The sequence below is a fragment of the Heterodontus francisci genome, chromosome 29 (genome assembly GCF_036365525.1).
Source record: "Heterodontus francisci isolate sHetFra1 chromosome 29, sHetFra1.hap1, whole genome shotgun sequence".
Taxonomy (NCBI): domain Eukaryota; kingdom Metazoa; phylum Chordata; class Chondrichthyes; order Heterodontiformes; family Heterodontidae; genus Heterodontus; species Heterodontus francisci.
Genome location: NC_090399.1, coordinates 15,521,318 through 15,593,406, shown reverse-complemented (window position 1 = coordinate 15,593,406; position 72,089 = coordinate 15,521,318).

The following is a 72,089-nucleotide window of genomic DNA, read 5'->3' as shown; positions in this document are numbered from 1 at the left end:
TGATTTACTGCTGTTACAGAGGAAGAGGAACAATATTAACAGTTATTGGGAGAACTACTGCGATTGTTAGAGGAAGCAGGACTTACAGTGAATCCTACGAAGGCCCAGATAGGTCAGGAGAAAGTGCAGTTCCTGGGACTTACCCTCTCCCCTGGAGAGAAGGGAATAGATGCTGCTAAGCGACAAGCAGTGCAGGACCTCCCAGTACCAGAGGATGCACGTGGGTTGTGATCCTTTCTGGGTTTGACAGGGTATTGCTGAGAGTTTATTGAGGACTATGCAGCAGTCACCGAGTCCCTCCAGGGACTGCTAAGGAAGGGAGTAGATTGGGAGTGGTGGGGGGGGGAGGAACAGCAAAAAGCCTTTGAAGAGACTAAACAAAGGCTACAGACAGCCCCTGCATTGGGAACAGTAGACCCCTGCCTACCTTTCCAACTTCAAGTGGCAGCGTTAGACGCCAGTCTTAGCGCCGTGCTGTTGCAAGAGCAGAATGGGAAATTAAGACGGGTGGGGTATGCGTCCAGGGTATTAACTGAAGTGGGAAGGGCCGACACTATTAGTGAGAGGCATCTATTAATCACCTATTGGCTGGTGAACACTTTGAGGTATTCACCGGAGGGCAACCGTCACTCTGCTCACATCTCACACCCCTACGAGGCTGTTGCTTGAGGGAAGGATCCAGGCTGGTACTGATGGTCGTGCTAGGGTAGCTAGGTGGACCTTGCTACTGAGCCAAGCCAGGATAACGACAGAACGTTTGGCAGCGAATCTGTTGCATCCTGGGAAACAGCACACACGCACAGTGGAAGAAACCTGGCTTCAGAGCTAGAATACATCCTAACGGTAGGGACATTTACACTGACAGATCAAGTTGTGTAGAAGAGGGTGAGAGGAAGACAGCAAGTGGGACATGTGACCCTGAAGGGAGAGTGGAAGTGAAGCTACCTGTGAGCATGAGTGCCCAGCAAGCGTATGTGGCAGCGGTAGTGTATGTGGCAACACACCCCACTGAGTTTCCAAATCCTTATACGCTCTGCTCAGACTCAATGTTCACATGTAACTCATGCACAGAATATGTGGCAATATGGGCCGGGCGGAGCTTTACCTCAGCTGATTGGAAACTACAGCACCTCTGATGAGGGCTGTTCTAGAGATTAATGATAAAGCAGGCCACATCCATAAGGTAAAGGCCCACTCGAAAACGGAACCCCGGTGGGCAGATGAGCTAGCCAAGGAATGGGCAGTGGATGGAATCCTTATGGGATCCTTATGAATCAGGAGTGGTAATGGCACACTCAGGACAAGGTGTAGCTACTTCAGAACAGGAGCCCATGGACTTAAAGAAAGCCCAAATGAGTGATGTTACTCTGAGAGCAGTGGTACAAGCAAAAAGGGAAGGAGAGATAGAGGACCCATATCCAGCCCCGGATGTATGTGGAAAGGATGGAATGCTGTTTAAAGAGGGTGGTCCTGGGAGGTAACAGGGAGGAATGTATACAATTGGCCCATGGGGGATCCAGGGGCTGGACGCCCAGGGGTCGATAATACATTGAGAAGACTTGCAGCCAAACGTGAGACAGGATGCAGAGGAATCATGTGCACAATTGCCTAGTATGTGCAGCTAACAACCCAGATCCTCAGAAATGGAAAGCATCAATGGGAAAGACCCGATGGGTGGAGGGACCTTGGAAGCGTATACAGATAGTTTTTTTATCGGGCCCCTCCCGACTACTAAGAAAGGGAATTAATACTGTCTGGTATTGGTGGATAGCTTTACAAGGTGGGTTGAAACCTTCCCATGCAAAGCAGCCACAGCTTTATTTACAGCTCGGACGCTGGTAAAGGAGGTATTCTCCCGATGGGGGATACTGGACATCATGGAGTCAGGTCAGGCATCTCACTTTACCGGGAAGGTGATGCAACTGACCCTAGCCATGTTGGGACTAAAAGGGAAATGGCAGCTGTCCCATAACCCACAACCATCCAGGAAAGTGGAAAGGATGAACAGAACCTTCAAGGAAAGGCTGAGGAAAGAGCTAGGGGAAGCAGAGGAAAAGAAATGGACGAGAAGTTACCCTTAATCTTGACGGGGATAAGAGCAGAGTCTCGAAGACTCCCCACACGAGCTGGTGACGGGGCGAGAAATGAGGTTAAGTGAGAAGGGAGAGAGGCAGGTCAGCCGAGATAGATATATGTACAGGAATTGAGAAAACAGTTGCGAGAAATACTGCTGAGAGCCGCAACTAACACTGGTAAGAGTCACTGGGAAAATAAGTCATGACTGGAGTTCATGGGGACTCAAGAATGGGATATAGGGAAACAAGTTATGGTAAGGAATTAGGCACAAATGGGAATGTTTGAGCCACCGTGCAAGGGCCCATACACCATCGTGGGTAAGACTAGCCCAATGGTCTACGTCGTAAACTGCCCAAGTGGGTAAAGTGACTCCACATCCATCAATGTAAGAAATATAACTCGGGTAAGTCAAAGACCAAACAGCCCAAGCCACAAGAGACGATACTGAGTCTTGCCCAATCTGAGTGGGGGTGCAGATCCAATAATTTGGGACGAGACGGACGGAGCCCTGCCTAGCAGCGGAGGGTAAGCAGAGGTCAGAGGTTCAAGAGCCCTAAAGTGCCTTGGGTACCACCTGGTACCTCCATGGTACCAGCGGCAAAATGGGTACTGACTGGGCCCACCTGTATACCCTCCCCTACACAGTTGGCTACCCGCCAGAAGAAAACCCCGTAAAGAAAGGTTGCAAATATGTACATAAATAACTACTGCTTAATGTGCCTGTGACGGGAAAACCCTCACAGAGCAAATCTATATTATATTATATCTTGCAGATAACCCCATTAGACAGAGGGAGATGAGGACCCTCGTAATCGGTACAGTCACCTACAGCCTGAACCTGACCCACAGGAACGCAGGATTAGGACGGCCGCGAAGAGTTGGAGAGAACGAGCGGTGGTTTACTAAAGAAGTTGAAGCGCTTGTCAAGAGGAAGAAGAAGGCTTATGTTAGGATGAGACGTGAAGGCTCAGTTTGGGCGCTTGAGAGTTACAAGCTAGCCAGGAAGGATCTAAAGGGAGAGCTAAGAAGAGCAAGGAGAGGACACACACGAGAAGACATTGGCGGATAGGATCAGGGAAAACCCTAAGGCTTTCTATAGGTATATCAGGAATAAAAGAATGACTAGAGTTAGATTAGGGCCAATCAAGGATAGTAGTGGGAATTTGTGTGTGGAATCAGAGGAGATAGGGGAAGCGTTAAATGAATATTTTGCGTCAGTATTTACAGTAGAGAAAGAAAATGTTGTCGAAGAGAATACTGAGATCCAGGCTACTAGGCTAGATGGGATTGAGGTTCACAAGGAGGAGGTGTTAGCAATTTTGGAAAGTGTGAAAATAGATAAGTCCCCTGGGCCAGATGGGATTTATCCTAGGATTCTCTGGGAAGCTAGGGAGGAGATTGCAGAGCCTTTGTCCTTGATCTTTATGTCGTCATTGTCGACAGGAATAGTGCCGGAAGACTGGAGGATAGCAAATGTTGTCCCCTTGTTCAAGAAGGGGAGTAGAGACAGCCCTGGTAATTATAGACCTGTGAGCCTTACTTCGGTTGTGGGTAAAATGTTGGAAAAGGTTATAAGAGACAGGATTTATAATCATCTTGAAAAGAATAAGTTCATTAGCGATAGTCAGCACGGTTTTGTGACGGGTAGGTCGTGCCTCACAAACCTTATTGAGTTTTTCGAGAAGGTGACCAAACAGGTGGATGAGGGTAAAGCAGTGGATGTGGTGTATATGGATTTCAGTAAGGCGTTTGATAAGGTTCTCCATGGTAGGCTATTGCAGAAAATACGGAAGTATGGGGTTGAAGGTGATTTAGAGCTTTGGATCAGAAATTGGCTAGCTGAAAGAAGACAGAGGGTGGTGGTTGATGGCAAATGTTCATCCTGGAGTTTAGTTACTAGTGGTGTACCGCAAGGATCTGTTTTGGGGCCACTGCTGTTTGTCATTTTTAAAAATGACCTGGAAGAGGGTGTAGAAGGGTGGGTTAGTAAAGTTGCGGATGACACTAAGGTCGGTGGAGTTGTGGATAGTGCTGAAGGATGTTGTAGGGTACAGAGGGACATAGATAGGCTGCAGAGCTGGGCTGAGAGATGGCAAATGGAGTTTAATGCGCAGAAGTGTGAGGTGATTCACTTTGGAAGGAGTAACAGGAATGCAGATTGTGGGAAGATTGTGCTAATGGGAAGATTCTTGGTAGTGTAGATGAACAGAGAGATCTTGGTGTCCAGGTGCATAAATCCCTGAAGGTTGCTACCCAGGTTAATAGGGCTGTTAAGAAGGCATATGGTGCATTCGCTTTTATTAGTAGGGGGATCGAGTTTCGGAGCCACGAGGTCATGCTGCAGCTGTACAGAACTCTGGTGAGACCGCACCTGGAGTATTGCGTGCAGTTCTGGTCACCGCATTATAGGAAGGATGTGGAAGCTTTGGAAAGGGTGCAGAGGAGATTTACTAGGATGTTGCCTGGTATGGAGGGAAGGTCTTACGAGGAAAAGCTGAGGGACTTGAGGTTGTTTTCGTTGGAGAGAAGGAGGAGGAGAGGTGACTTAATAGAGACATATAAGATAATCAGAGGGTTAGATAGGGTGGACAGTGAGAGTCTTTTTCCTCGGATGGTGATGGCAAACACGAGGGGACATAGCTTTAAGTTGAGGGGTGATAGATATAGGACAGATGTTAGAGGTAGTTTCTTTACTCAGAGAGTAGTAGGGGCGTGGAACGCCCTGCCTGCAGCAGTAGTAGACTCGCCAACTTTAAGGGCATTTAAGTGGTCATTGGATAGACATATGGATGAAAATGGAATAGTGTAGGTCAGATGGTTTCACAGCTCGGCGCAACATCGAGGGCCGAAGGGCCTGTACTGCGCTGTAATATTCTAATTCTAATTCTAATTCTAAAAGACTAATGAAGGTTCAAGTGGTGGGAGTAACGAGATACACCAAGGGTGTAACGCAGGAAGATGTTGACGTTTTTACATTCAGCTAGAGATGACTTGAACTGTTTAATTCTGGGACGGAGTAAATTAAGGGCACACATAAATATAACAGTGGTAGGGGTGAGACCTGGGGTGCAGTTCTGTATTATGTACCCTTGACCCAGGTCAAGGTTTTTTCTTGGGATGTGGGCATTGCTGGCAAGGCCAGCATTGATTGCCCATCCCTAATTGCCCTTGAACTGAGTGTCTTTGCTAGGCCATTTCAGAGGGCAGTTAAAAGTCAACCACATTGCTGTGAATCTGGAATCACATGTAGGCTAGACCTGCTCGGCCAACAGATTTCCTTCTGTAAAGGACATTAGTGAACCAGATGGGGTTTTTTTATGACAATTAAACATTAGACTAGCACTTTTTTTTAAATTCCAGATTCATTAATTGTACTTAAATTTCACCATCTGCCATGGTGGGATTCGACCCCATGCCCCCAGAGCATTAGCCTAGACCTCTGGAGTACTAGCCCAGTGACATTACCACTACACCAAAGCCTCCCATCACTAGGTTAGTGGCTCCAACATGGGAAAAGGATAAAGGGGGCATAAAAGGGGGATCTGATTGGGTACAATTCAAAGGGACCGCTTGTTGGACCCAAAGGGGCGCCAGTTTGTGCATACGTGTGCCCCTGTCCGAGGGCGGTGCACTGGGGAGCCGTTGCCGGGGCTAAGGGTGTTATTGCCCGAGGAGCTGCCTAAGTCACCACCACCTAGACAGCCGCCACCTCCTAGTCACAATGAATGTCAAGCGGCGAGGTGGCCTGAGCTAGGACCCGAGCCAAATAATGGTCTGATATTAATACTGATGGGGAAGACGTTATACCACAATGTACATCATGAGTTGGTACAGGGGATATTGAACCTAACAAGTCTAGGGTTGCCAGAATGGTGTGGGAAGAGAACGAAGGCTTTATATAGGTGTTTATTGAAGGAAGTTTTGAGTCATGCTGTAAGTACTGGGTGGGGGGTGGGCGTGGGGGTGGTTGGGAGGATGTGGCGGGGCGGGGGGGGGAGTAGTCACGATTGGAGAAAATTGCACAAACCCAGAGGAGAAGGAGGAGTCTGGTAAATGATGCCACCACAATCTTTAATACTGGCATCTCTTTGGTTCATAGTTTAGATTTGGCCACATTAGGTCAAGAAGTCAGAGGATTGAGAAGCTGCTTGAAGGAGATCGTGGCGAGAAACACAGAAGTTCAGGAGAAGGAATGAAACGAAACCCAGGCTGCAATGACCACTACACAGAACAGTGGATCAGTTAGGAAGTGAGGCGGTTAAAATAAATGAAATCAAAAAGGAAGATAAGAACGCCTTGGCAGGATCCACACCGAATGACGTGTGTGTCATGTATGTCTCCTGACTGATTTAACAAGCTAGGGAAAATTTACAACAAATTAGGAAAGAGGAGGTACCCTTGTGGATAAGAGATATCGATTTGTATGATTTGCACAATTATTGGAACAATATCACCATGTGACAACTCAGGGGTCTGTAAGATTATCAGGTTACTAAAAGTTACTAACCAGAATACTAATTGTTAAAATCCAGCTATCATAAACTAACAACTAACTTATTATCATAAACTAACATTTAGCTTTATTAGACCCTTCTTTGTAATATGGTAAAGTGGGAAACGTAGGAAATAGGGCACAGTATAGACAGGATGTCAAGGTAGAGGGATTCTGGGAAATTATGGTAAGTTTTAAAATGCTTACTTGCAGTAAAAGGGTGAGACCTTGAGAGCAGACAGTGTAGATTTGTCTCGTAATGAGATAAGGAACCTCGAAATGTAAAAGCATTGAGATAAAGTAGTCAACACAAAGGCGTATTACTTACGTAAATCCAAAAGGTTAGCAACCAACACAAAATGATCCTTGATTGGTTAAGAAAGGCATCCTTCAATACAAGATGAATCGCTGATTGGGAGAAGGGAGGGCTAATTGGAAAACTGCCAGGATAAAAGAAGTCTTGTCTTTGACACGGTACAGCAGAGAATTTCGAACAACAACCAGAGACAAGAGAGAGAGACCGACCAAAAAAACATGAAGACCAAAAGCTGCAAGTCATGTGCTCTGCCGTCCAGTCTCTAATATGGGTAGTATCTGTGTTAAACTGTTAATCACTGCCTGAGTTTGTGACTATGGTTTATCTGAAAACTTGATAAACCTGTCCTTATGTTTACCTCAATAAATTCATAACAAGCTTTGTGCTTCCAAGTCTTAGAAGGGAGCATAAACCGCCCCCGATTCTTATCAAATCTTATAGGTCTGATACAGATTTACCCTGCACCAGAAAATAGAAAACAAAGTAATTTTACCATGCTTCGATTAGTATGTCCTCTTCCCGGTGCCACACCGCTACCACTTTATCGGGTGGAGAATATAGGGGTAGTTAGAGATGGCATGCTAGTAAAACAGCAAGACATTACAACCTATGATGGGAGTTAGTTTGGATGGACTTAAGGAACGAGGCGGATGGATGGTATGTCCGTACCAAATAAGACAACATGGGCAATCAACCTATGGATTTAATGTGACTGATGTGAACTGTACAACGGAAGCTGTGGGACCATGGTTTGCGGTATCCAGGTTGCCTATGTTGAGGAAGGAGACTACTGTGTACTCAGGGAAAGGAGTTTGTGTACGGACAAAACCTTTCATGTCCCATCAATCAAATGACATTCTGTTATGCCCCTGTGAGGCCGGTCAGGTTAGGACAGCATGAACTGGCTAATATTTACCATCATAATATAACAGAGATAAAGGTAAAAGATAAACTCCAAAGTCAGTTGAGACAGTATGTAGAAAGATTTGGGTATGATATAAGTTAAGAGTCAACCCATGTGGGTCTGAAGTCACATATAGGCCAGACCAGGCAAGGACAGCAGATTCCCTTCCCAAAAGGACATTAGTGAACCAGGTGGGTTTTGATGACAATCGATGATAGTTTCATAGCACCATTACTGAGACTAGCTTTCAATTCCAGATTTTTAAAAATTAATTAATTTTATTTATTAATTAATTGGATTTAAATTCCACCAGCTGCCGTGATGGGATTTGAACCTGTATCCCTAGGACATTAGCCGGGGCCTTTGTGTTGGTCAACTGTCATCAGGAAATAGATGACCTTTGTGCCCCTTTGCAGAAAGATTAATACCTGTTTAAAACCAATGAGGGCATAAGTTAGCGAGATCAGCCAAGTTGGCCGGCAGACAAAGAGTTAAGTGGAAATCAACATTGGGTGTGAAGGACTGTCTAGATTGTGAACGAGGATCTGCAGTATAACAATGAAGTCATCGCCAGTCACAGGAAGCAGGTAGAGTCCAGGTGGCTCTACAGACGGCACAGTGGCGCAGTGATTAGCACCGCAGCCTCACAGCTCCAGCAAGCTGGGTTCAGTTCTGGGTATGCCTGTGTGGCGTTTGCAAGTTCTCCCTGTGACTGTGTGTGTTTCCGCCAGGTGCTCCAGTTTCCTCCTACAGCCAAAAACTTGCAGGTTGATAAATAATTGGCCATTGTAAATTGCCCCTAGTATGGGTAGGTGGTAGGAGAATTGAGGGAAGGTGGGGGGGGGGGGGGTGGTGTGGTAGGGAATATGGGATTAGTATAAATGGGTGGTTGATGGCCAGTACAGACTCAGGAGGCCAAAGGGTCTGTTTCAGTGCTGTATCTCTCCATGACTCTCCTGGGACCTGCATTGCCATTGGGAGACCAACCAAGGGGTGATTGTAAGTATTCTACAAGGAACTTTGAGAATAGCTAACTAAGACAGGGAAAATCTAGGGGCTTTATCCTCAAATTTTCATGTGTGTTACAAAAGTGCATTAAAATTTTTTTTGAGGCCTTGTGTTAAAATTGAAAAGATTCCATGGATATGTTCTTTTTTTTTACCTAGTTCACTAAAAGGACACGTGAAATGTTGCTTGAAAACAACCTGTGCTGGAAATCATATGCTTTAAGCTCAATAAACAACTGAAACCTAGGGAATATGTTTACAAAGATGCCACATGTCAAGGTTTATGGAGTTCAGGAGGTTGACTTTCTGTTGGAGTGTGATCTGTTTTGAAGACAGTTGCTGGTTTGCCTGCCAAGGAAAACGAAACAAGCTCACCTCTTTATCTACTTCTTTGAAGAAACCCTGCAAAGATCCAGTGCGGGAGAGCTAAAATCCCTTGTGTTGCAACACTCCTGAGAAGCTGGAAAAACCTGCCAGATTAATTCTCAATGCCGCCTGAAAAGAACTGCTTTAGAAAAGATCCCAGTGACCCGTCTCCGTATACTAGGATGCCAGACCAAAAGGGACAACTGACTTTCTTCCGTATCTTTTCTTTTTTCTTCAAGAATTAGCAAGCATTTGGCCAAAGTATTTTTCTTTTACTTTTTTTTTGTAACAGACCTCTACAGAGAGAATTTCTGTATTTTTTTTCAGTGTGTGTGTGGGGAATTTAAAAAGGGAAATTTCATATTTCAATCTGTGTGTTAATGCTTTGCTTCATTACTGGATAAGTCTCGTTTGATAATAAACTGATAATTTTGTTGTTTATTCAAGAACTCTGGTTGGTGTATTTTATTCTGGGATAAAGAGTAGAATATATGATTGACTGAATTGGTAACTGGGTAAACATTTTTTAAAATATATGTTGTGATCTGCGGAGAAGTGGGACTCCCATCTCGGTCGTAACAGTGTAGCTAAGTGCAAACATGTTGCACCACAGATATTTGACAAAATTATTGTCTCTGCCATGGACATGGAGGAAATTAATTTGTATGTAAAGGCAACCTGATACCATAAAAACAGTGTGATTTAAAATGCACACTCACTATTTAGTGAGATACCGGGCATTGTTTTTGCTTGCACAAGTAGTCAGTGTCTGCCCACACACTTGATGTAGCGATACAGAGAATCCGGATAGATGTCCGTCTGTCAGGAGTGATCTTGATCTCTTTCCCTCCCCTCTCGCTCCCTCTCTCCATCTCTGTGTCAATCCCTATCCCCTCTCTGTGTCCATCTCTCACCACTCTCTCACCTCTCTCTCCCTCTGTCTCCCCCTTGCCCTGTCTCCCCTCTCTCTCACCCCTCTCTCTCCCTCCTGTCTCACCCCCTCTCTCTCCTCGTCCCTCTCTTCCCCCCTACTCTCTCTTCCTCCCCTCTCTCTCTCCTGCTCCACCTCTCTCTCCCTCCCCCTCTGCCTCCCTCTCTCCCCCTCTCTACTCTTTCTTCCCTCTCCCCCTACTCTCTCTCTCTTCCCCTCTCCCTCCTTACTCTCTCTCCCCCTCTCTCTTCCTCAATCCCTCCCTACTCTCTCTCTCTCCCTCCTGCTCTCCCTCTCTACTCTCTCCACCCCATTTCGTTCCCCCCTCCGTTTTTCTCCCTCTCTTCCCTGTCTCGTTTCCCCCCCTCTTCCCGCCACCCCCTTCCATCCCTCTCTCTGACAGGTGCTGAGAGCAGGAACATCACTTTCTGAACTTCCGGCAGATTCAGACTTTTCCGGCCAGCTTTAAAAAAAAAAATCAGAACCCGTGGCAAGTCCCGGAATCTGTCCGAAGTTCAGAAACATTTTTTTTTTATTCATTCATGGGATGTGGGCATCGCCGGCTAGACCAGCATTTGCCCATCCTTAATTGCCCTTGAGAAGGTGGTGGTGAGCTGCCTTCTTGAACCGCTACAGTCCATTTGAGGTAGGTACACTCACTGTGCTGTTAGGAAGGGACTTCCAGGATTTTGGTAAGTAAGGTTGGTGAGCTGCAGCACAGGTAATCACATGGGAATACAATGTGGTGGAGGATAATACAGTGCTGGAGAGAGATGTTGTTCTAGAGGCGTCAAGGCCAAAATCTATTTGGTTTGATCTAAGAAATGATAGGGGTACCATTACACTACTGGGTGCATTCTATCAGACACCAACTAGTGGGAAAATATAGAGCAACAAATTTGCAAGGAAATTACAGAAAGGTGTATAAACTATATAGTAATTATAATGGGGAACTTTAATTATCCTAATATAGATTTGGATAGTAATAATGTAAAGGGCAGAGAATGGGAAGAGTTTCTGAAGAATTCAGGAGAATTTTGCAGATCAATATGTTTCTGGCCAAATGAGGAAGGAGGCTTTGCTGGATCTGGTTCTGCGGAATGAAGTGGGCCAAGTGAATCTAATGTCAGTAGCGGAACATTTAGGAGACAGTGGTCATATTATCATAAGGTTTAGGTTAGCTATAGAAAAGGACGAGGAGCAATCCAGAGTAAAAATAATTAATTGGGGGAGGGCCAATTTCAATGGGGTGAGATTGGATCTGACCCATGTAAATTGGAAGCAAAGATTGGTGGGCAAAATTGTAATGGAACAATGAGTTGCCTTGAAAGAGGCGATAGTTTGGGTACCATTGAAGTCGATTCCCACGAGAGGGAAAGGTAGGATAAATAAAGCCAGAACTCCCTGGATGATGAACAAGATAGAGGGTAATATGAAGCAGAAAAAGGGCGTGTATGAGAGATGTCGGGTTGATAATACAGGTGAGAACCAGGCTCAAAATAGAAAGTTGAGAGGGGAAGTGAAAAAAAGAAGCATAAAGAGAGCATGAGAAGAGACTGTCAGCTAACATAAAAGGGAATCCAAAAGTCTTCTACAGGCATATAAGTAGTAAAAGTGTGGTAAAAGGAGGAGTAGGATCAATTAGGGGCAAAAAATGAGATTTATACATGGAAGCAGAGGGCATAGCTGAGGTATTAAATCAGCACTTTTCATCAGTATTTACCAAGGAAGAAAATACTGCCCAAGTCATGATGAAAGAGGAGGTAGTTGAAACACTGGATGGGCTAAAACCTGATCAACAGGAGGCATTAGAAAAGTTGGCTGTGCTTAAAGTTAATTAGGCACCAGGGCCAGACCAAATGCATCTGAAGATACTGAGTGAAGTCAGGGTGGAAATTGTGAAGGCACTGGCCATAATCTTCCAATTCTCCTTAGAAACCTGGGTGATGCCAAGGACTGGATAACTGCAATTGTTACAGGAAGTGATACATTTTGGCAGGAAGAACAAGGAGGTAATATAAAATAAAGGATACACTTCTAAAGGGGGTGCAGGAGCACCTGGGGGTATATGTGTACAAATCAATGAAGGTGGCAGGGCAGGTTGAGAAAGCGGCTAATAAGATATACGGGATCCTGGGCTTTATAAACAGAAGCATAGAGTACCTACCCCACATGGACTGCAGCAGTTCAAGAAGGCAGCTCACCACCACTTTCTCAAGGGCAATTCGGGATGGGCAATAAATGCTGGCCTGGCCAGCGACTCCCACATCCCATGAATGAATGAATGACAAAAAAGCAAGGAATTAGGGTGAACCTTTATAAAACACTACTTCAGTCACAACTGGAATACACTGTCCGGTTCTGGGCACCACGTTGTAGAAAGGATGTGAAAGCATTGGAGAAGATGCAGAAAGGATGGTTGCAGGGATGAAGGACTTCAGTTATGTGAATATACTGTGATTGTTCTCCTTAGAGAAGATTGAGACATTTGGGTAGAGGCGTTCAAAATTATGAAGGGTCTGGACCAGGTATGTAGGGAGAAAGGAAGAGCCAGGAGGTGTGAATGGCACAAGAACGAAAGGCGACATGAGGATTCTTTTCTATGCAGTGAGTGGTTAGGAGCTAGAAGGCACTGCCTGAGAGTGTGGTGGAGGCAGATTCAATCATGGCTTTCAAGAGGGAATTGGATAATTATCTGAAGGGGAAAAGGCAGGATAGTGGGACTAGCCCAGTTGCTCTTGCAGAGAGCCGGCATGGACACGAGGGGCCGAATGGCCTCCTTCTGTGCTGTCACCATTCTATGATTCTCTGACCAACTGAAGGCGGCGGTGAGCCGTCAGGGGAATGAGTCAGAAAGCAAGTGCGGCAGAATCGGTTTCACCACGTCAGATGTTGATTTTTTGACAAGGGAGATGTCTCCAAGTCCCCGCCTCGGAAAACGAAACTCAACAGCTGCAGTAAAAGCCCGGCGGACTCTCCGGCGATGCCCGGACACGTGGGGACTTCAGTGGCTGCTGTAGCGTTTGCTCCCTCAGTGGGAGACCCCCCCCCCCCCGCCCAACAGATAACATCATGGGGTCAGCTGGTGGAGCCAGAATGAATCAGAGCCGCTTAAGGTGGACAACACCGTGCGAACACTCTGCAAAATCTACTTTAGAGGAGGGAGAGCAACTCCCGGAGACTTTGGGGCCATTGTCTGATGTTGCCATGAAGCCACTGTGAACAACTCAATTGGGGGAATGCAAACCAGCGTCCCGTCATGAAGCAGCCAGCAGCAGAAAAAGAGACCTTTCAGCAGCTCAATTTACAGCGAATGACTTGTAAAATAAAAGCATAAAAAATGCTGCGAATACTCGGCGAGAGAAACAGCAGAGACTTTTGCAATGTGGGCAATCCAGTTAGTGGTCCAGCCAACCCGCACCAGTTCTGATGAAAGGTCACTGACCTGAAACGTTAACTCTGCTTCTCTCTCCACGGATGCTGCCAGACCTGCTGAGCATTGCCAGCGTTTTCTGTTTTTATTTCAGATTTTCAGCATTTGCAGTATTTTGCTTGTATTAACCTACTCTAGCTGTTTGTAGACACCAGTTCAAATCCCACCACAGCAGCTGCTGAATTTTATTTTAAAATGTCTGGAATTAAAAAGTAATAAAGTGACTGCTGACAGCGCAGCGGCCCACTGACGTCACCAGAGTGCGCCAAGCTGTGCACATGGTCCATCTTAACGCATTTGCGTGATAAAGCGTCATCGGGTATCCAGCCTCTCACTCAGCTGGAGGAAGCAGCTGAATGGGAGACTTTGAGGCTGGAGCTCTCCCCCCCTCGGCAACTCGCTACAGGCCTCGACGCTTCCTCCCCTCGGCTGCTTGCTCCAGACCTCGCTGCTCCCCCCGACTCCCCTGGCTGATTGCTCCTCACTTCGTGCCACCCTGCTCTCCGGCCGCTGGCACCCTGCTTCCACCCCCGCCCCCCCTCCAGCCGCTAGCTCTAGGCCACGCTGCTTCCCTCCTCTTGGCCACTCACTCCTACGTTGCCCCGTTACCCCTTGCAGCCCACCCTGCGGTGCGTGGAGAACAATCGAACGTGGGAGCGAGTGGCCAAGAGGAGGGAAGCGGCGCGGCCCAGAGCTAGCAGCTGGAAGGGGATGGGGGGAAGCAGGGAGCGAGCAGCCGGAGAGTGGGGTGGTGCGAGCGGGGAACAATCAGCCAGGGAAGTGGGGGGGGGGGGAGCAGCGAGATCTGGAGCGAGCGGCGGAGGGAGGGAAGCGGCTGGTGGGGACGAGGGGGAGAAAGCGAGTTGCCGAGGGGGGAGCGCGGCCAGTGGGGCGGGAGCTAGTAGCTGCGTTCAGGTGAAATCAGCCCTGGCCAGTCCTATAAACGAATCACAATAACGAATTGGCAGCACATTTTATACTTTGCCCGATTTTCTTTTCCATCGATCAGGGTGCCAATTCACTATCTTCCAATGGAAATTCAATCGTAAAATTCCCTTTGTATTTAATAGCATTACTGGAATATTAAATGGATCTGAGGATTACAGTTAGTATGCAAGAACTACATAGTATCATATTACTGGGCTTCCATCCAACTTAACCTAAGGTGAGCTTGCCAGGACGATCTCGTCATAAGCATTTCCTGTGATAAATTGAGCAGCGCCATCTTTAATCCTGGCAGCTGCCTGAATGTCGCAAACACTAATGTTCCAGTCCAAGAGCCAGAATTTGCATGTTCAAGTACTGCGCCAAATTGTGGTTGCGTTGTCAGCAAACAGCCAAAAAGTAATGGTGACTATGAAACTACCTGATTGTTGTAAAATCTCATCTGTTCACGAATGTGCTTTTCTTATCTGGTCTGGCCTTTCTGTGATTGACTGTGAACTGAAGGACTTAGCATAGAGGTGGACAATAAATGAACAGCAATTTGCAAACAGTGAGGTCCCACAAATATGTTTGTCCTTTATATAATGTGTGAATTCCTGATAATTGGGGAGAATCGGTTTGTGGTGAGCCAAAAGGTCACACTCTGTTTTCATTGCACAGCATTGTGAGACTTATTCTGGTATTTTGGGATCATTTTCTGCGATTCCAGCTATTTTTTCTCCATGAAAATTGAAAAATGATACCATTATCTCTTAATATACAAAAGGGCTGCAATTCTGTTAAAAAGGGTCAAATGTAGTTTTTATTATTCGGATTTTGTGGGTGATTTCTACAATTCTGTCTGCTATTAAATGTGAAAACTGAAACTTATGCTTCCCTCAACTAGTATTTCAAGTATGGCAATTCATTTATTCAGAGAGTTTATGACACATTGCTTTTCTGAAATAATCTGTTTGGAAAGGCTTTGCTGCTGTTCATGTGAACTGTATTATTGTAACCTGGTTTTATATTGTCTTAAATAAACGTTAATCAGAAATGATCAGTGAATGGTGGACAGTAATTGTGGGAGCAGTTTTGCTGAGCTTTTGCTTCTATAACTGTTATTTGAGTAAGTAGATTAATAATAATCCTAGTATATATATATATATATACTCTCATATACAAGTTGAAAGTATAGCTACATATTGTTACAAAATGGAGTATTTACCCATGGCATTGTGGGACAAGTTAGTTAGCTTGCAGCCTTGAGCATGGTACGGCTTAGCACTAACACCGAGCAGGGCCCCTCTTATCAGTGTAACTGCAGACTGCGCGAAGCACTCAGGAATGCAGGCTCATTAAAGGTGACAGGAAGACTCAAGGATAATTGATGGGGGCTGAGATACATCACAAGATGATCGGGGGGCTTGCATGAGCTGATCACGTTGCCACATGATGCCGAAAAAGTAATCTAATTGGTAATATGTGTAATGTATGTAATCATTAACCGTTATGATTGGATTATGTTCAGCCGGGATGGGCTGAGTAACTGTATATCCGTTGTGGATTTTCCTTTGTCCGGTGGAGTCGCACTGGACCGCCTTTAGGTAATGTGATGAACCCCATGATATCATGCAATAAAGTGTTTATTCTCAACGTCTGAGTCCGGAGAATTTGTTCAATAATTTGGCATAATCTGGATTTCTCCAACAGTAATGGATCAAGAGTCTGGGCTTTACCAACATTATTCTCTTTTATGAAGATGTTGGACTGTTTTCTAGCTTAAATTCATCTTGTTATTTTGAACACTGGAGTACACATGCAACAGTTGTAACAATGCAGAATCCTGCCTTCATTGAAACATCACACTTCATGATTCCAACATGAATTCATGGGTCTTTATGGAGCTCAGATCTAATACGAGGACTCAGGTACACCACGCTCCACTATCCAGTAGGAGTAATGGTACACCACACTCCACAATCCAGTAGGAGTAATGGTACACCATGCTCCACAATCCAGTAGGAGTAATGGTACACCACGCTCCACAATCCAGTAGGAGTAATGGTACACCACACACCACATTCCAGTAGGAGTAATGGTACACCACGCTCCACAATCCAGTAGGAGTAATGGTACACCATGCTCCACAATCCAGTAGGAGTAATGGTACACCATGCTCCACAATCCAGTAGGAGTAATGGTACACCACGCTCCATAATCCAGTAGGAGTAATGGTATACCATGCTCCACAATCCAGTAGGAGTAATGGTACACCATGCTCCACAATCCAGTAGGAGTAATGGTACACCATGCTCCACAATCCAGTAGGAGTAATGGTACACCATGCTCCACAATCCAGTAGGAGTAATGGTACACCATGCTCCACAATCCAGTAGGAGTAATGGTACACCACACTCCACTATCCAGTAGGAGTAATGGTACACCATGCTCCACAATCCAGTAGGAGTAATGGTACACCACGCTCCACAATCCAGTAGGAGTAATGGTACACCATGCTCCACTATCCAGTAGGAGTAATGGTACACCACGCTCCACAATCCAGTAGGAGTAATGGTACACCATGCTCCACAATCCAGTAGGAGTAATGGTACACCATGCTCCACTATCCAGTAGGAGTAATGGTACACCATGCTCCACAATCCAGTAGGAGTAATGGTACACCACACTCCACTATCCAGTACGAGTAATGGTACACCATGCTCCACAATCCAGTAGGAGTAATGGTACACCACGCTCCACAATCCAGTAGGAGTAATGGTACACCACGCTCCACAATCCAGTAGGAGTAATGGTACACCATGCTCCACAATCCAGTACGAGTAATGGTACACCATGCTCCACAATCCAGTAGGAGTAATGGTACACCATGCTCCACAATCCAGTAGGAGTAATGGTACACCATGCTCCACAATCCAGTACGAGTAATGGTACACCACGTTCCACAATCCAGTACGAGTAATGGTACACCATGCTCCACAATCCAGTAGGAGTAATGGTACACCACGCTCCACAATCCAGTAGGAGTAATGATACACCATGCTCCACTATCCAGCAGGAGTAATGGTACACCACGCTCCACAATCCAGTAGGAGTAATGGTACACCATGCTCCATAATCCAGTACGAGTAATGGTACACCACGCTCCACTATCCAGGAGGAGTAATGGTACACCACGCTCCACAATCCAGTATGAGTAATGGTACACCACGCTCCACCATCCAGTAGGAGTAATGGTACACCACGCTCCACAATCCAGTAGGAGTATTGGTACACCACGCTCCACAATCCAGTAGGAGTAATGGTACACCACGCTCCACAATCCAGTACGAGTAATGGTACACCATGCTCCACAATCCAGTAGGAGTAATGGTACACCATGCTCCACAATCCAGTAGGAGTAATGGTACACCATGCTCCACAATCCAGTAGGAGTAATGGTACACCATGCTCCACAATCCAGTAGGAGTAATGGTACACCATGCTCCACAATCCAGTACGAGTAATGGTCCACCACGCTCCACAATCCAGTAGGAGTAATGGTACACCATGCTCCACAATCCAGTAGGAGTAATGGTACACCATGCTCCACAATCCAGTACGAATAATGGTCCACCACGCTCCACAATCCAGTAGGAGTAATGGTACACCATGCTCCACAATCCAGTAGGAGTAATGATACACCACACTCCACTATCCAGTAGGAGTAATGGTACACCACGCTCGACTATCCAGTACGAGTAATGGTACACCACGCTCCACAATCCAGTAGGAGTAATGGTACACCATGCTCCACAATCCAGTAGGAGTAATGGTACACCACGCTCCACAATCCAGTAGGAGTAATGGTACACCATGCTCCACAATCCAGTAGGAGTAATGGTACACCACGCTCCACTATCCAGTACGAGTAATGGTACACCACGCTCCACAATCCAGTAGGAGTAATGGTACACCATGCTCCACAATCCAGTAGGAGTAATGGTACACCACACTCCACTATCCAGTAGGAGTAATGGTACACCATGCTCCACAATCCAGTAGGAGTAATGGTACACCACGCTCCACAATCCAGTAGGAGTAATGGTACACCACGCTCCACAATCCAGTAGGAGTAATGGTACACCATGCTCCACAATCCAGTAGGAGTAATGGTACACCACACTCCACTATCCAGTAGGAGTAATGGTACACCATGCTCCACAATCCAGTAGGAGTAATGATACACCACGCTCCACAATCCAGTAGGAGTAATGGTACACCACACTCCACAATCCAGTAGGAGTAATGGTACACCATGCTCCACAATCCAGTAGGAGTAATGGTACACCACGCTCCACAATCCAGTAGGAGTAATGGTACACCACGCACCACAATCCAGAAGGAGTAATGGTACACCATGCTCCACAATCCAGTAGGAGTAATGGTACACCACGCTCCACAATCCAGTAGGAGTAATGGTACACCACACTCCACAATCCAGTAGGAGTAATGGTACACCACGCTCCACAATCCAGTAGGAGTAATGGTACACCATGCTCCACAATCCAGTAGGAGTAATGGTACACCACGCTCCACAATCCAGTAGGAGTAATGGTACACCACACTCCACAATCCAGTAGGAGTAATGGTACACCACACTCCACAATCCAGTAGGAGTAATGGTACACCATGCTCCACAATCCAGTAGGAGTAATGGTACACCATGCTCCACAATCCAGTAGGAGTAATGGTACACCACGCACCACAATCCAGTAGGAGTAATGGTATACCATGCTCCACAATCCAGTAGGAGTAATGGTGCACCATGCTCCACAATCCAGTAGGAGTAATGATACACCACGCACCACAATCCAGTAGGAGTAATGGTACACCATGCTCCACAATCCAGTATGAGTAATGGTACACCATGCTCCACAATCCAGTAGGAGTAATGGTACACCATGCTCCACAATCCAGTAGGAGTAATGGTACACCACGCTCCACAATCCAGTAGGAGTAACGGTACACCACACTCCACAATCCAGTAGGAGTAATGGTACACCACACTCCACAATCCAGTAGGAGTAATGGTACACCATGCTCCACAATCCAGTCGGAGTAATGGTACACCATGCTCCACAATCCAGTAGGAGTAATGGTACACCACGCACCACAATCCAGTAGGAGTAATGGTATACCATGCTCCACAATCCAGTAGGAGTAATGATAGACCATGCTCCACAATCCAGTAGGAGTAATGGTATACCATGCTCCACAATCCAGTAGGAGTAATGTTACACCATGCTCCACAATCCAGTAGGAGTAATGGTACACCATGCTCCACGATCCAGTAGGAGTAATGGTACACCACGCTCCACAATCCAGTAGGAGTAATGGTATAGCATGCTCCACAATCCAGTAGGAGTAATGGTATACCATGCTCCACAATCCAGTAGGAGTAATGGTATACCATGCTCCACAATCCAGTAGGAGTAATGGTATACCATGCTCCACAATCCAGTAGGAGTAATGATACACCATGCTCCACAATCCAGTAGGAGTAATGGTACACCACACTCCACAATCCAGTAGGAGTAATGGTATACCATGCTCCACAATCCAGTAGGAGTAATGGTATACCATGCTCCACAATCCAGTAGGAGTAATGGTACACCATGCTCCACAATCCAGTAGGAGTAATGGTACACCATACTCCACAATCCAGTAGGAGTAATGGTACACCACGCTCCACAATCCAGTAGGCGTAATGGTACACCACACTCCACAATCCAGTAGGAGTAATGGTACACCACACTCCACAATCCAGTAGGAACAATGGTACACCATGCTCCAAAATCCAGTAGGAGTAATGGTACACCATGCTCCACAATCCAGTAGGAGTAATGGTACACCACGCACCACAATCCAGTAGGAGTAATGGTATACCATGCTCCACAATCCAGTAGGAGTAATGGTACACCATGCTCCACAATCCAGTAGGAGTAATGATACACCATGCTCCACAATCCAGTAGGAGTAATGGTACACAACGCTCCACTATCCAGTACGAGTAATGGTACACCACGCTCCACAATCCAGTAGGAGTAATGGTACACCACGCTCCACAATCCAGTAGGAGTAATGGTATACCATGCTCCACAATCCAGTACGAGCATTTGGTACACCATGCTCCACCATCCAGCAGGAGTAATGGTACACCACGCTCCACAATCCAGTAGGAGTAATGGTACACCATGCTCCACAATCCAGTACGAGTAATGGTACACCATGCTCCACAATCCAGTAGGAGTAATGGTACACCATGCTCCACTATCCAGTAGGAGTAATGGTACACCACACTCCACTATCCAGTACGAGTAATGGTACACCATGCTCCACAATCCAGTAGGAGTAACGGTACACCATGCTCCACAATCCAGTAGGAGTAATGATACACCACGCTCCACAATCCAGTAGGAGTAATGGTACACCACGCTCCACAATCCAGTAGGAGTAATGGTACACCATGCTCCACAATCCAGTAGGAGTAATGGTACACCATGCTCCACAATCCAGTAGGAGTAATGGTACACCATGCTCCACAATCCAGTAGGAGTAATGATACACCACACTCCACTATCCAGTAGGAGTAATGGTACACCACGCTCCACAATCCAGTAGGAGTAATGGTACACCACGCTCCACAATCCAGTATGAGTAATGGTACACCATGCTCCACAATCCAGTAGGAGTAATGATACACCGTGCTCCACAATCCAGTAGGAGTAATGGTACACCACGCTCCACAATCCAGTAGGAGTAATGGTACACCACGCTCCACAATCCAGTACGAGTAATGGTACACCACGCTCCACAATCCAGTACGAGTAATGGTACACCACGCTCCACTATCCAGTAGGAGTAATGGTACACCACACTCCACTATCCAGTAGGAGTAATGGTACACCATGCTCCACAATCCAGTAGGAGTAATGGTACACCATGCTCCACAATCCAGTAGGAGTAATGGTCCACCACGCTCCACAATCCAGTAGGAGTAATGGTACACCATGCTCCACAATCCAGTACGGGTAATGGTCCACCACGCTCCACAATCCAGTAGGAGTAATGGTACACCACGCTCCACAATCCAGTAGGAGTAATGATACACCATGCTCCACAATCCAGTAGGAGTAATGGTACACCACGCTCCACAATCCAGTAGGAGTAATGGTACACCACGTTCCACAATCCAGTAGGAGTAATGGTACACCATGCTCCACAATCCAGTAGGAGTAATGGTACACCATGCTCCACAATCCAGTACGAGTAATGGTCCACCACGCTCCACAATCCAGTAGGAGTAATGGTACACCATGCTCCACGATCCAGTACGAGTAATGGTCCACCACGCTCCACAATCCAGTAGGAGTAATGGTACACCAAGCTCCACAATCCAGTAGGAGTAATGATACACCATGCTCCACAATCCATTAGGAGTAATGGTACACCACGCTCCACAATCCAGTAGGAGTAATGGTACACCACGCTCCACAATCCAGTAGGAGTAATGGTACACCATGCTCCACAATCCAGTAGGAGTAATGATACACCACACTCCACTATCCAGTAGGAGTAATGGTACACCATGCTCCACAATCCAGTAGGAGTAATGATACACCACACTCCACTATCCAGTAGGAGTAATGGTACACCATACTCCACAATCCAGTAGGAGTAATGGTACACCACGCTCCACAATCCAGTAGGAGTAATGGTACACCACGCTCCACAATCCAGTAGGAGTAATGGTACACCACACTCCACAATCCAGTAGGAGTAATGGTACACCATGCTCCACAATCCAGTAGGAGTAATGGTACACCATGCTCCACAATCCAGTAGGAGTAATGGTACACCACGCACCACAATCCAGTAGGAGTAATGGTATACCATGCTCCACAATCCAGTAGGAGTAATGGTACACCATGCTCCACAATCCAGTAGGAGTAACGGTACACCACGCTCCAGAATCCAGTAGGAGTAATGGTACACCACGCTCCACAATCCAGTAGGAGTAATGGTACACCACACTCCACAATCCAGTAGGAGTAATGGTACACCACGCTCCACAATCCAGTAGGAGTAATGGTACACCATGCTCCACAATCCAGTAGGAGTAATGATACACCACACTCCACTATCCAGTAGGAGTAATGGTACACCATGCTCCACAATCCAGTAGGAGTAATGGTACACCATGCTCCACAATCCAGTAGGAGTAATGGTACACCACGCTCCACAATCCAGTAGGAGTAATGGTACACCACGCTCCACAATCCAGTAGGAGTAATGGTACACCACGCTCCACAATCCAGTAGGAGTAATGGTACACCACGCTCCACAATCCAGTATGAGTAATGGTACACCACGCTCCACAATCCAGTCGGAGTAATGATACACCACACTCCACTATCCAGTAGGAGTAATGGTACACCATGCTCCACTATCCAGTAGGAGTAATGGTACACCACGCTCCACAATCCAGTATGAGTAATGGTACACCACGCTCCACAATCCAGTATGAGTAATGGTACACCACGCTCCACAATCCAGTAGGAGTAATGATACACCACACTCCACTATCCAGTAGGAGTAATGGTACACCACACTCCACAATCCAGTAGGAGTAATGGTACACCACGCTTCACAATCCAGTAGGAGTAATGGTACACCATGCTCCACAATCCAGTAGGAGTAATGATACACCACACTCCACTATCCAGTAGGAGTAATGATACACCATGCTCCACAATCCAGTACGAGTAATGGTACACCACGCTCCACAATCCAGTAGGAGTAATGGTACACCACGCTCCACAATCCAGTATGAGTAATGGAGCACCATGCTCCACTATCCAGTACGAGTAATGGTACACCACGCTCCACAATCCAGTAGGAGTAATGGTACACCATGCTCCACAATCCAGTAGGAGTAATGGTATACCATGCTCCACAATCCAGTAGGAGTAATGGTATACCATGCTCCACAATCCAGTAGGAGTAATGGTATACCATGCTCCACAATCCAGTAGGAGTAATGATACACCACGCTCCACAATCCAGTAGGAGTAATGGTACACCACACTCCACAATCCAGTAGGAGTAATGGTATACCATACTCCACAATCCAGTAGGAGTAATGGTATACCATGCTCCACAATCCAGTAGGAGTAATGGTACACCATGCTCCACAATCCAGTAGGAGTAATGGTACACCATACTCCACAATCCAGTAGGAGTAATGGTACACCACGCTCCACAATCCAGTAGGAGTAATGGTACACCACACTCCACAATCCAGTAGGAGTAATGGTACACCATGCTCCACAATCCAGTAGGAGTAATGGTACACCATGCTCACAATCCAGTAGGAGTAATGGTACACCACGCACCACAATCCAGTAGGAGTAATGGTATACCATGCTCCACAATCCAGTAGGAGTAATGGTACACCATGCTCCACAATCCAGTAGGAGTAACGGTACACCACGCTCCACAATCCAGTAGGAGTAATGGTACACCACGCTCCACAATCCAGTAGGAGTAATGGTACACCACACTCCACAATCCAGTAGGAGTAATGGTACACCACGCTCCACAATCCAGTAGGAGTAATGGTACACCATGCTCTACAATCCAGTAGGAGTAATGATACACCACACTCCACTATCCAGTAGGAACCATGGTACACCATGCTCCACAATCCAGTAGGAGTAATGGTACACCATGCTCCACAATCCAGTAGGAGTAATGGTACACCACGCTCCACAATCCAGTAGGAGTAATGGTACACCACGCTCCACAATCCAGTAGGAGTAATGGTACACCACGCTCCACAATCCAGTAGGAGTAATGGTACACCACGCTCCACAATCCAGTAAAAGTAATGGTACACCACGCTCCACAATCCAGTCGGAGTAATGATACACCACACTCCACTATCCAGTAGGAGTAATGGTACACCATGCTCCACAATCCAGTAGGAGTAATGGTACACCACGCTCCACAATCCAGTATGAGTAATGGTACACCACGCTCCACAATCCAGTATGAGTAATGGTACACCACGCTCCACAATCCAGTAGGAGTAATGATACACCACACTCCACTATCCAGTAGGTGTAATGGTACACCACACTCCACAATCCAGTAGGAGTAATGGTACACCACGCTCCACAATCCAGTAGGAGTAATGGTACACCATGCTCCACAATCCAGTAGGAGTAATGATACACCACACTCCACTATCCAGTAGGAGTAAAGATACACCATGCTCCACAATCCAGTACGTGTAATGGTACACCACGCTCCACAATCCAGTAGGAGTAATGGTACACCACGCTCCACAATCCAGTATGAGTAATGGTACACCACGCTCCACTATCCAGTACGAGTAATGGTACACCACGCTCCACAATCCAGTAGGAGTAATGGTACACCATGCTCCACAATCCAGTAGGAGTAATGGTACACCACGCTCCACAATCCAGTAGGAGTAATGGTACACCATGCTCCACAATCCAGTAGGAGTAATGGTACACCACGCTCCACTATCCAGTACGAGTAATGGTACACCACGCTCCACAATCCAGTAGGAGTAATGGTACACCATGCTCCACAATCCAGTAGGAGTAATGGTACACCACGCTCCACAATCCGGTAGGAGTAATGGTACACCATGCTCCACAATCCAGTAGGAGTAATGGTACACCACACTCCACTATCCAGTAGGAGTAATGGTACACCATGCTCCACAATCCAGTAAGAGTAATGGTACACCACGCTCCACAATCCAGTAGGAGTAATGATACACCACGCTCCACAATCCAGTAGGAGTAATGGTACACCACACTCCACAATCCAGTAGGAGTAATGGTACACCATGCTCCACAATCCAGTAGGAGTAATGGTACACCATGCTCCACAATCCAGTAGGAGTAATGGTACACCACGCACCACAATCCAGTAGGAGTAATGGTACACCATGCTCCACAATCCAGTAGGAGTAATGGTACACCACGCTCCACAATCCAGTAGGAGTAATGGTACACCACACTCCACAATCCAGTAGGAGTAATGGTACACCACGCTCCACAATCCAGTAGGAGCAATGGTACACCATGCTCCACAATCCAGTAGGAGTAATGGTACACCACGCTCCACAATCCAGTAGGAGTAATGGTACACCACACTCCACAATCCAGTAGGAGTAATGGTACACCACACTCCACAATCCAGTAGGAGTAATGGTACACCATGCTCCACAATCCAGTAGGAGTAATGGTACACCATGCTCCACAATCCAGTAGGAGTAATGGTACACCACGCACCACAATCCAGTAGGAGTAATGGTATACCATGCTCCACAATCCAGTAGGAGTAATGGTGCACCATGCTCCACAATCCAGTAGGAGTAATGATACACCACGCACCACAATCCAGTAGGAGTAATGGTACACCATGCTCCACAATCCAGTAGGAGTAATGGTACACCATGCTCCACAATCCAGTAGGAGTAATGGTACACCATGCTCCACAATCCAGTAGGAGTAATGGTACACCACGCTCCACAATCCAGTAGGAGTAATGGTACACCACACTCCACAATCCAGTAGGAGTAATGGTACACCACACTCCACAATCCAGTAGGAGTAATGGTACACCATGCTCCACAATCCAGTAGGAGTAATGGTACACCATGCTCCACAATCCAGTAGGAGTAATGGTACACCACGCACCACCATCCAGTAGGAGTAATGGTATACCATGCTCCACAATCCAGTAGGAGTACTGATACACCATGCTCCACAATCCAGTAGGAGTAATGGTATACCATGCTCCACAATCCAGTAGGAGTAATGGTACACCATGCTCCACAATCCAGTAGGAGTAATGGTACACCATGCTCCACAATCCAGTAGGAGTAATGGTACACCACGCTCCACAATCCAGTAGGAGTAATGGTATACCATGCTCCACAATCCAGTAGGAGTAATGGTATACCACGCTCCACAATCCAGTAGGAGTAATGGTATACCATGCTCCACAATCCAGTAGGAGTAATGGTATACCATGCTCCACAATCCAGTAGGAGTAATGATACACCACGCTCCACAATCCAGTAGGAGTAATGGTACACCACACTCCACAATCCAGTAGGAGTAATGGTATTCCATGCTCCACAATCCAGTAGGAGTAATGGTATACCATGCTCCACAATCCAGTAGGAGTAATGGTACACCATGCTCCACAATCCAGTAGGAGTAATGGTACACCATACTCCACAATCCAGTAGGAGTAATGGTACACCACGCACCACAATCCAGTAGGAGTAATGGTACACGACACTCCACAATCCAGTAGGAGTAATGGTACACCACACTCCACAATCCAGTAGGAGTAATGGTACACCATGCTCCACAATCCAGTAGGAGTAATGGTACACCATGCTCCACAATCCAGTAGGAGTAATGGTACACCACGCACCACAATCCAGTAGGAGTAATGGTATACCATGCTCCACAATCCAGTAGGAGTAATGGTACACCATGCTCCACAATCCAGTAGGAGTAATGATACACCATGCTCCACAATCCAGTAGGAGTAATGGTACACCACGCTCCACTATCCAGTAGGAGTAATGGTACACCACGCTCAACAATCCAGTAGGAGTAATGGTACACCACGCTCCACAATCCAGTAGGAGTAATGGTACACCATGCTCCACAATCCAGTACGAGCATTTGGTACACCATGCTCCACCATCCAGCAGGAGTAATGGTACACCACGCTCCACAATCCAGTAGGAGTAATGGTACACCATGCTCCACAATCCAGTACGAGTAATGGTACACCATGCTCCACAATCCAGTAGGAGTAATGGTACACCATGCTCACAATCCAGTAGGAGTAATGGTACACCACGCACCACAATCCAGTAGGAGTAATGGTATACCATGCTCCACAATCCAGTAGGAGTAATGGTACACCATGCTCCACAATCCAGTAGGAGTAATGGTACACCACGCTCCACAATCCAGTAGGAGTAATGGTACACCACACTCCACAATCCAGTAGGAGTAATGGTACACCACGCTCCACAATCCAGTAGGAGTAATGGTACACCATGCTCTACAATCCAGTAGGAGTAATGAGACACCACACTCCACTATCCAGTAGGAACCATGGTACACCATGCTCCACAATCCAGTAGGAGTAATGGTACACCATGCTCCACAATCCAGTAGGAGTAATGGTACACCACGCTCCACAATCCAGTAGGAGTAATGGTACACCACGCTCCACAATCCAGTAGGAGTAATGGTACACCACGCTCCACAATCCAGTAGGAGTAATGGTACACCACGCTCCACAATCCAGTAAAAGTAATGGTACACCACGCTCCACAATCCAGTCGGAGTAATGATACACCACACTCCACTATCCAGTAGGAGTAATGGTACACCATGCTCCACAATCCAGTAGGAGTAATGGTACACCACGCTCCACAATCCAGTATGAGTAATGGTACACCACGCTCCACAATCCAGTATGAGTAATGGTACACCACGCTCCACAATCCAGTAGGAGTAATGATACACCACACTCCACTATCCAGTAGGAGTAATGGTACACCACACTCCACAATCCAGTAGGAGTAATGGTACACCACGCTCCACAATCCAGTAGGAGTAATGGTACACCATGCTCCACAATCCAGTAGGAGTAATGATACACCACACTCCACTATCCAGTAGGAGTAAAGATACACCATGCTCCACAATCCAGTACGTGTAATGGTACACCACGCTCCACAATCCAGTAGGAGTAATGGTACACCACGCTCCACAATCCAGTATGAGTAATGGTACACCACGCTCCACTATCCAGTACGAGTAATGGTACACCACGCTCCACAATCCAGTAGGAGTAATGGTACACCATGCTCCACAATCCAGTAGGAGTAATGGTACACCACGCTCCACAATCCAGTAGGAGTAATGGTACACCATGCTCCACAATCCAGTAGGAGTAATGGTACACCACGCTCCACTATCCAGTACGAGTAATGGTACACCACGCTCCACAATCCAGTAGGAGTAATGGTACACCATGCTCCACAATCCAGTAGGAGTAATGGTACACCACGCTCCACAATCCGGTAGGAGTAATGGTACACCATGCTCCACAATCCAGTAGGAGTAATGGTACACCACACTCCACTATCCAGGAGGAGTAATGGTACACCATGCTCCACAATCCAGTAAGAGTAATGGTACACCACGCTCCACAATCCAGTAGGAGTAATGATACACCACGCTCCACAATCCAGTAGGAGTAATGGTACACCACACTCCACAATCCAGTAGGAGTATTGGTACACCATGCTCCACAATCCAGTAGGAGTAATGGTACACCATGCTCCACAATCCAGTAGGAGTAATGGTACACCACGCACCACAATCCAGTAGGAGTAATGGTACACCATGCTCCACAATCCAGTAGGAGTAATGGTACACCACGCTCCACAATCCAGTAGGAGTAATGGTACACCACACTCCACAATCCAGTAGGAGTAATGGTACACCACGCTCCACAATCCAGTAGGAGTAATGGTACACCATGCTCCACAATCCAGTAGGAGTAATGGTACACCACGCTCCACAATCCAGTAGGAGTAATGGTACACCACACTCCACAATCCAGTAGGAGTAATGGTACACCACACTCCACAATCCAGTAGGAGTAATGGTACACCATGCTCCACAATCCAGTAGGAGTAATGGTACACCATGCTCCACAATCCAGTAGGAGTAATGGTACACCACGCACCACAATCCAGTAGGAGTAATGGTATACCATGCTCCACAATCCAGTAGGAGTAATGGTGCACCATGCTCCACAATCCAGTAGGAGTAATGATACACCACGCACCACAATCCAGTAGGAGTAATGGTACACCATGCTCCACAATCCAGTAGGAGTAATGGTACACCATGCTCCACAATCCAGTAGGAGTAATGGTACACCATGCTCCACAATCCAATAGGAGTAATGGTACACCACGCTCCACAATCCAGTAGGAGTAATGGTACACCACACTCCACAATCCAGTAGGAGTAATGGTACACCACACTCCACAATCCAGTAGGAGTAATGGTACACCATGCTCCACAATCCAGTAGGAGTAATGGTACACCATGCTCCACAATCCAGTAGGAGTAATGGTACACCACGCACCACAATCCAGTAGGAGTAATGGTATACCATGCTCCACAATCCAGTAGGAGTAATGATACACCATGCTCCACAATCCAGTAGGAGTAATGGTATACCATGCTCCACAATCCAGTAGGAGTAATGGTACACCATGCTCCACAATCCAGTAGGAGTAATGGTACACCATGCTCCACAATCCAGTAGGAGTAATGGTACACCACGCTCCACAATCCAGTAGGAGTAATGGTATACCATGCTCCACAATCCAGTAGGAGTAATGGTATACCATGCTCCACAATCCAGTAGGAGTAATGGTATACCATGCTCCACAATCCAGTAGGAGTAATGATACACCACGCTCCACAATCCAGTAGGAGTAATGGTACACCACACTCCACAATCCAGTAGGAGTAATGGTATTCCATGCTCCACAATCCAGTAGGAGTAATGGTATACCATGCTCCACAATCCAGTAGGAGTAATGGTACACCATGCTCCACAATCCAGTAGGAGTAATGGTACACCATACTCCACAATCCAGAAGGAGTAATGGTACACCACGCTCCACAATCCAGTAGGAGTAATGGTACACGACACTCCACAATCCAGTCGGAGTAATGGTACACCACACTCCACAATCCAGTAGGAGTAATGGTACACCATGCTCCACAATCCAGTAGGAGTAATGGTACACCACACTCCACAATCCAGTAGGAGTAATGGTACACCATGCTCCACAATCCAGTAGGAGTAATGGTACACCATGCTCCACAATCCAGTAGGAGTAATGGTACACCACGCACCACAATCCAGTAGGAGTAATGGTATACCATGCTCCACAATCCAGTAGGAGTAATGATACACCATGCTCCACAATCCAGTAGGAGTAATGGTATACCATGCTCCACAATCCAGTAGGAGTAATGCTACACCATGCTCCACAATCCAGTAGGAGTAATGGTACACCATGCTCCACAATCCAGTAGGAGTAATGGTACACCACGCTCCACAATCCAGTAGGAGTAATGGTATACCATGCTCCACAATCCAGTAGGAGTAATGGTATACCACGCTCCACAATCCAGTAGGAGTAATGGTATACCATGCTCCACAATCCAGTAGGAGTAATGGTATACCATGCTCCACAATCCAGTAGGAGTAATGATACACCACGCTCCACAATCCAGTAGGAGTAATGGTACACCACACTCCACAATCCAGTAGGAGTAATGGTATTCCATGCTCCACAATCCAGTAGGAGTAATGGTATACCATGCTCCACAATCCAGTAGGAGTAATGGTACACCATGCTCCACAATCCAGTAGGAGTAATGGTACACCATACTCCACAATCCAGTAGGAGTAATGGTACACCACGCTCCACAATCCAGTAGGAGTAATGGTACACGACACTCCACAATCCAGTAGGAGTAATGGTACACCACACTCCACAATCCAGTAGGAGTAATGGTACACCATGCTCCACAATCCAGTAGGAGTAATGGTACACCATGCTCCACAATCCAGTAGGAGTAATGGTACACCACGCACCACAATCCAGTAGGAGTAATGGTATACCATGCTCCACAATCCAGTAGGAGTAATGGTACACCATGCTCCACAATCCAGTAGGAGTAATGATACACCATGCTCCACAATCCAGTAGGAGTAATGGTACACCACGCTCCACTATCCAGTAGGAGTAATGGTACACCACGCTCAACAATCCAGTAGGAGTAATGGTACACCACGCTCCACAATCCAGTAGGAGTAATGGTACACCATGCTCCACAATCCAGTACGAGCATTTGGTACACCATGCTCCACCATCCAGCAGGAGTAATGGTACACCACGCTCCACAATCCAGTAGGAGTAATGGTACACCATGCTCCACAATCCAGTACGAGTAATGGTACACCATGCTCCACAATCCAGTAGGAGTAATGGTACACCATGCTCCACTATCCAGTAGGAGTAATGGTACACCACACTCCACTATCCAGTACGAGTAATGGTACACCATGCTCCACAATCCAGTAGGAGTAATGATACACCATGCTCCACAATCCAGTAGGAGTAATGGTACACCACGCTCCACTATCCAGTACGAGTAATGGTACACCACGCTCCACAATCCAGTAGGAGTAATGGTACACCACGCTCCACAATCCAGTAGGAGTAATGGTACACCATGCTCCACAATCCAGTACGAGCATTTGGTACACCATGCTCCACAATCCAGTACGAGTAATGGTACACCATGCTCCACAATCCAGTACGAGTAATGGTACACCACGTTCCACAATCCAGTACGAGTAATGGTACACCATGCTCCACAATCTAGTAGGAGTAATGGTACACCACGCTCCACAATCCAGTAGGAGTAATGATACACCATGCTCCACTATCCAGTAGGAGTAATGGTCCACCACGCTCCACAATCCAGTAGGAGTAATGGTACACCATGCTCCACAATCCAGTACGAGTAATGGTACACCACGCTCCACTATCCAGTGGGATTAATGGTACACCATGCTCCACAATCCAGTAGGAGTAATGATACACCATGCTCCACAATCCAGTACGAGTAATGGTACACCACGTTCCACAATCCAGTACGAGTAATGATACACCATGCTCCACAATCCAGTACGAGTAATGGTACACCACGTTCCACAATCCAGTTGGAGTAATGGTACACCATGCTCCACAATCCAGTAGGAGTAATGGTACACCATGCTCCACAATCCAGTACGAGTAATGGTACACCATGCTCCACAATCCAGTAGGAGTAATGGTACACCATGCTCCACAATCCAGTAGGAGTAATGATACACCATGCTCCACTATCCAGTAGGAGTAATGGTACACCATGCTCCACAATCCAGTAGGAGTAATGGTCCACCACGCTCCACAATCCAGTAGGAGTAATGGTACACCATGCGCCCACAATCCAGTACGAGTAATGGTACACCACGCTCCACTATCCAGTAGGATTAATGGTCAACCACGCTCCACAATCCTGTAGGAGTAATGGTACACCATGCTCCACAATCCAGTAGGAGTAATGATACACCACACTCCACTATCCAGTAGGAGTAATGGTACACCACGCTCCACTATCCAGGAGGAGTAATGGTACACCACGCTCCACAATCCAGTATGAGTAATGGTACACCACGCTCCACAATCCAGTACGAGTAATGGTACACCACCCTCCACTATCCAGTAGGAGTAATGGTACACCATGCTCCACAATCCAGTAGGAGTAATGATACACCACACTCCACTATCCAGTAGGAGTAATGGTACACCACGCTCCACAATCCAGTAGTAGTAATGGTACACCATGCTCCACAATCCAGTAGGAGTAATGGTACACCACGCTCCACTATCCAGGAGGAGTAATGGTACACCACGCTCCACCATCCAGTATGAGTAATGGTACACCACGCTCCACTATCCAGTAGGAGTAATGGTACACCACGCTCCACAATCCAGTAGGAGTAATGGTACACCACGCTCAACAATCCAGTAGGAGTAATGGTACACCACGCTCCACAATCCAGTACGAGTAATGGTACACCATGCTCCACAATCCAGTAGGAGTAATGGTACACCATGCTCCACAATCCAGTACGAGTAATGGTACACCACGCTCCACAATCCAGTAGGAGTAATGATACACCACACTCCACTATCCAGTAGGAGTAATGGTACACCACGCTCCACAATCCAGTAGTAGTAATGGTACACCATGCTCCACAATCCAGTAGGAGTAATGGTACACCACGCTCCACTATCCAGGAGGAGTAATGGTACACCACGCTCCACCATCCAGTATGAGTAATGGTACACCACGCTCCACTATCCAGTAGGAGTAATGGTACACCACGCTCCACAATCCAGTAGGAGTAATGGTACACCACGCTCAACAATCCAGTAGGAGTAATGGTACACCACGCTCCACAATCCAGTACGAGTAATGGTACACCATGCTCCACAATCCAGTAGGAGTAATGGTACACCATGCTCCACAATCCAGTACGAGTAATGGTACACCACGCTCCACAATCCAGTAGGAGTAATGGTACACCACGCTCCACAATCCAGTAGGAGTAATGGTACACCATGCTCCACAATCCAGTAGGAGTAATGGTACACCATGCTCCACGATCCAGTAGGAGTAATGGTACACCACGCTCCACAATCCAGTAGGAGTAATGGTACACCATGCTCCACAATCCAGTAGGAGTAATGGTACACCATGCTCCACAATCCAGTAGGAGTAATGGTACACCATGCTCCACAATCCAGTACGAGTAATGGTACACCACGCTCCACAATCCAGTAGGAGTAATGGTACACCATGCTCCACAATCCAGTAGGAGTAATGGTACACCATGCTCCACAATCCAGTACGAGTAATGGTCCACCACGCTCCACAATCCAGTAGGAGTAATGGTACACCATGCTCCACAATCCAGTAGGAGTAACGGTACACCATGCTCCACAATCCAGTAGGAGTAATGATACACCACGCTCCACAATCCAGTAGGAGTAATGGTACACCACGCTCCACAATCCAGTAGGAGTAATGGTACACCATGCTCCACAATCCAGTAGGAGTAATGGTACACCATGCTCCACAATCCAGTAGGAGTAATGGTACACCATGCTCCACAATCCAGTAGGAGTAATGATACACCACACTCCACTATCCAGTAGGAGTAATGGTACACCACGCTCCACAATCCAGTAGGAGTAATGGTAAACCACGCTCCACAATCCAGTATGAGTAATGGTACACCATGCTCCACAATCCAGTAGGAGTAATGATACACCGTGCTCCACAATCCAGTAGGAGTAATGGTACACCACGCTCCACAATCCAGTACGAGTAATGGTACACCACGCTCCACAATCCAGTAGGAGTAATGGTACACCACGCTCCACTATCCAGTAGGAGTAATGGTACACCACACTCCACTATCCAGTAGGAGTAATGGTACACCATGCTCCACAATCCAGTAGGAGTAATGGTACACCATGCTCCACAATCCAGTAGGAGTAATGGTACACCACGCTCCACAATCCAGTAGGAGTAATGGTACACCATGCTCCACAATCCAGTAGGAGTAATGGTACACCACGCTCCACAATCCAGTATGAGTGATGCTACACCACGCTCCACAATCCAGTAGGAGTAATGGTACACCACGCTCCACAATCCAGTATGAGTAATGGTACACCACGCTCCACAATCCAGTATGAGTAATGGTACACCATGCTCCACAATCCAGTAGGAGTAATGGTACACCACGCTCCACAATGCAGTATGAGTGATGGTACACCACGCTGCACAATCCAGTAGGAGTAATGATACACCACGCTCCACAATCCAGTATGAGTAATGGTACACCACGCTCCACAATCCAGTATGAGTAATGGTACACCATGCTCCACAATCCAGTAGGAGTAATGGTACACCACGCTCCACAATCCAGTAGGAGTAATGGTACACCATGCTCCACAATCCAGGAGGAGTAATGGTACACCATGCTCCACAATCCAGGAGGAGTAATGGTACACCATGCTCCACAATCCAGTATGAGTAATGGTGCACCATGCTCCACAATCCAGTATGAGTAATGGTACACCACGCTCCACAATCCAGTAGGAGTAATGGTACACCATGCTCCACAATCCAGGAGGAGTAATGGTACACCATGCTCCACAATCCAGTATGAGTAATGGTGCACCATGCTCCACAATCCAGGAGGAGTAATGGTACACCATGCTCCACAATCCAGGAGGAGTAATGGTACACCATGCTCCACAATCCAGTATGAGTAATGGTACACCATGCTCCACAATCCAGTATGAGTAATGGTACACCACACTCCACAATCCAGTAGGAGTAATGGTACACCATGCTCCACAATCCAGGAGGAGTAATGGTACACCATGCTCCACAATCCAGTATGAGTAATGGTGCACCATGCTCCACAATCCAGTATGAGTAATGGTACACCACGCTCCACAATCCAGTAGGAGTAATGGTACACCATGCTCCACAATCCAGTAGCAGTAATGATACACCACACTCCACAATCCAGTAGGAGTAATGATACACCACACTCCACAATCCAGTAGGAGTAATGGTACACCACGCTCCACAATCCAGTATGAGTGATGGTACACCACGCTCCACAATCCAGTAGGAGTAATGGTACACCACGCTCCACAATCCAGTATGAGTAATGGTACACCACGCTCCACAATTCAGTATGAGTAATGGTACACCATGCTCCACAATCCAGTAGGAGTAATGGTACACCACGCTCCACAATCCAGTATGAGTGATGGTACACCACGCTGCACAATCCAGTAGGAGTAATGGTACACCATGCTCCACAATCCAGTAGGAGTAATGGTACACCACGCTCCACAATCCAGTAGGAGTAATGGTACACCACGCTCCACAATCCAGTAGGAGTAATGGTACACCACGCTCCACAATCCAGTAGGAGTAATGGTACACCACGCTCCACAATCCAGTATGAGTAATGGTACACCACGCTCCACAATCCAGTATGAGTAATGGTACACCATGCTCCACAATCCAGTAGGAGTAATGGTACACCACGCTCCACAATCCAGTATGAGTAATGGTACACCACGCTCCACAATCCAGTATGAGTAATGGTACACAATGCTCCACAATCCAGTAGGAGTAATGGTACACCACGCTCCACAATCCAGTATGAGTGATGGTACACCACGCTGCACAATCCAGTAGGAGTAATGGTACACCACGCTCCACAATCCAGTATGAGTAATGGTACACCACGCTCCACAATCCAGTATGAGTAATGGTACACCATGCTCCACAATCCAGTAGGAGTAATGGTACACCACGCTCCACAATCCAGTACGAGTAATGATACACCACGCTCCACAATCCAGTATGAGTAATGGTACACCATGCTCCACAATCCAGTAGGAGTAATGGTACACCACGCTCCACAATCCAGTATGAGTAATGGTACACCATGCTCCACAATCCAGTATGAGTAATGGTATACCATGCTCCACAATCCAGTAGGAGTAATGGTACACCACGCTCCACAATCCAGTATGAGTAATGGTACACCATGCTCCACAATCCAGTATGAGTAATGATACACCACGCTCCACAATCCAGTAGGTGTAATGGTACACCATGCTCCACAATCCAGTAGGAGTAATGGTACACCACGCTCCACAATCCAGTACGAGTAATGGTACACCATGCTCCACAATCCAGTACAAGTAATGGTACACCACGCTCCACAATCCAGTAGGAGTAATGATGCACCACACTCCACAATCCAGTAGGAGTAATGATGCACCATGCTCCACAATCCAGTAGGAGTAATGGTACACCATGCTCCACAATCCAGTACGAGTAATGGTACACCACGCTCCACAATCCAGTATGAGTAATGGTACACCATGCTCCACAATCCAGTATGAGAAATGGTATACCATGCTCCAGAATCCAGTAGGAGTAATGGTACACCACGCTGCACAATCCAGTACGAGTAATGGTACACCATGCTCCACAATCCAGTACGAGTAATGGTACACCACGCTGCACAATCCACTACGAGTAATGGTACACCATGCTCCACAATCCAGTAGGAGTAATGATACACCACACTCCACAATCCAGTAGGAGTAATGATACACCATGCTCCACAATCCAGTAGGAGTAATGGTACACCATGCTCCACAATCCAGTACGAGTAATGGTACACCACGCTACACAATCCAGTAGGAGTAATGATACACCACACTCCACAATCCAGTAGGAGTAATGATACACCATGCTCCACAATCCAGTAGGAGTAATGGTACACCATGCTCCACAATCCAGTAGGAGTAATGGTACACCATGCTCCACAATCCAGTAGGAGTAATGGTACACCACGCTCCACAATCCAGTAGGAGTAATGGTACACCATGCTCCACAATCCAGTAGGAGTAATGGTACACCATGCTCCACAATCCAGTAGGAGTAATGGTACACCATGCTCCACAATCCAGCAGGAGTAATGGTACACCATGCTCCACAATCCAGTAGGAGTAATGATACACCATGCTCCACAATCCAGTAGGAGTAATGGTACACAATGCTCCACAATCCAGTACGAGTAATGGTACATCACACTCCACTATCCAGTAGGAGTAATGGTACACCACACTCCACAATCCAGTACGAGTAATGGTACACCATGCTCCACAATCCAGTAGGAGTAATGGTACACCATGCTCCACAATCCTGTACGAGTAATGGTACACCATGCTCCACAATCCAGTAGGAGTAATGGTACACCATGCTCCACTATCCAGTAGGAGTAATGGTACACCACACTCCACTATCCAGTACGAGTAATGGTACACCACGCTCCACAATCCAGTCGGAGTAATGGTACACCATGCTCCACAATCCAGTAGGAGTAATGGTACACCATGCTCCACAATCCAGTACGAGTAATGGTACACCATGCTCCACAATCCAGTAGGAGTAATGGTACACCATGCTCCACAATCCAGTACGAGTAATGGTACACCACGTTCCACAATCCAGTACGAGTAATGGTACACCATGCTCCACAATCCAGTAGGAGTAATGGTACACCACGCTCCACAATCCAGTAGGAGTAATGGTACACCATGCTCCACAATCCAGTAGGAGTAATGGTACACCACGCTCCACAATCCAGTAGGAGTAATGGTATACCACGCTCCACAATCCAGTAGGAGTAATGATACACCATGCTCCACTATCCAGTAGGAGTAATGGTACACCACGCTCCACAATCCAGTAGGAGTAATGGTACACCACGCTCCACAATCCAGTACGAGTAATGGTACACCACCCTCCACTATCCAGTAGGAGTAATGGTACACCATGCTCCACAATCCAGTAGGAGTAATGATACACCACACTCCACTATCCAGTAGGAGTAATGGTACACCACGCTCCACAATCCAGTAGTAGTAATGGTACACCATGCTCCACAATCCAGTAGGAGTAATGGTACACCACGCTCCACTATCCAGGAGGAGTAATGGTACACCACGCTCCACCATCCAGTATGAGTAATGGTACACCACGCTCCACTATCCAGTAGGAGTAATGGTACACCACGCTCCACAATCCAGTAGGAGTAATGGTACACCACGCTCAACAATCCAGTAGGAGTAATGGTACACCACGCTCCACAATCCAGTACGAGTAATGGTACACCATGCTCCACAATCCAGTAGGAGTAATGGTACACCATGCTCCACAATCCAGTACGAGTAATGGTACACCACGCTCCACAATCCAGTAGGAGTAATGATACACCACACTCCACTATCCAGTAGGAGTAATGGTACACCACGCTCCACAATCCAGTAGTAGTAATGGTACACCATGCTCCACAATCCAGTAGGAGTAATGGTACACCACGCTCCACTATCCAGGAGGAGTAATGGTACACCACGCTCCACCATCCAGTATGAGTAATGGTACACCACGCTCCACTATCCAGTAGGAGTAATGGTACACCACGCTCCACAATCCAGTAGGAGTAATGGTACACCACGCTCAACAATCCAGTAGGAGTAATGGTACACCACGCTCCACAATCCAGTACGAGTAATGGTACACCATGCTCCACAATCCAGTAGGAGTAATGGTACACCATGCTCCACAATCCAGTACGAGTAATGGTACACCACGCTCCACAATCCAGTAGGAGTAATGGTACACCACGCTCCACAATCCAGTAGGAGTAATGGTACACCATGCTCCACAATCCAGTAGGAGTAATGGTACACCATGCTCCACGATCCAGTAGGAGTAATGGTACACCACGCTCCACAATCCAGTAGGAGTAATGGTACACCATGCTCCACAATCCAGTAGGAGTAATGGTACACCATGCTCCACAATCCAGTAGGAGTAATGGTACACCATGCTCCACAATCCAGTACGAGTAATGGTACACCACGCTCCACAATCCAGTAGGAGTAATGGTACACCATGCTCCACAATCCAGTAGGAGTAATGGTACACCATGCTCCACAATCCAGTACGAGTAATGGTCCACCACGCTCCACAATCCAGTAGGAGTAATGGTACACCATGCTCCACAATCCAGTAGGAGTAACGGTACACCATGCTCCACAATCCAGTAGGAGTAATGATACACCACGCTCCACAATCCAGTAGGAGTAATGGTACACCACGCTCCACAATCCAGTAGGAGTAATGGTACACCATGCTCCACAATCCAGTAGGAGTAATGGTACACCATGCTCCACAATCCAGTAGGAGTAATGGTACACCATGCTCCACAATCCAGTAGGAGTAATGATACACCACACTCCACTATCCAGTAGGAGTAATGGTACACCACGCTCCACAATCCAGTAGGAGTAATGGTAAACCACGCTCCACAATCCAGTATGAGTAATGGTACACCATGCTCCACAATCCAGTAGGAGTAATGATACACCGTGCTCCACAATCCAGTAGGAGTAATGGTACACCACGCTCCACAATCCAGTACGAGTAATGGTACACCACGCTCCACAATCCAGTACGAGTAATGGTACACCACGCTCCACTATCCAGTAGGAGTAATGGTACACCACACTCCACTATCCAGTAGGAGTAATGGTACACCATGCTCCACAATCCAGTAGGAGTAATGGTACACCATGCTCCACAATCCAGTAGGAGTAATGGTACACCACGCTCCACAATCCAGTAGGAGTAATGGTACACCATGCTCCACAATCCAGTAGGAGTAATGGTACACCACGCTCCACAATCCAGTATGAGTGATGCTACACCACGCTCCACAATCCAGTAGGAGTAATGGTACACCACGCTCCACAATCCAGTATGAGTAATGGTACACCACGCTCCACAATCCAGTATGAGTAATGGTACACCATGCTCCACAATCCAGTAGGAGTAATGGTACACCACGCTCCACAATGCAGTATGAGTGATGGTACACCACGCTGCACAATCCAGTAGGAGTAATGATACACCACGCTCCACAATCCAGTATGAGTAATGGTACACCACGCTCCACAATCCAGTATGAGTAATGGTACACCATGCTCCACAATCCAGTAGGAGTAATGGTACACCACGCTCCACAATCCAGTAGGAGTAATGGTACACCATGTTCCACAATCCAGGAGGAGTAATGGTACACCATGCTCCACAATCCAGGAGGAGTAATGGTACACCATGCTCCACAATCCAGTATGAGTAATGGTGCACCATGCTCCACAATCCAGTATGAGTAATGGTACACCACGCTCCACAATCCAGTAGGAGTAATGGTACACCATGCTCCACAATCCAGGAGGAGTAATGGTACACCATGCTCCACAATCCAGTATGAGTAATGGTGCACCATGCTCCACAATCCAGGAGGAGTAATGGTACACCATGCTCCACAATCCAGGAGGAGTAATGGTACACCATGCTCCACTATCCAGTAGGAGTAATGGTACACCACACTCCACTATCCAGTAGGAGTAATGGTACACCATGCTCCACAATCCAGTAGGAGTAATGGTACACCATGCTCCACAATCCAGTAGGAGTAATGGTACACCACGCTCCACAATCCAGTAGGAGTAATGGTACACCATGCTCCACAATCCAGTAGGAGTAATGGTACACCACGCTCCACAATCCAGTATGAGTGATGCTACACCACGCTCCACAATCCAGTAGGAGTAATGGTACACCACGCTCCACAATCCAGTATGAGTAATGGTACACCACGCTCCACAATCCAGTATGAGTAATGGTACACCATGCTCCACAATCCAGTAGGAGTAATGGTACACCACGCTCCACAATGCAGTATGAGTGATGGTACACCACGCTGCACAATCCAGTAGGAGTAATGATACACCACGCTCCACAATCCAGTATGAGTAATGGTACACCACGCTCCACAATCCAGTATGAGTAATGGTACACCATGCTCCACAATCCAGTAGGAGTAATGGTACACCACGCTCCACAATCCAGTAGGAGTAATGGTACACCATGCTCCACAATCCAGGAGGAGTAATGGTACACCATGCTCCACAATCCAGGAGGAGTAATGGTACACCATGCTCCACAATCCAGTATGAGTAATGGTGCACCATGCTCCACAATCCAGTATGAGTAATGGTACACCACGCTCCACAATCCAGTAGGAGTAATGGTACACCATGCTCCACAATCCAGGAGGAGTAATGGTACACCATGCTCCACAATCCAGTATGAGTAATGGTGCACCATGCTCCACAATCCAGGAGGAGTAATGGTACACCATGCTCCACAATCCAGGAGGAGTAATGGTACACCATGCTCCACAATCCAGTATGAGTAATGGTACACCATGCTCCACAATCCAGTATGAGTAATGGTACACCACACTCCACAATCCAGTAGGAGTAATGGTACACCATGCTCCACAATCCAGGAGGAGTAATGGTACACCATGCTCCACAATCCAGTATGAGTAATGGTGCACCATGCTCCACAATCCAGTATGAGTAATGGTACACCACGCTCCACAATCCAGTAGGAGTAATGGTACACCATGCTCCACAATCCAGTAGCAGTAATGATACACCACACTCCACAATCCAGTAGGAGTAATGATACACCACACTCCACAATCCAGTAGGAGTAATGGTACACCACGCTCCACAATCCAGTATGAGTGATGGTACACCACGCTCCACAATCCAGTAGGAGTAATGGTACACCACGCTCCACAATCCAGTATGAGTAATGGTACACCACGCTCCACAATTCAGTATGAGTAATGGTACACCATGCTCCACAATCCAGTAGGAGTAATGGTACACCACGCTCCACAATCCAGTATGAGTGATGGTACACCACGCTGCACAATCCAGTAGGAGTAATGGTACACCATGCTCCACAATCCAGTAGGAGTAATGGTACACCACGCTCCACAATCCAGTAGGAGTAATGGTACACCACGCTCCACAATCCAGTAGGAGTAATGGTACACCACGCTCCACAATCCAGTAGGAGTAATGGTACACCACGCTCCACAATCCAGTATGAGTAATGGTACACCACGCTCCACAATCCAGTATGAGTAATGGTACACCATGCTCCACAATCCAGTAGGAGTAATGGTACACCACGCTCCACAATCCAGTATGAGTAATGGTACACCACGCTCCACAATCCAGTATGAGTAATGGTACACAATGCTCCACAATCCAGTAGGAGTAATGGTACACCACGCTCCACAATCCAGTATGAGTGATGGTACACCACGCTGCACAATCCAGTAGGAGTAATGGTACACCACGCTCCACAATCCAGTATGAGTAATGGTACACCACGCTCCACAATCCAGTATGAGTAATGGTACACCATGCTCCACAATCCAGTAGGAGTAATGGTACACCACGCTCCACAATCCAGTACGAGTAATGATACACCACGCTCCACAATCCAGTATGAGTAATGGTACACCATGCTCCACAATCCAGTAGGAGTAATGGTACACCACGCTCCACAATCCAGTATGAGTAATGGTACACCATGCTCCACAATCCAGTATGAGTAATGGTATACCATGCTCCACAATCCAGTAGGAGTAATGGTACACCACGCTCCACAATCCAGTATGAGTAATGGTACACCATGCTCCACAATCCAGTATGAGTAATGATACACCACGCTCCACAATCCAGTAGGTGTAATGGTACACCATGCTCCACAATCCAGTAGGAGTAATGGTACACCACGCTCCACAATCCAGTACAAGTAATGGTACACCACGCTCCACAATCCAGTAGGAGTAATGATGCACCACACTCCACAATCCAGTAGGAGTAATGATGCACCATGCTCCACAATCCAGTAGGAGTAATGGTACACCATGCTCCACAATCCAGTACGAGTAATGGTACACCACGCTCCACAATCCAGTACGAGTAATGGTACACCACGCTCCACAATCCAGTATGAGTAATGGTACACCATGCTCCACAATCCAGTATGAGAAATGGTATACCATGCTCCAGAATCCAGTAGGAGTAATGGTACACCACGCTGCACAATCCAGTACGAGTAATGGTACACCATGCTCCACAATCCAGTACGAGTAATGGTACACCACGCTGCACAATCCAGTACGAGTAATGGTACACCATGCTCCACAATCCAGTAGGAGTAATGATACACCACACTCCACAATCCAGTAGGAGTAATGATACACCATGCTCCACAATCCAGTAGGAGTAATGGTACACCATGCTCCACAATCCAGTACGAGTAATGGTACACCACGCTACACAATCCAGTAGGAGTAATGATACACCACACTCCACAATCCAGTAGGAGTAATGATACACCATGCTCCACAATCCAGTAGGAGTAATGGTACACCATGCTCCACAATCCAGTAGGAGTAATGGTACACCATGCTCCACAATCCAGTAGGAGTAATGGTACACCACGCTCCACAATCCAGTAGGAGTAATGGTACACCATGCTCCACAATCCAGTAGGAGTAATGGTACACCATGCTCCACAATCCAGTAGGAGTAATGGTACACCATGCTCCACAATCCAGCAGGAGTAATGGTACACCATGCTCCACAATCCAGTAGGAGTAATGATACACCATGCTCCACAATCCAGTAGGAGTAATGGTACACAATGCTCCACAATCCAGTACGAGTAATGGTACATCACACTCCACTATCCAGTAGGAGTAATGGTACACCACACTCCACAATCCAGTACGAGTAATGGTACACCATGCTCCACAATCCAGTAGGAGTAATGGTACACCATGCTCCACAATCCTGTACGAGTAATGGTACACCATGCTCCACAATCCAGTAGGAGTAATGGTACACCATGCTCCACTATCCAGTAGGAGTAATGGTACACCACACTCCACTATCCAGTACGAGTAATGGTACACCACGCTCCACAATCCAGTCGGAGTAATGGTACACCATGCTCCACAATCCAGTAGGAGTAATGGTACACCATGCTCCACAATCCAGTACGAGTAATGGTACACCATGCTCCACAATCCAGTAGGAGTAATGGTACACCATGCTCCACAATCCAGTACGAGTAATGGTACACCACGTTCCACAATCCAGTACGAGTAATGGTACACCATGCTCCACAATCCAGTAGGAGTAATGGTACACCACGCTCCACAATCCAGTAGGAGTAATGGTACACCATGCTCCACAATCCAGTAGGAGTAATGGTACACCACGCTCCACAATCCAGTAGGAGTAATGGTATACCACGCTCCACAATCCAGTAGGAGTAATGATACACCATGCTCCACTATCCAGTAGGAGTAATGGTACACCACGCTCCACAATCCAGTAGGAGTAATGGTACACCACGCTCCACTATCCAGTAGGATTAATGGTACACCATGCTCCACAATCCAGTAGGAGTAATGATACACCACACTCCACTATCCAGTAGGAGTAATGGTACACCACGCTCCACTATCCAGGAGGAGTAATGGTACACCACGCTCCACAATCCAGTATGAGTAATGGTACACCACGCTCCACTATCCAGTAGGAGTAATGGTACACCACGCTCCACAATCCAGTAGGAGTAATGGTACACCACGCTCCACAATCCAGTAGGAGTAATGGTACACCACGCTCCACAATCCAGTACGAGTAATGGTACACCATGCTCCACAATCCAGTAGGAGTAATGGTACACCATGCTCCACAATCCAGTAGGAGTAATGGTACACCATGCTCCACAATCCAGTACCAGTAATGGTACACCACGCTCCACAATCCAGTAGGAGTAATGGGACACCACACTCCACAATCCAGTAGGAGTAATGGTACACCATGCTCCACAATCCAGTAGGAGTAACGGTACACCATGCTCCACAATCCAGTAGGTGTAATGGTACACCATGCTCCACAACCCAGTAGGAGTAATGGTACACCATGCTCCACAATCCAGTAGGAGTAACGGTACACCATGCTCCACAATCCAGTAGGTGTAATGGTACACCATGCTCCACTATCCAGTAGGAGTAATGGTACACCACGCTGCACAATCCAGTAGGAGTAATGGTACACCACGCTCCACAATCCAGTATAAGTAATGGTACACCATGCTCCACAATCCAGTAGGAGTAATGATACACCATGCTCCACAATCCAGTAGGAGTAATGGTACACCACGCTCCACAATCCAGTAGGAGTAATGGTACACCACGCTCCACAATCCAGTAGGAGTAATGATACACCACACTCCACTATCCAGTAGGAGTAATGGTACACCACGCTCCACAATCCAGTACGAGTAATGGTACACCATGCTCCACAATCCAGTAGGAGTAATGGTACACCACGCTCCACAATCTAGTATGAGTAATGGTACACCACGCTCCACAATCCAGTAGGAGTAATGGTACACCATGCTCCACCATCCAGTAGGAGTAATGGTACACCACACTCCGCTATCCAGTAGGAGTAATGGTACACCATGCTCCACAATCCAGTAGGAGTAATGGTACACCACTCTCCACTATCCAGTACGAGTAATGGTACACCACGCTCCACAATCCAGTAGGAGTAATGGTACAGCATGCTCCACAATCCAGTACGAGTAATGGTACACCACGCTCCACAATCCAGTAGGAGTAATGGTACACCATGCTACACAATCCAGTAGGAGTAATGGTACACCATGCTCCACAATCCAGTACGAGTAATGGTACACCATGCTCCACAATCCAGTAGGAGTAATGGTACACCACGCTCCACAATCCAGTAAGAGTAATGGTACACCACGCTCCACAATCCAGTACGAGTAATGGTACACCATGCTCCACAATCCAGTTGGAGTAATGGTACACCATGCTCCACAATCCAGTAGGAGTAATGGTACACCATGCTCCACAATCCAGTAGGAGTAATGGTACACTATGCTCCACAATCCAGTAGGAGTAATGGTACACCATGCTCCACAATCCAGTAGGAGTAATGGTACACCATGCTCCACAATCCAGTAGGAGTAATGGTACACCACGCTCCACAATCCAGTAGGAGTAATGGTACACCACGCTCCACAATCCAGTAGGAGTAATGGTACACCATGCTCCACAATCCAGATGGAGTAATGGTACACCACGTTCCACAATCCAGTAGGAGTAATGATACACCACGCTCCACAATCCAGTAGGAGTAATGGTACACCACGTTCCACAATCCAGTATGAGTAATGGTACACCACGTTCCACAATCCAGTAGGAGTAATGATACACCACGCTCCACAATCCAGTAGGAGTAATGGTACACCACGCTCCTCAATCCAGTAGGAGTAATGGTACACCACGTTCCACTATCCAGTACGAGTAATGGTACACCATGCTCCACAATCCAGTAGGAGTAATGGTACACCATGCTCCACAATCCAGGAGGAGTAATGGTACACCATGCTCCACAATCCAGTAGGAGTAATGGTACACCACGCTCCACTATCCAGTAGGAGTAATGGTACACCACGCTCCACAATCCAGTAGGAGTAATGGTACACCACGCTCCACAATCCAGTAGGAGTAATGGTACACCACGCTCCACAATCCAGTACGAGTAATGGTACACCATGCTCCACAATCCAGTAGGAGTAATGGTACACCATGCTCCACAATCCAGTAGGAGTAATGGTACACCATGCTCCACAATCCAGTACCAGTAATGGTACACCACGCTCCACAATCCAGTAGGAGTAATGGGACACCACACTCCACAATCCAGTAGGAGTAATGGTACACCATGCTCCACAATCCAGTAGGAGTAACGGTACACCATGCTCCACAATCCAGTAGGTGTAATGGTACACCATGCTCCACAACCCAGTAGGAGTAATGGTACACCATGCTCCACAATCCAGTAGGAGTAACGGTACACCATGCTCCACAATCCAGTAGGTGTAATGGTACACCATGCTCCACTATCCAGTAGGAGTAATGGTACACCACGCTGCACAATCCAGTAGGAGTAATGGTACACCACGCTCCACAATCCAGTATAAGTAATGGTACACCATGCTCCACAATCCAGTAGGAGTAATGATACACCATGCTCCACAATCCAGTAGGAGTAATGGTACACCACGCTCCACAATCCAGTAGGAGTAATGGTACACCACGCTCCACAATCCAGTAGGAGTAATGATACACCACACTCCACTATCCAGTAGGAGTAATGGTACACCACGCTCCACAATCCAGTAGGAGTAATGGTACACCATGCTCCACAATCCAGTAGGAGTAATGGTACACCACGCTCCACAATCTAGTATGAGTAATGGTACACCACGCTCCACAATCCAGTAGGAGTAATGGTACACCATGCTCCACCATCCAGTAGGAGTAATGGTACACCACACTCCGCTATCCAGTAGGAGTAATGGTACACCATGCTCCACAATCCAGTAGGAGTAATGGTACACCACTCTCCACTATCCAGTACGAGTAATGGTACACCACGCTCCACAATCCAGTAGGAGTAATGGTACAGCATGCTCCACAATCCAGTACGAGTAATGGTACACCACGCTCCACAATCCAGTAGGAGTAATGGTACACCATGCTACACAATCCAGTAGGAGTAATGGTACACCATGCTCCACAATCCAGTACGAGTAATGGTACACCATGCTCCACAATCCAGTAGGAGTAATGGTACACCATGCTCCACAATCCAGTAGGAGTAATGGTACACCACGCTCCACAATCCAGTAAGAGTAATGGTACACCACGCTCCACAATCCAGTACGAGTAATGGTACACCATGCTCCACAATCCAGTTGGAGTAATGGTACACCATGCTCCACAATCCAGTAGGAGTAATGGTACACCATGCTCCACAATCCAGTAGGAGTAATGGTACACTATGCTCCACAATCCAGTAGGAGTAATGGTACACCATGCTCCACAATCCAGTAGGAGTAATGGTACACCATGCTCCACAATCCAGTAGGAGTAATGGTACACCACGCTCCACAATCCAGTAGGAGTAATGGTACACCACGCTCCACAATCCAGTAGGAGTAATGGTACACCATGCTCCACAATCCAGATGGAGTAATGGTACACCACGTTCCACAATCCAGTAGGAGTAATGATACACCACGCTCCACAATCCAGTAGGAGTAATGGTACACCACGTTCCACAATCCAGTATGAGTAATGGTACACCACGTTCCACAATCCAGTAGGAGTAATGATACACCACGCTCCACAATCCAGTAGGAGTAATGGTACACCACGCTCCTCAATCCAGTAGGAGTAATGGTACACCACGTTCCACTATCCAGTACGAGTAATGGTACACCATGCTCCACAATCCAGTAGGAGTAATGGTACACCATGCTCCACAATCCAGGAGGAGTAATGGTACACCATGCTCCACAATCCAGTAGGAGTAATGGTACACCATGCTCCACAATCCAGTAGGAGTAATGGTACACCATGCTCCACAATCCAGTAGGAGTAATGGTACACCACGCTCCACAATCCAGTAGGAGTAATGGTACACCACGCTCCACTATCCAGTAGGAGTAATGATACACCATGCTCCACAATCCAGTAGGAGTAATGGTACACCATGCTCCACAATCCAGTAGGAGTAATGGTACACCACGCTCCACAATCCAGTAGGAGTAATGGTACACCATGCTCCACAATCCAGTATGAGTAATGGTACACCACGTTCCACAATCCAGTAGGAGTAATGATACACCACGCTCCACAATTCAGTCGGAGTAATGGTACACCATGCTCCACAATCCAGTAGGAGTAATGGTACACCATGCTCCACAATCCAGTACGAGTAATGGTACACCATGCTCCACAATCCAGTAGGAGTAATGGTACACCATGCACCACAATCCAGTACGAGTAATGGTACACCACGTTCCACAATCCAGTACGAGTAATGGTACACCATGCTCCACAATCCAGTAGGAGTAATGGTACACCACGCTCCACAATCCAGTAGGAGTAATGGTACACCATGCTCCACAATCCAGTAGGAGTAATGGTACACCACGCTCCACAATCCAGTAGGAGTAATGGTATACCACACTCCACAATCCAGTAGGAGTAATGATACACCATGCTCCACTATCCAGTAGGAGTAATGGTACACCACGCTCCACAATCCAGTAGGAGTAATGGTACACCACGCTCCACTATCCAGTAGGATTAATGGTACACCATGCTCCACAATCCAGTAGGAGTAATGATACACCACACTCCACTATCCAGTAGGAGTAATGGTACACCACGCTCCACTATCCAGGAGGAGTAATGGTACACCACGCTCCACAATCCAGTATGAGTAATGGTACACGACGCTCCACTATCCAGTAGGAGTAATGGGACACCACGCTCCACAATCCAGTAGGAGTAATGGTACACCACGCTCCACAATCCAGTAGGAGTAATGGTACACCACGCTCCACAATCCAGTACGAGTAATGGTACACCATGCTCCACAATCCAGTAGGAGTAATGGTACACCATGCTCCACAATCCAGTAGGAGTAATGGTACACCATGCTCCACAATCCAGTACGAGTAATGGTACACCACGCTCCACAATCCAGTAGGAGTAATGGGACACCACACTCCACAATCCAGTAGGAGTAATGGTACACCATGCTCCACAATCCAGTAGGAGTAACGGTACACCATGCTCCACAATCCAGTAGGTGTAATGGTACACCATGCTCCACAATCCAGTAGGAGTAATGGTACACCATGCTCCACAATCCAGTAGGAGTAACGGTACACCATGCTCCACAATCCAGTAGGTGTAATGGTACACCATGCTCCACTATCCAGTAGGAGTAATGGTACACCACGCTGCACAATCCAGTAGGAGTAATGGTACACCACGCTCCACAATCCAGTATAAGTAATGGTACACCATGCTCCACAATCCAGTAGGAGTAATGATACACCATGCTCCACAATCCAGTAGGAGTAATGGTACACCACGCTCCACAATCCAGTAGGAGTAATGGTACACCACGCTCCACAATCCAGTAGGAGTAATGATACACCATACTCCACTATCCAGTAGGAGTAATGGTACACCACGCTCCACAATCCAGTAGGAGTAATGGTACACCATGCTCCACAATCCAGTAGGAGTAATGGTACACCACGCTCCACAATCCAGTAGGAGTAATGGTACACCATGCTCCACAATCCAGTAGGAGTAATGGTACACCACACTCCACTATCCAGTACGAGTAATGGTACACCACGCTCCACTATCCAGTAGGAGTAATGGTACACCACGCTCCACAATCCAGTAGGAGTAATGGTACACCACGCTCCACAATCCAGTATGAGTAATGGTACACCACGCTCCACAATCCAGTAGGAGTAATGGTACACCATGCTCCACAATCCAGTAGGAGTAATGGTACACCACACTCCACTATCCAGTAGGAGTAATGGTACACCATGCTCCACAATCCAGTAGGAGTAATGGTACACCACTCTCCACTATCCAGTACGAGTAATGGTACACCACGCTCCACAATCCAGTAGGAGTAATGGTACACCATGCTCCACAATCCAGTACGAGTAATGGTACACCACGCTCCACAATCCAGTAGGAGTAATGGTACACCATGCTACACAATCCAGTAGGAGTAATGGTACACCATGCTCCACAATCCAGTACGAGTAATGGTACACCATGCTCCACAATCCAGTAGGAGTAATGGTACACCATGCTCCACAATCCAGTAGGAGTAATGGTACACCACGCTCCACAATCCAGTAGGAGTAATGGTACACCACGCTCCACAATCCAGTACGAGTAATGGTACACCATGCTCCACAATCCAGTTGGAGTAATGGTACACCATGCTCCACAATCCAGTAGGAGTAATGGTACACCATGCTCCACAATCCAGTAGGAGTAATGGTACACCATGCTCCACAATCCAGTAGGAGTAATGGTACACCATGCTCCACAATCCAGTAGGAGTAATGGTACACCATGCTCCACAATCCAGTAGGAGTAATGGTACACCACGCTCCACAATCCAGTAGGAGTAATGGTACACCACGCTCCACAATCCAGTAGGAGTAATGGTACACCATGCTCCACAATCCAGATGGAGTAATGGTACACCACGTTCCACAATCCAGTAGGAGTAATGATACACCACGCTCCACAATCCAGTAGGAGTAATGGTACACCACGTTCCACAATCCAGTATGAGTAATGGTACACCACGTTCCACAATCCAGTAGGAGTAATGATACACCACGCTCCACAATCCAGTAGGTGTAATGGTACACCACGCTCCACAATCCAGTAGGAGTAATGGTACACCACGTTCCACTATCCAGTACGAGTAATGGTACACCATGCTCCACAATCCAGTAGGAGTAATGGTACACCATGCTCCACAATCCAGTAGGAGTAATGGTACACCATGCTCCACAATCCAGTAGGAGTAATGGTACACCATGCTCCACAATCCAGTAGGAGTAATGGTACACCATGCTCCACAATCCAGTAGGAGTAATGGTACACCACGCTCCACAATCCAGTAGGAGTAATGGTACACCACGCTCCACTATCCAGTAGGAGTAATGATACACCATGCTCCACAATCCAGTAGGAGTAATGGTACACCATGCTCCACAATCCAGTAGGAGTAATGGTACACCACGCTCCACAATCCAGTAGGAGTAATGGTACACCATGCTCCACAATCCAGTATGAGTAATGGTACACCACGTTCCACAATCCAGTAGGAGTAATGATACACCACGCTCCACAATCCAGTAGGAGTAATGGTACACCACGTTCCACAATCCAGTATGAGTAATGGTACACCACGTTCCACAATCCAGTAGGAGTAATGATACACCACGCTCCACAATCCAGTAGGAGTAATGGTACACCATGCTCCACAATCCAGTAGGAGTAATGATACACCACGTTCCACAATCCAGTACGAGTAATGGTACACCATGCTCCACAATCGAGTAGGAGTAATGATACACCACGCTCCACAATCCAGTAGGAGTAATGGTACACCATGCTCCACAATCCAGTAGGAGTAATGGTACACCATGCTCCACAATCCAGTAGGAGTAATGGTACACCACGCTCCACAATCCAGTATGAGTAATGGTACACCATGCTCCACAATCCAGTATGAGTGATGGTACACCACGCTGCACAATCCAGTAGGAGTAATGGTACACCACACTCCACAATCCAGTAGGAGTAATGGTACACCACGCTCCACTATCCAGTAGGAGTAATGGTACACCATGCTCCACAATCCAGTAGGAGTAATGATACACCACGCTCCACAATCCAGTACGAGTAATGGTACACCACGCTCCACTATCCAGTAGGAGTAATGGTACACCATGCTCCACAATCCAGTAGGAGTAATGAGACACCACGCTCCACAATCCAGTACGAGTAATGGTACACCACGCTCCACAATCCAGTAGGAGTAATGATACACCATGCTCCACAATCCAGTAGGAGTAATGATACACCACGCTCCACAATCCAGTACGAGTAATGGTACACCATGCTCCACAATCCAGTAGGAGTAATGGTACACCATGCTCCACAATCCAGTCGGAGTAATGGTACACCATGCTCCACAATCCAGTCGGAGTAATGGTACACCATGCTCCACAATCCAGTCGGAGTAATGGTACACCATGCTCCACAATCCAGTAGGAGTAATGATACACCACGCTCCACAATCCAGTAGGAGTAATGGTACACCATGCTCCACAATCCAGTAGGAGTAATGGTACATCATGCTCCACAATCCAGTAGGAGTAATGATACACCACGCTCCACAATCCAGTACGAGTAATGATACACCATGCTCCACAATCCAGTAGGAGTAATGGTACACCATGCTCCACAATCCAGTACGAGTAATGATACACCACACTCCACAATCCAGTAGGAGTAATGATACTGCACGCTCCACAATCCAGTAGGAGTAATGGTACACCATGCTCCACAATCCAGTAGGAGTAATGGTACACCATGCTCCACAATCCAGTAGGAGTAATCGTAAACCACGCTCCACTATCCAGTACGAGTAATGATACACCATGCTCCACAATCCAGTAGGAGTAATGGTACACCATGCTCCACAATCCAGTATGAGTAATGATACACCACACTCCACAATCCAGTAGGAGTAATGGTACACCATGCTCCACAATCCAGTAGGAGTAATGATACACCACACTCCACAATCCAGTAGGAGTAATGATACACCACGCTCCACAATCCAGTAGGAGTAATGGTACACCATGCTCCACAATCCAGTAGGAGTAATGGTACACCACGCTCCACTATCCAGTACGAGTAATGATACACCATGCTCCACAATCCAGTAGGAGTAATGGTACACCATGCTCCACAATCCAGTAGGAGTAATGATACACCACACTCCACAATCCAGTAGGAGTAATGATACACCATGCTCCACAATCCAGTAGGAGTAATGATACACCACGCTCCACAATCCAGTAGGAGTAATGGTACACCATGCTCCACAATCCAGTAGGAGTAATGGTACACCATGCTCCACAATCCAGTAGGAGTAATGGTACACCATGCTCCACAATCCAGTACGAGTAATGATACACCACACTCCACAATCCAGTAGGAGTAATGGTACACCATGCTCCACAATCCAGTAGGAGTAATGATACACCACACTCCACAATCCAGTAGGAGTAATGATACACCATGCTCCACAATCCAGTAGGAGTAATGATACACCACGCTCCACAATCCAGTAGGAGTAATGATACACCACGCTCCACAATCCAGTAGGAGTAATGGTACACCATGCTCCACAATCCAGTAGGAGTAATGGTACACCACGCTCCACTATCCAGTACGAGTAATGATACACCATGCTCCACAATCCAGTAGGAGTAATGGTACACCATGCTCCACAATCCAGTAGGAGTAATGATACACCACACTCCACAATCCAGTAGGAGTAATGATACACCACGCTCCACAATCCAGTAGGAGTAATGGTACACCATGCTCCACAATCCAGTAGGAGTAATGGTACACCACGCTCCACAATCCAGTAGGAGTAATGATACACCATGCTCCACAATCCAGTAGGAGTAATGATACACCACGCTCCACAATCCAGTAGGAGTAATGGTACACCATGCTCCACAATCCAGTCGGAGTAATGGTACACCATGCTCCACAATCCAGTACGAGTAATGATACACCACACTCCACAATCCAGTAGGAGTAATGATACACCACGCTCCACAATCCAGTAGGAGTAATGGTACACCATGCTCCACAATCCAGTAGGAGTAATGGTACACCACGCTCCACAATCCAGTAGGAGTAATGGTACACCATGCTCCACAATCCAGTAGGAGTAATGATACACCACGCTCCACAATCCAGTAGGAGTAATGGTACACCATGCTCCACAATCCAGTAGGAGTAATGGTAAACCACGCTCCACTATCCAGTACGAGTAATGATACACCATGCTCCACAATCCAGTAGGAGTAATGATACACCATGCTCCACAATCCAGTAGGAGTAATGGTACACCATGCTCCACAATCCAGTAGGAGTAATGATACACCACGCTCCACAATCCAGTAGGAGTAATGGTACACCATGCTCCACAATCCAGTAGGAGTAATGGTACACCATGCTCCACAATCCAGTAGGAGTAATGGTACACCATGCTCCACTATCCAGTACGAGTAATGGTACACCATGCTCCACAATCCAGTAGGAGTAATGATACACCACGCTCCACAATCCAGTAGGAGTAATGGTACACCATGCTCCACTATCCAGTAGGAGTAATGGTACACCATGCTCCACAATCCAGTAGGAGTAATGATACACCATGCTCCACTATCCAGTAGGAGTATTGATACACCACACTCTGCAATCCAGTAGGAGTATAGCATGCAGTGGTTCACTCACAACTCTTTTTTTATTCATTTATGGGGATGTGGGTGTCCTGACCAGGCCAGCATTTATTGCCCATCCCTAATTTCCCATGAGAAGGTGGTGGTAAGATGTTGTCTTGAACTGCTGCAGTCCATATGGGGTACGTACTACTACCTTTGATTCCCACATACCACCCACTAAATCGCAGTACATCAAAGATACATAAAATTGGCATCAGAATAACAATATGGAGATAGCAAGATGCAATTAGCTCTTCTTAATTTCCTTGAATCATTCTATTCCTGTGGTTATATGGCCCAAATTTCATTTTATTACTCTAAACACCAATGACCAGATCAACATCTGCCGGTACAGCAAGGTCATCGATGAGTACATTCTATCAACTCCTCATTCTTGCCTTAGGTCCATTTTCAGAATGCATCCCATGCTCAGCAGGAAATTATTTTTTAACACATTGTGTGCTAATCTCATAGCCAGACCAGGAGATTATATTTATATGGAGCTTTTCGTGACCTCAGGAATTCCCAAGCGCTTTACAGCAGATGACATACCTTTGAAGTGTAGTCACTGTTGTAATGTAGGAAACGCAGCAGCCAATCTGCGCACAGCAAGCTCCCACAAACAGCAATGTGGCGATGACCAGTATGCTCTTCCAGTGTTGTTGGCTGTGGGACAGATATTCATCAGGACTTCAGGGATAATTCCCCTGTTCTTCTTTGAAATAGTTCCATGGGATCTTTTATGTCCGTCTGAGAGGGCAGTCAGGCCTTGGTTTAAAATCTCTTTGAAAAACGGCACTTGAACAGTGCAGCACTCCCTCAGTACAGTGCTGGGAGTGCCAGCTTCAATTTTCACAGAATTGTTAAAGCACATGTCCTTTTGAAGTTCTACAGTATCCTCTTCACAGTTCACAATGCTTCCAAGTTTTTTTATCATCTGCAAGTTTTGAAATGGTGCTAAAGTCTCTAGATTGGGGATCAAGCCCACAACCTTTGACTCAGAGGTGAGAGTGCAACCCACTGGGCCACAGCTGACACCTTTGAACGCGCAAGTGGGGAGAAGCTGCTCATCATATTTCACCATTTAAAATCATAAGTAGCTATTGCACGAGTTTGTGATAAATGCTTCTTCCACACTAAAGGTGTTCTGCCCACCCTGTGTTTCTCATTTCTCTGCTAGTTTTATAAATGCAGTCCTTCTCTCAGCTCTGTTCACCCTTTAATCTCTTTGTTCTTTTTTGTTCCCTAAACTTTCTGTCCAATGAAATTCCTTTCACCTACATGTCAAACATAGACAAGAGAAGGAGGAAGACAGTTTAAGCATCAGAGCACAAATCATCCAAGTAAAAGATGGAAAACAACAAAAAAACATAAGTTAAGTGCATGGCTAACTCCCTGAAAGATAGATCGATGTCTACAAGTAGGTATTCTGACAACTCCTTGGAGACGAGGTACAACTGTGAGAAGTGCTTCTACATATAGGCCCAGATTTCGCTGCCCAAACAGTGACGGGTTTAATGGTGTTCACCGTTAGCTATGTGTATCTCGCCCAGCAGCTTGTGACGAGGAGGAGTTACCCCATGAATTGCGAATTGGCATAAGTTGCTGAATGATTTGTGCCGCTCTGCTATTAGCCTCCTGAACACAGCAGCTCGCCATGAATTTCATGAAATTGCTGTGTTTCTGCATTAATTTCTAAGTAGACTTGCTATACGTGGTTGGAACTCTTTATGTCCTGGGCCACTTCGGTTACCGTGAAGGCCTGTTAGGAAGTCTAGAAATACTCAGCAGACGGGGCTCTGGCAAACAAGTCCTCAACGGTAGAACAGGCGGAGGAAGATGTGCCATCTGAAATACCTCAATGGCTGTTCTGGCGGACGAAGGCTGCAGAATGTCTTGGTTTCGTTGCCATTGGATCAAAGTGTCGTTCTGTCAAGGTACATGCGGAAGCTGGTGTGCAACGGGGGCTTCTCCACTTCAAAAGATGTCACGCGCAGGCGTCTTCCTTTCCGAGTGCATCCACCAAGCCCTTCGGCGACCAGCGAATGCTAAGTGCCATAAAGACTGTAGATCCCGAATTGGCCTCATCCACCATCTTCGGACTCAAGGAAGACAATCATCCTTGCTTGTGAGGGATAGCCAGTAGACTTGCCACAGAAAGTTAGGCTTGCCGCACAATAGCGTAAATGCCTTTATAATGGCGAGATTTACGTTCCTGCCTAGCTCCCGAACATCACTGGCCCAGAAAGAGAACATCAGAATTGTGGAGGCTCATCATTACAGGGCAGTAAATTGTTTTTAGAGATTTATGAAAATTTAAATGCTAGATCTTCTTTCTTCCTTTACATTTCTGTCTCCTTTGTCTATTTCTCTCTCTCGTCATTCTTTCCCTCTCTTTATGCACTTGATTTGACTCAAATTCACACATTTTCCTTTTCTGTCGCTCTTCTATTTCTTTCTCAATTGTAAAACCTCATCGGTTAAGGAGAGAGTCTGTTGGTCCATCGGTCACCAAGCTCCCAGATGCCCTGTTGCCCTCGGTGTATCAGGAAATTGCAGCACAAAACATTTCGAGCTGGAGATTGAACTAAATTTCAATCAGGAAAACCTGGGCTGAGATCATCACCCTCCATAATTTCTTTTGATTATTCAGTCACGGGATGAGGGCATCACTGGCTAGGCCATCATTTATTACCCATCCCTAATTGCCCTCGAGAAGGTGGTGGTGAGCTGCCTTCTTGAACCACTGGAGTCTTGGGAGGGTAGGAGGGTGCTGTTAGGGAGAGAGTTCCAGGATTTTGACCCAGCGACAGTGAAGGAACGGCGATATAGTTCCAAGTCAGGAATGGAGTGTGACGTGGAGGGGAAATGCAGGTGGTGGTGTTCCCATGCATCTGCTGCCCCTGTCCTTCTAGATGGTAGAGGTCCTGGGGGTTTGGAAGATGCTGTCAAAGGAGGCTTGCTGAGTTGCTGCAGTGTATCTTGTAGATGGTAAACACTGCTGCCACTGTGTGTTGGTGGTGAAGGGAGTGAATGTTGAAGGTGGTGGATGGGGTGCCAATCAAGTGGGCTGCTTTGTCCTGGATGGTGTCGAGTTTCTTGAGTGTTGTTGGAGCTGCACCCATCCAGGCAAGTGGAGAGTATTCCATCACATTGCTGACTTGCGCCTTGTAGATGGTGGACAGGCATTGGGAGTCAGGAGGTGAGTTACTCGCTGCAGAATTCCTAGCCTCTGACCTGGTCTTGCAGCCAGAGCATTTATGTGGCTGGTCCAGTTCAGTTTCTGGTCAATGGTGACCCCCAGGATGTTGATAGTGGGGGATTCAGCGATTGTAATGCCATTGAACATCAAGGGGAAATGGTTAGATTCTCTCTTGTTTGAGATAGTCATTGTCTGGCACCTGTGTGGCACGAGTGTTACTTACCACTAATCAGTCCAAGCTTGGATGCTTCCCAGATCTTGCTGCATCTGGACACAGGCATGCTTCAGTATCTGAGGAGTCACAAATGGTGCTGAACATTGTGCAATCATCAGCGAACATCCCCACTTTTGACCTTATGGTGGAGGGAAGGTCATTGATGAAGCAGCTGAAGATGGTTGGGCCTAGGACACTACCCTGAGGAACTCCTACAGTGATGCCCTGGGACTGAGATGATTGACCTCCGACAACCACAACCATCTTTCTTTGTTATCACCCTGTATTTAATTCAATCAAAAAAAGCTGGACCTGTTCCTGGCTGGGGCAGAAATTGTATCTTGAAAGAGGTCAGTATTCAGCAACAGAGTTTCGATTGTCGAGAGATGGCAAGAAATTCCCCAGAGAGGGGGGAGCGGGGGAGTGTGGATGGAGAGAATGAGGACAGCAGTGGGAGGAGTGGGGAGGGATAGAATGAATACAGTGATGGGAGGAGTGGGGATGGATAGAATGTGTAGGGTGATGGGAGGATTGGGATGGATAGAATGTATGCAGTGATGGGAGGAGTGGGGATGGATAGAATGTGTGCAGTGATGGGAGGAGTGGGGATGGATAGAATGTGTACAGCGATGGGAGGAGTAGGGATGGATAGAATGTGTGCAGTGATGGGAGGAGTGGGGATGGATAGAATGTGTACAGCGATGGGTGGAGTAGGGATGGATAGAATGTGTAGAGTGATAGGAGGAGTGGGGATGGATAGAATGTGTGCAGTGATGGGAGGAGTGGGGATGGATAGAATGTGTAGAGTTATGGGACAAGTGGGGATGGATAGAATGTGTAGAGTGATGAGAGGAGTGGGGATGGATAGAATGTGTGCAGTGATGGGAGGAGTGGGGATGGATAGAATGTGTACAGCGATGAGATGAGTAGGGATGGATAGAATGTGTAGAGCGATGGGAGGACTGGGGATGGATAGAATGTGTAGAGTGATGGGAGGAGTGGGGATGGATAGAATGTGTAGTGTGATAGGAGGAGTGGGGTTGGATAGAATGTGGAGAGTGATGGGAGGCGTGGGGAATGGATAGAATGTGTAGTGTGATAGGAGGAGTGGGGTTGGATAGAATGTTGTGAATGATGGGAGGAGTGGGGATGGATAGAATGTGTAGAGTGATGGGAGGAGTGGGGATGGATAGAATGTGTAGAGTGATGGGAGGAGTAGGGATGGATAGAATGTGGAGAGTGATGGGAGAAGTGGGGATGGATAGAATGTGTAGAGTGAGGAGTGGAATGGGGATGGATAGAATGTGTAGAGTGATGTGAGGAGTGGGGATGGATAGAATGTGTAGTGTGATAGGCGGAGTGGGGTTGGATAGAATGTGTAGAGTGATGGGAGGAGTGGGGATGGATAGAATGTGTAGAGTGATGGGAGAAGTGGGGATGGATAGAATGTGTAGATTGATGGGAGGAGTGGGGATGGATAGAATGTGTAGAGTGATGAGTGGAATGGGGATGGATAGAATGTGTAGAGCGATGGGAGGAGTGGGGATGGATAGAATGTGTAGAGTGATGGGAGGAGTGGGGATGGATAGAATGTGTAGAGTGATGGGAGAAGTGGGAATGGATAGAATGTGTAGAGTGAGGAGTGGAATGGGGATGGATAGAATGTGTAGAGTGATGTGAGGAGTGGGGATGGATAGAATGTGTAGTGTGATAGGCGGAGTGGGGATGGATAGAATGTGTAGAGTGATGGGAGGAGTGGGGATGGATAGAATGTGTAGAGTGATGGGAGAAGTGGGGATGGATAGAATGTGTAGAGTGATGGAAGGAGTGGGGATGGATAGAATGTGTAGAGTGATGAGTGGAATGGGGATGGATAGAATGTGTAGAGCGATGGGAGGAGTGGGGATGGATAGAATGTTTAGAGTGATGGGAGGAGTGGGGATGGATAGAATATGTAGAGTGATGGGAGGAGTGGGGACGGATAGAATATGTAGAGGGATGGGAGGAGTGGGGATGGATAGAATGTGTAGAGTGATGGGAGAAGTGGGGTTGGATAGAATGTGTAGAGTGATGGGAGGAGTGGGGATGGATAGAATGTGTAGAGCGATGGGAGGAGTGGGGTTGGATAGAATGTGTAGAGTGATGGGAGGAGTGGGGTTGGATAGAATGTGTAGAGTGATGGGAGGAGTGGGGGTGGATAGAATGTGTAGAGTGATGGGAGGAGTGGGGATGGATAGAATGTGCAGAGTGATGGAGGAAGTGGGGATGGATAGAATGTGTAGAGTGAGGAGTGGAATGGGGATGGATCGAATGTGTAGAGCGATGGGAGGAGTGGGGTTGGATAGAATGTGTAGAGTGATGGGAGGAGTGGGGATGGATAGAATGTGTAGAGTGATGGGAGGAGTGGGGATGGATAGAATGTGTAGAGTGATGGGAGGAGTGGGGTTGGATAGAATGTGTAGAGTGATGGGAGGAGTGGGGCTGGATAGAATGTGTAGAGTGATGGGAGGAGTGGGGATGGATAGAATGTGTAGTGTGATAGGAGGAGTGGGGTTGGATAGAATGTGTAGAGTGATGGGAGGAGTGGGGATGGATAGAATGTGCAGAGTTTTGGGAGGAGTGGGGATGGATAGAATGTGTAGAGTGATGGGAGAAGTGGGGATGGATAGAATGTGTAGAGTGATGAGTGGTATGGGGAGGAATGGAATGTGTAGAGCTATGGGAGGAGTGGCGATGGATAGAATGTGTCGAGTTTTGGGAGGAGTGGGGATGGATTGAATGTGTAGTGTGATGCGAGGAGTGGGGATGGATAGAATGTGTAGAGCGATGGGAGGACTGGGGATGGATAGAATGTGCAGAGTGATGGGAGGATTGGGGATGGATAGAATGTGTAGAGTGATGGGATGAGTGGGATGGATAGAATGTGTAGAGTGATGAGTGGAATGGGGATGGATAGAATGTGTAGAGCGATGGGAGGAGTGGGGATGGATAGAATGCGCAGAGTGATGGGAGGAGTGGGGGTGGATAGAATGTGTAGAGCGATGGGAGGAGTGGCGATGGATAGAATGTGTAGAGCGATGGGAGGAGTGGGGATGGATAGAATGTGTAGAGTGATGGGAGAAGTGGGGATGGATAGAATGTGTAGAGTGATGGGAGAAGTGGGGATGGATAGAATGTGTAGAGTGATGAGTGGAATGGGGATGGATAGAATGTGTAGTGTGATGGGAGAAGTGGGGATGGATAGAATGTGTAGAGTGATGGGAGAAGTGTGGATGGATAGAATGTGTAGAGTGATGAGTGGAATGGGGATGGATAGAATGTGTAGAGTGATGAGTGGAATGGGGATGGATAGAATGTGTAGAGTGATGGGAGAAGTGGGGATGGATAGAACGTGTAGAGTGATGGGAGAAGTGGGGATGGATAGAATGTATAGAGTGATGAGTGGAATGGGGATGGATAGAATGTGTAGAGTGATGGGAGAAGTGGGGATGGATAGAATGTGTAGAGTGATGGGAGAAATGGGGATGAATGAATGTGTAGAGTGATGAGTGGAATGGGGATGGATAGAATGTGTAGAGCGATGGGAGGAATGGGGATGGATAGAATGTGTAGAGTGATGGGAGAAGTGGGGATGGATAGAATGTGTAGAGTGATGGGAGAAGTGGGGATGGATAGAATGTGCAGTGTGATGGGAGGAGTGGGGATGGATAGAATGTGTAGAGTGATGAGTGGAATGGGGATGGATAGAATGTGGAGAGCGATGGGAGGAGTGGGGATGGATAGAATGTGTAGAGCAATGGGAGGAGTGGGGATGGATAGAATGTGTAGAGTGATGGGAGGAGTGGGGATGGATAGAATATGTAGAGCAATGGGAGGAGTGGGGATGGATAGAATGTGTAGTGTGATGGGAGGAGTGGGGATGGATAGAATGTGCAGTGTGATGGGAGGAGTGGGGATGGATAGAATGTGTAGAGTGATGAGAGGAGTGGGGATGGATAGAATGTGTAGTGTGATGGGAGGAGTGGGGATGGGTAGAATGTGTAGAGTGATGGGAGGAGTGGGGATGGATAGAATGTGTAGTGTGATGGGAGGAGTGGGGATGCATAGAATGTGCAGAGTGATGGGAGGAGTGGGGATGGATAGAATGTGTAGAGTGATGGGAGGAGTGGGGATGGATAGAATGTGTAGAGTGAGGGGAAGAGTGGGGATGGATAGAATGTGCAGAGTGATGGGAGGAGTGGGGATGGATAGAATGTGTAGAGTGATGGGAGGAGTGGGGATGGATAGAATGTGCAGAGTGATGGGAGGAGTGGGGATGGATAGAATGTGTGGACTTTGGAGGAGTGGGGATGGATAGAATGTGTAGAGTGATGGGAGATGTGGTCCAGTCCGGAGCTGACGATTGAATTATTGAGTGAATGGTGTGTGTCATGGGATGGACTGAGCAGAGTGAGGGTTGTCGGAGGCGGGATACAATGAAAGGGGGCAGAGTGAGGTCTCTGATGGATGAGGAAAGTGGTGCTGGAATGAAGAGCGCTGGCAGAGGGTGCTGGGCGGTGGAAGGAGACGTGCGGCTCAGTTCATCGCCCTCTTTCCGCACTACGCTGTATTACAAAGCGAAACTCACGGAGTCAGCTCCGGGAATCGAAACTTAACTTCTCGAGAAGGAGACGACGTCGCACTGGGATCGGCGACACGTCACACACCGACAGGGCAAGAGTCTGACAGTGGAGTTGCGGTCCATCGGAGAGATTGAGTCAAGGTGGTGGGTGGGCGGCATGTTGTGAAGCACAATGGGTTGTAACTGGAGCAATCCTTTTTCTGATCCTTCCACGGTTCCCCAGGCGATTTCTGCTGGTTCCGTTTGGTCCCATCCTCCCAGAGGCAGATCTCCGGCATCTGATACCTCCCTCCAGTCTGTTCATTGCAACACACATGGTTATGTGGATTCGAGCGTTGAGGAGCACAGGACTCCAAGGTTGCAGCCCTCTTCTACTTCCTACCAGTCTGATCATTGCAACACACATGGTTATGTGGATTCGAGCGTTGAGGAGCACAGGACTCCAAGGTTGCAGCCCTCTTATACCTCCTACCAGTCTGATCATTGCAACACACATGGTTATGTGGATTCGAGCGTTGAGGAGCACAGGACTCCAAGGTTGCAGCCCTCTTATACCTCCTACCAGTCTGATCATTGCAACACACATGGATATGTGGATTCGAGCGTTGAGGAGCACAGGACTCCAAGGTTGCAGCCCTCTTATAGCTCCTACCAGTCTGATCATTACAACACACATGGTTATGTGGATTCGAGCGTTGAGGAGCACAGGACTCCAAGGTTGCAGCCCTCTTATACCTCCTACCAGTCTGATCATTGCAACACACATGGTTATGTGGATTCGAGCGATGAGGAGCACAGGACTCCAAGGTTGCAGCCCTCTTATACCTCCTACCAGTCTGATCATTACAACACACATGGTTATGTGGATTCGAGCGATGAGGAGGACAGGACTCCAAGGTTGCAGCCCTCTTATACCTCCTACCAGTCTGATCATTACAACACACATGGTTATGTGGATTCGAGCGATGAGGAGGACAGGACTCCAAGGTTGCAGCTCTCTTATACCTCCTACCAGTCTGATCATTACAACACACATGGTTATGTGGATTCGAGCGATGAGGAGGACAGGACTCCAAGGTTGCAGCCCTCTTATACCTCCTACCAGTCTGATCATTACAACACACATGGTTATGTGGATTCGAGCGATGAGGAGGACAGGACTCCAAGGTTGCAGCCCTCTTATACCTCCTACCAGTCTGATCATTACAACACACATGGTTATGTGGATTCGAGCGATGAGGAGGACAGGACTCCAAGGTTGCAGCCCTCTTATACCTCCTACCAGTCTGATCATTACAACACACATGGTTATGTGGATTCGTGCGATGAGGAGGACAGGACTCCAAGGTGGCAGCCCTCTTATACCTCCCGCCAGTCTGGTCAATACAACACACATGGTTATTTGGAGGAGAGCAACAAGGATGCGGAGAATTACTTCTTTTGGATTTTCTTCTCGGTGCTGGACCGTGTCCCGGGCTATCACGGGACGCTCCAGCGCTGGAAAAATGACATACAGTGGGCAGCGGAGGAGGGCACCCACCTCCTAAAGTGGGCCTACATTTGGCGTGAGCACAACATCGGCTACCTCAAGACTTTAAGACAAGTGCAGGACTGTGTACAAGAGGACCAGTTCACCACTGCAGATCTGGTCATGCTGCTGGGTTGGGCCAAGAAGGTGGTGGAGCAGCGGAGATGGGAATATCAGCAAGCCCAACATTCGGGCAGAGCCAACTGGAGCCACCAAAAGGTGTTGCGAGCCTGGACTGCTGTAGTGGACACCCTCGAAGATATTATCGAGTGAAACAAAAAAAACCTTATAACTGTGGTGGAGACAACTTGTGAACTGTACCCACAATCTTCTAGATATACTCCACCGGGGTGTTTATAAAACCCTTGTACAGCACCTCTACACACAACAAAGGTGATAAAAGTTTGGAATCCTCTTCTGAAAATGACAATCAGTTATAAATCTGAGATTTCTAGATTTTTGTTAGCCAAAGGTATTAAGGGATATGGGGGCAAAGGTGGGTATATGGAGTGAGGTCGCAGAGCAGCCATAATTTCATTGTATAGCTGTGGAACAGGCACGAGGGGCTAAATGGCCTCCTCCTGTTGCTATGTTCCCGTATATGAGGGTAATTTTAACCTAACCTATCTGTCATGTAACTGCTGCAATCGGGGGGTAATGCTGGTTTTACGCTCCCTCCTGATCTGACTCTTCATTAAAGTCAGTGGAGATTAATATGGGACGGAGTGTAAAACTAGAATTCTACGCAACCCAGTGGCATTCCTGCCCAGGCCTGTTGGAGTAAAGTGACCTCCATTCGGGCCAGGGAGGTTCGATTCCTGATCCCCGTGGAGTTAGCTGATCAGAACAAAGGGTCTGAACGTTCCTGGGCTAGGGAATGGAAACATGCCAGATGGGAACAGGTCAGCAGGCTTGTCTGCTTCTGACTGCTATCCAGTGAACCCTCTCCGCCCACTTACATGTGACATTGAGACAAGGATACCATTTCCCCCATGGTGGAATAGTCTGTAAAGACTGACAGGGGTAGATTCTCCCCTTGCTACCCAGGCTTAAGCTGACGTTGTAATTCGCCGTCCCGTTACAGACCATTATGATGTTCATTTCTATTGCAATTAGAGCAAATATAAATCGAGCAGTTTGTACATCGGGCGGCCAATCCCAGATGCCGGCTTTGTGTCTGGGTGGTAAGTTGAAAATCTCCCCTCCCACTGACGCCACTGCCCCTCTCGGCTTTCACGTTTTTTCCCCCCCGATTATATACTTTATTCATAAAATTTGTAAGAAAATACATTACGAAACAGTTCAAAACAGCACCAAGTTGACATTCCAGAAAGTGCAAAGGAAATCAATTTTCTTCACTACAGGAGTGAGTTGACTCACAAACCTTCCATTCCATTTTATATACAATGTACATGTCCAGCAAATCCATTTTTGGTGCATAGAGCCCGAGGGGTTTCCCATGGGTCCAGCCCCTCGGTTCACTATGGCGGGAGGACCTTACACAGTGGTCTTTCCCCATTGAGTCTTTGTGGCGGCTGCCCCAAGCATGTAGTCCTGGACCTCGGAATGTGCCAGTCTGCAACACTCAGTCCTGGACAACTCTTTGCGCTGGAAGACCAGCAGGTTTCGGGCAGACCAAAGAGTGTCTTTCACCGAATTGATGGTCCTGCAGCAGCAATTGATGTTTATCTCGGTGTGTGTCCCTGGCAACAGCCCGTAGAACACAGACTCCTGTGTTACAGAGCTGCTTGGGATAAACCTCGACAAAAACCACTGCATCTCTTTGCACACCTGCTTTGTAAAGACACATTCCAGATGGAGGTGGGCAACAGTCTCTTCCGCCCCACAGCCACCGCAAGGGCAGCATGCGGAATGGGCGAGACTCCGGTCATGCAGGAAGCATATGACGGGGAGGGCTCTTCTCACCACCAGCCAAGCTGCATCTTGGTGCTTGTCTGAAAGTACTGGTGATGAGGCATTCCGCCAGATGACTTTGGCAGTCTGCTCGGGGAACCATCCGACAGGACCCACCGTCTCCTTTTCCCGTAGGGCCTTGACGACATTCCGTGCAGACCACTGCCTGATGGATTGGTGGTCAAAGGTTTCCATGAAGGATAGGTGGTACGGCACGGTCCAACTGGATGGAACGTGATGAATAACCACATAGGAATTACACAGGAATTACAGCATAGAAACAGGCTGTTTGCACCAACTGGCCTGCGCTGCCCTTTCTGCTCCACGCGAGCCTCCTGCCACCTCACCTCATCTCACCCTATCCTTCTATTCCTTTCCCCCTCATTTGCTCATCTGGCTTCCCATTTCAATCCATTTGTATTATTAACCTCAAACATGTGGAGCGAATTCCTCATTTTCATGGATTGAATAGAATGGGCCTATATTCTCTGGAGTTTAGAAGAATGAGAGGTGATCGCATTGAAATATATAAAATTCTTAGAGGGCTCAACAGGGTAAATGACTGTTTCTCCTGGCTGGAGAGTGTAGAACTAGGGGCCATCATCTCCAGATAAGGGGTCGACCATTTAGGGCTGGGATGAGGAGAAATGTCTTCACTCAGAAAGTTGTGAATCTTTGGAATTCTCTACCCCAGAGAGCTGTGGATGCTCAGTCTTTAAATATATTCAAGGCTGAGATCAATAGACCTTTGTGCACTAAGGGAATCGAGGGATATGGGGACCAGGCGGGACAGTAGAGCTGAACTAGAGGATCACCCATGATCTCATTGAAGGGCAGAGCAGATTTAAACTGCCTTATGACCAGCTCCTTTTGTTCATGCTATTATGTTTTCACCACTTTCTGATTTTAGAAGTTTCTCATGATTTCCCTATTGGATTTATTATACTTACAGACCCTAATTTTGGACTCACCCACAAGTGGGAACATCTTCCCTATCAAACCCCTTTATAATCGTAAAGAGCTCCATTGGGTCAGCCCTCAGCCTTCTGTTTTTCTAGAGGCCCAGCCTGTTCAGTCTTTCCTGATAGTTATAGAAAAGGAGGATGCTGGATCATTGCAACTATCCCTGGATTCAAAACCCAGCAAACGTCAGATCTTCAGGGAGCATCACTGAGGGAGAAACTAGAATGAGATTCAGGACAGTGGTCATGGAGCCATGCCCAGGATAGAGGGTCGGCCTGGGTCACGCATTATGTTGGGGATCAGTTTCTGCTACATGACGCACTGTTTCCATGGCAATTCCACCACCATTCTTTAACAGGTCACTTACATTACTTGACTTGCATTAATGCAAAGAACCCATTTCATATTCTCCGAGACAGGGAGCTTTGTGTGGTCTGGCTCTGTGCACCACAAGCCTGAGATGTTTTCCCCCGATTCATTTTGATAGGCGGCTGGTGAGTGCAGAAGTGGAAAACTCAGGCCGAACACCATGGGAGTGAAGACTCAGCCTCCAATTGGTGGCTTCACTCTGACATGGCACCCACTCCATTAGTCGGAGGAAGTTTGCCAATGGTCAATGTTGGTCGAGAGCTTGATGTTCCTAACAGCTTATGGCTAATGTAAAGATGAAAAGTTAATGGCCTTTGCCTGTTATCGTAACCCTGGATTCCCCCATGCTTGAACAAACTTGCAGACTATTCACCTTGCTTGAGCAGAGAGCAGAGCGGAACTGACAGTATAACTGAGGTCAGTCAGCAGGTTTCTTTAAGTGCACAGAATTCCTAAAGTGTAGTTACTGAGTGCCATTAGTGTGTTGAATGATGGCTATTTTTAACAGTTTGCTGAGTGGAGGATGGGTGGTGAAGATTCACTTGTTGGGAATCTATCGTTTCAAGGCCTGTGATTTTCCATCGATTAGAAGCAGAGTATTTTGCCCCTGTAAAATTCCTACTTACTCTATTTTGATAAATCCTCATTAGTCCTCTAAAATAAACACATTAATAACTTTGTTAAGATAGATTTAGAATGAATTACTCACTGGCACATTACCTCACCCATGCCTTTGTTACGTCTGGACTCAACTATTACAATGCTCTCCTTAACGGCCTCCCATCTTTTACCCACATCTATGTTTTCAGATCCCTCCGTGACCTCGCCCCCTCCCTATCTCTGTAATCTCCTCCAGTCCTACAATCCTCTGAGGTATCTGCACTTCTCCAATTCTGGCCTCTTGTGCATCGCAGATTTTAATCACTCCACCATTGGTGGCCATGCCTTCAGCTGCCTGGGCCTTAAGCGCTGGAATCCCCTCCCTCAACTTCTTGGCTTCTCCACCAGGCTTTCCTCCTTTAAGACACTTCTTAAAGCCTACCTCTTTAACCAAGCTTTTTGGTCATCTGTCCTAATATCACCTGGCTCAGTGTCAAATTTTGATTGATAATTGCTCCCATGAAATGCCTTGGGATGTTTTACTACATTAAACGCACTATATAAATATAAGTTGTTGATGTCATTAGAAAACAACTAATTTTCACTTGGCAGCACAGAATCTGTTGTGTTCTTATTTATCTCTGTTTATTAACACCTGTTAAAATGATCAGTAATGATTATCAATACACCACAATCCATAAGGCCCTTTTAAGATGGAAATGCTGTGACCTGAAATATTGCATAATTTCTGATATTATAGAGGAGTCATATGTACACTTATTGAAGTCTCTCAGAGCCTCCTGCAAAATGCCTGTCAGACTGTCAAAAAGGAGTTCGGCTCAAAGTTGCCCACTCAAACTGGAATCGGTTGTTGAACTGAATGCTGGGAAATGGCCATGAAAGCGAAGCTAATAAAAAGCAAGAAAGTCCCCAATTAAACCACAAAAAGCTTGCGTATCGTGTTAGAAAACCCATTTGGTTGACACAGATCCTGGGATAGTTCTCGAGAGGTGGTACGTTATCTGTTCATGTGTAGGTGCCTCTGCTGCAGAAGAGAGAGAAAGATAAAGCGGCCTGTTTAGGTATCCATGTTTCACTAACTTCTGATTTCTTAGAGTACTTGCTGACTGCTAGAAACTAGAATACTACTGCTGCTAAAAATGCTAGCTGTCAGAAGTCGGAAAGTGGACAGACTTAGCAATCAACATTGGCTCCCAGCTCTTCTCTTGTCGCTTTAATATATTTTTACATTCCTAAGTTAAACTATCAGCTCACAGGGTAAAAATCTGTTGGCACAAAGAGAATTGGAATTTAAACAACAGACAACCCTGAGAGAAAACACCTCACAGGCAGAATGTAATCAGCAGCGACTGCTGGCCTGGGAACTTCAAGTTATAGAAAACATCCCTGCTAAAGGAGACCTGGAACTTAAGCAACATCTTAAATCCGAAAGAACTGGAGTTGATCCAACAATTGAGACAGAATGAGTGAGTCATGCAGGAGGCCAAATCACAGTCAACACACAAAGGGAACCGGAAATATTACACCAAACAAACACTTTTCCGAGAAACTAAACAAGAGAACTGTTGAGCCACAGGCAGAATGTAACAGGTGTCAATAGGCATGAACAAGAACTCAAAGCGAGCTAGTTATAAGGAACTGAGGCCAGGGGTAAGAGAGTGCAAAGTTCCAGTAAATAAAGGGGGAAACTAAGGACAGCTGGATAGAACATGTGCTGGCTCCGAAACAAACTAGTAGGAATTTGGGAAAAGAGTCCTTTAGATAGAGGAGATAAAGAGAGACAAGTAACAGAACCACTGGCTTAAACTCATTAGAGTCATCGAGAGATACAGCACTGAAACAGGCCCTTCAGCCCACCGAGTCAGCACCGACCATCAACCATCCATTTATACTAATCCTACATTAATCCCATTTTCCCTCTCACATCCCCACCTTCCCTCAATTCTCCCACCACCTACCTACACGAGGGGCAATTTTTACAATGGCCAATTTACCTATCAACCCACAAGTCTTTGGCATGTGGGTGGAAACCAGAGCACCCAGAGGAAACCCACGCGGTCACAGGGAGAACTTGCAAACTCCGCACAGGCAGTACCCGGAACCAAACCCAGGTCGCTGGAGCTGTGAGGCTGCGGTGCTAACCACTGCACCACTATTGGAATGGTGAAACCATGGACATCCCAAAGGAACATTTAGCTTCTCTTGACGCCATCCGGAATGGTTGAGAAAACGAGTGAGAAGGATTGAAATTACTTGCTGCTTCTCTCAGTTATCTGTGAGGTTCAGTCATGGATCGAAAGCCACTGTGGTAGCTGGCAACATTTGTTCGAGAAACATTCCTGCGAAGCACCTTGGGATGCTTTATTATGTTAATGTTGCTATAAAAATACAAGATGGTGTTGCTGTACATTCATTATGACATTGTATATCCAGGACAGACAGCAAGAGTATGTAAGTCAAATCACTTTTCCAGGCAATTACAGGTAGAAATAAGTGTATTGCTTAACTGCACAAGTGTCTGAGATCAAGGAAGGTGAGAGTTAAGTCAGCTAAAGGCCTGCTCAGGTCTGCAAAAAAAAACCTGACCCGAGCCCGACAGAACCACATCCGACCTGGCCCGAGTTCTTCCATTTTTTCCCACGCCCGACCCGACCCGACCCGACCATCAGTTAACTTACCTTCCGTTTTTCACTTTGTTGTTGATCTGCACAAGCTTAAAATAACTGTAACAAAACCACCTTTCTAGTCCAAAAATTAAATAAAAATTGGAGCCACTTACCTGTGATAGAGCATG